We start from the raw sequence: 69585 nt of genomic DNA on the forward strand, positions 1-69585 counted from the left end.
GCCAACCCCATTAAGTGGGGGCAGGTTTAGATCCAGCCATGGCTGACATCGGAGGCCCTCACCTGGGATCAACCCTCTCTCTCTCAAACATCTGCACTGGCTTCCTCGACCCACACAATCAAGTCCTCTCATTGTCCTGGCATTCTACACACTCAGCCCAAATGATCTCCCCAGCCTAGAAAAGGCCATCTTGTTTCCTCCTTCAACCATGAAACTACCTATGGCCTAAACTCTGGGGTTTACTTAGAGCCTACAATTTCATATGCATCTTGGGTGATGTAGTGGGTTGCATGGTGGCCTCAAAAAATGTGTCTGCGTCCTAACCCCCAGAACCTGTGAATGTGACCTTATTTGGAGATAGGGTCTTTGCAGGTGTGATTAAGTCAAGGATCTTGCCATGAGACCATCCTGGATTATCTGGGTGTGTCCTAAATCCAACGACAAGTGTCCTCTTAAGAGACAGAAGAGAAGACACAGAGGAGCAGGTCACGTGAAGACGGAGGCAGAGATGGACTGATGGGGCCTGGAGCCACCGGAAGCTGGAAGAGGCACTAAGGATACCCCCTGGAGCCTCTGGAGGGAGCACGGCCCTGCCAGCACCTTGGTTTCAGACTTCTGGCCTCCAGAACGGTGAGAGGATAAATTCCCGTTGTTTTAGGCCACCCCGTTTGAGGTCGTTTGTTACAACAGCCCCAGGAAACTCAGTTGACAGACACGGTGTGCCCAATGGGAAAGGAAAAATATGTTCCTGCCCTGACAAGCACATCTGGGAAAAGAAATACACAGAAGAAGGAAGAGTATGAAAACTTGCTTCTACTGAGCCACGTATTACGGGAAATATGAGCGATTCCTGCAGCAACACTCGAGCAAGTCAGGGGAAGGAAGGAGTCCTGGAGAAGCAAAGGGATCAGAAAACCCAGACCCTGGTGGGGTGAATGCCAGCCGACTTCGGAGACCCAAACATGAAGATCAGAATCGCACCTTCCAAGGGCAAGTTTTCACGTCACTGAGACAGGGACTTTACTGCAGCTGCCGCAGTGCAGACCAGCATTTGAAGACAACCTAGAACCACAAACTGCACGGGACCCCGTTTGTGGAATCCAGAACCGGCAAGGGGAGGAGGGGCTGCGGTCTGGCTGCACATCCACTCTGCTCCCTGGGGCTGCCTCCCATTGGCCAGAGACCACGGGGCCAGAGACCCAGCTCAACACGTGCAACAAGGGGGCAGGTGCTCTGAACAGAACAATCCTCCCTGTGAAACATGGACTCTTCAGGAATCCCACTGGTTTCAGGCTGTTTGCTTTTAAGGTCTTTTCACAGCAACACATTTCTTTCTTTTTTTTAATGTGAATGATTTCAAACAAAAACAATGATGAAATATGCATGAAGACTACCGTGCATGGCTTTTTAGCTAGAAAAACTTCCTCATAGTTAGAATACTGCTTCAAAGAGTTGTCTAGCTGGGGGGCGTTTGATTAGGTTATAACACAAGAGAAACAACATTTGCAAAAAGCACAAATCCCATAACCACATCCAGGCCAGGAAAAGTATTGTATTAATCAACAAATGAGATGCCTGGGCCCTAGACACCTACCTGAAGGCATAGAAGTGTCCACAAAATGAGGAGGCAGCATCAGTGCACCCAAATCACTGCCGGAACCAGCCCCAAGCCTGGCTGAACCCTGGCTGCCCAGCGGTACCTACGTCACCTGCCTCCCTGGGGATAATTCTGAGGGCCAACAGAGCCCCAGAGCTCCCTGTGGGCTTGTCTGTGGCCACTGTTGTGGTGGCATCAGTGTTCAACTCCTCCCTCTGCCCGTCCTGTCCTCGAACCCTTATAGGCATCATTAAGAGAGCCTCCTAGATGAGCCCTGCATGGAAGTCTTCATCCCAGAGTCTGCATCCCAGAAACCAGACTTGTCCAGGCTTAACACCCTCCTGTTCCCATTTCAAAGATCCCATTCCCTCCTCAGTCTCCTTGAGAATTCTGGACGCTCCCCTCTGACAGTTGTTTTCAGACGGTGTTACTATTTCTATTTCCTTGGGTGTGCATTCTCCCACGCATGCTGTCTCCTGATTGCTCCTCAGGGCTGTGAGATCCTTCCTGTGGTTTACAATTTTTGTCTGCAACTCCTCCTATGGACATGTCCCCTCTGCCCTGATTTTGCAAATGCCTCAGCCCGGCCCTACAGGCTGTGTGGGTAAAGCAGATCTTATGATTAGCATTTGGGGCTTGAAAAGCTTTGCTCCCACTGCTCCTTCTGGTCCCCAACTCCCTTGAACCTGCTGCTCTCTTCACTCCCCTGCTCCACCCTAGGCTTTCTCTCCAGTCCTGGGCCTGGGTGTTTTCCTCTTGCTTTTGAATGTGGCTTCTTTTATTTATTTTTTTTTTAACTCTCTTTTCATGCACTTGTGTCAGGAGCAGAGAAGAGAGGATTACGCCTGGATCCCCTCCCCCATCTCGACTTGAAAGTCCAGCTCAGTGCTTCAGTAGACAAACCTGCACATCAAAAGGTCCTTCTGCATTCTGAGTCTAAATCATTCTCCTCTAAGTTATATTCATTAGTCTTATCTCCACCCTCTGAAGCTACCTAGAAAAAATTCCGTTCTTCTTCCATGTGATACCATTCCAATAGGTGGTCACTGATGGTGGTCCCTGAGCCTTTTCAGACTATACATCCCTGCTCTGCCTAAAACACAGCTTTTAAACCTTTCACCAGCCTGGAAATCCTTCCCTCGATGCACTCCCATTTGTCAATTAATATTTAATTCTCTTAATATAATTTTCTTAATCTAATTCTCACCATTTCCTTTTGCCATTGACAAGTCTATTTAGACTCCTAATCTCACTGCCAGAATTCTTCCATGTGCACAGCCTTATGCACCCACGGCCCAGAAGTGCCCTCTAGGACATCCCTAACAGATGGCCAGCCTGCCCTTATTGGACTGTCCCGGGGACGGAGAGCGCCGACTCACCAGCCAGTTCTCAGCCCACTGGGCAGACACTGAACGTGTTGGGTTTTCTTTCACCGAATCCAAATCTTCCTCCAAAGGAAAGATGACTGTGCAGGGACACTTATTGTGACCCTCCTTCTAACTGAAAAACGGGGGGTAGGGGTGGGGGGGCGGTGTAGACCAGACACCTAAACATCCATCCAGCAAGTGAATGAATAAATAAATTAAGGCAAACCATGCCAGGGAAAAGACAAAATTTGTAAATGCTGACATTGCATCTCTAATGACACAAACGTGTCCAGGATGTGCTGCTGGGGGTAGGGGCTCAGTGTAAGGAGCGTTGGGTGATGTCAATGACGTAAAAAGAGAACTAAATAAAAGAAAGTATATGTATGTGTCCACATTTGTAAATACACATGAAACAAAGATCTGGGAAGTTGGCTGCCAACAGCTGACAGTGGTGCCCCCGCCCCGCCCAGAGAAGATGAGAAGGCGAGGGGCGAAGCACGAAACAGGTCTCAGTTTGCTTTATGGCAAATACTTCGACATTGTTTGAACTTCTACAGTGAGCATGTGTTACGTTTGTAATTTATCAAGAAAAAGGAAAACTATTCTCCAAGGCCACATACAGATCAATAATAGTTATAATAGCCCACGTGAGTATTTGCCCTCTGCAGGCCTGTGCTAAGACCACCATGTGCTCACACTGAGCCTCAGAGTAAGCCTCTGTCACCACCTCCTTCAACAGATGGGAAGGCAGAAGCACAGAAGGGTCTAGTAATTTACCCAGGCCACACAGCAAGAAGAGTGCTGGGCCAGGACCGGCATCCTGGGGTCCGGTGCACAGCCCACACGCCAAACCCCTGCCCTGCCAAGCACTTCCTCAGCCTGATTTCATGCAGAAGACTTTTGAGTACAAGAGGCTGTCTGCGTCCACAGCACCCACTCCCTCCCTCATGGGGTCGTCCCCTCCTTTATGGGGCCACTCCCATCGCCCCAGCTGGTACACATTCTCCCACGGGGCCCTCGAGGGCCAAGGTGACTGGATATCACTCGCCTTTGCTCATGGAACGGCACAGTGCCTGACGGTAGAAAACACTCAATAAACTCACATTCCAGAATGTTCTAAAATGCATTCCAGGTGCTGGCACTGAGGCCGAGTGGTTAAGTTTGCACACTCCACTTCAGTAGCCCAGGGTTTCGCTGGTTCAGATCCTGGGCACAGACATGGCACTGTTCATCAGGCCACGTTGAGGTGGCGTCCCACATGCTACAACTAGAAGGACCCACAACTAGAATATACACTATGTACTAGGGGGCCTTGGGGAGAAAAAGCAGAAAAAAAAATAAAATAAAATGCATTCCATATACACATTGGTATACACTATGTGTTAAGTACAGTATTTGGAATTCCCGTTGATCCTGAGTCTGCAATGTTTTAGTTACACGGCTTGAATCAAGATTCTTAAATTCTTTGTCAGTTTTCTCATCTTGCAAACAAGAATAACACCAGGGTTGTTTTTGAATGTGGATTAAATGAGAATTAAACATATGAGAAGACTCGTTAGCACAGTGCTGGCCACACATAAGTATGTAAATGTTCCGCCCAGGTTTCTATGCTCATGTTACACAGTTATACCTTCTTGTCCGCTTGGGGTGGAAGAACCACCGCCATTTAGTGACAAAGCAGAACTGGAAGCCCCGCTCCCCCAAGGCAGCCCCAGGCCTCAGGAGGGCAGGGCTGAGCAAGCCTCCCCACTGCACTGACGGTCACACCAGTGATGTTCCATCCAGAAGCTTCCTCTTACTGGTAACCATCAGCCGTATCTGCTGTGCCCACCGGATGCAAGACAAAGACCAGCCTCGGACAGGAGCCTCTGCAGGTGGATGGAAACCCTGGCCTCCGCCCGCCAGGCCAGGACCCACAGGGCGGGAAGAGCATGTGGGGCCAACACTGGCACTGGCTCGCTGCTGGCTCCTTACGAGCGCCTCTCAGCAAAAATTCCACACCGCCCAGCTCCTTGCAAGGCGCCTTCTCAGGTGTGGTTTCCGCACAGAATATTCCTGTTGCCTATTATAAATGCCGCATCTGGCTGGCTGAGTTAATTAACAGATGAAAATAATGGTAAAAATAAGATGAGCTAATGCTGTTCACCATGGCAGCAACAAGAGGACGACATAGCCTTCAAAATTCTAAGGCTTGAGCGGGCCTGTTTATCAGTGTCTGATTAGAAAATAAATTCCCACAATTATCTCCTCAACTAGACCAATAAACTGTTACTTAAGTGTCTCTCGCTTCAAAGTTTTCCTAACTGCTCACTCTCCGCTCTGAAACCAAATGCCTACATTCAGCAGCTTGACCAGGCGGAGACAGAGGATTTTACCTCTCTCTGTCCTCCGTCCCCTCCCAGTCCCCATTCCCCTCTGTCGTGGCACTCGAGTGGACCTGATGGAAGAAGGCCTGGCGTGAGGCCTCTGCTGACCAGCTGGGTGACCAGAGGCAGCCATGCCTGTGAGTGAGTCCACTGGGAAAGTAGGACAAGCACATCTTAGAAAAACTCAAAGACACTTTGCCTGATTGTCCCTGGGGCACAGGTGTTGCCGGCCCTGCCTCACCCCACGCACCCCGGCCCCGGAGGCTCAGACCAACGCCCTGGGCTCCAGCCCTGCACACACCCTGTACCTGCCTCACCCCTCCGAACCTATTTCCTGTCTGCAACACCGAGGCTCAGTTACCACTGGGTTTCACTGTGAGGCTACAGTGCATGAAAAGAGCCTAGCTTAGCGCCCAGAACGCCCCAGACCTGAAAGGGTCCCGTTACCAAGTCTGCATGCCCCAAGAAGAGGACGCTTGTCGCGCCCGGGAGTGCAGAAGAGGCAGGGTCCATGTGCAGATGGAGCCCCACCCTGGCTGCATCCTTACCCTCGGCTGTGGACAGAGAAAAACATATGAACCCATACATGATGAAGACACCTTCTGAATTGCCAGCTTTGATGCATCTTTCCAATATACCAAGACCCCTAATGACAATGTGTGCAAGATTAACAGATGCAATTAGAAAGAGAGCCCTTTTGTTTCATTCGATACAGAATCAGCTTTTATTGCACAATTTATAACACCTTCACATTTTCAAAGTCAAGGAACACAGAAAGGGGAACTCGGCAGCACGCCAGAGTGTATTATGTGCAATTATCTCTGGAGGAAAATGAGAACAGAAGTATGAGATAAATCTCAGTGCCATTGAATAGCGAAGACCCACAAGAAACAGAAAAATGTCCATAAGTTTGTGTTCCTAACATGCAGCCTTTCAAATTGGCTTCATAAACCCTTTGTGGCCTTCAAGAATGTGGTTAAGACCCCTGGCCGACATTTTCGACATGAAATAAGTGTATTTAAGGAATCTGTAACAACAGATTCTCAATGGGTTTTCACAGTGTCGGCCACCAAGGTCAAAAAGATGGGCCCCTGGATTTAGACAGAGATCCTTCACTGGCCAGCATCTCTGGGGGCAGTAGATGGCTGGGCAAGCCCAGGAGTGCCAGCCAGGGCAGCTGAAAGCAGCTGCCCGAACACAGGTCACCCCTGGGCCTCGCAGTGGGCTCAAGGCTGAACACAAGCCAATGCATGGACCACAGTGGGCACTCAGTGACCCTCTGCAGCTCAGAGCACCAGGCGTGAGACAGAGGACCACACGTGGAAGAAACACCACGTTATTAGTCTGATCCTGCAAGCCCCCAGCCACCAGACAGGGAGGGAGGAGGGGAGGGAGGATGGGAGGAGGGGAGGGAGGGTGAGATGCAGGGAGGGAGGATGGGAGGAGGGGAGGGTGAGAGGCAGGGAGGGAGGGAGGATGGGAGGAGGGGAGGGAGGGTGAGATGCAAGGAGGGAGGGAGGGAGGATGGCAGGAAGGGAGGGAGGGTGAGAGGCAGGGAGGGAGCTGGCGAGGCTGGCAGGGCTGTCTGAGGCTGATACACGACCTCGGAGCTTAAAGGAGAAAAACTACACTCACCTGCTATTTCTTGTGCAATTCGTATAACAAGAGCATTAAAAATAACCAGTGGGAATTATTTTGACTTTCAAGAAGCCCTCCTAAAAGGCTGAGGCCTTCCTCCACAGTAAGATCTCTCAGGATACTAAAACCCAACTAAGCCTCAGGAATGAACGGTCATTCCCCATTCCCAAGGGAAAGCGCTCATCACCCGGAGACTTGGAGAAACCGGAAGAAGGGTGGCTGTCTTTCCTCTGTGACCAATAACGACCGGCCAAAGAAACCAGCAAGGTGCAATCGTTTGTTGCAGAAAAAGAGGTTTTGGGGGGGCCCTGAAGGATTTAGGAGCACGCAGCCGCACAACAATGTGAACACACTCAACCCTACTGAACGGTCCCCCAAAATGGTCACGACAGAAACTTTTACATTGTGTGTGTTATCGTAATTTAAATAAATAAGTGTTTGAAAGACTTAGGAGCAGGCAGTGGTCAGGCGGAACCTCCTCACTACCTCACTTTCCACCCTCACCTCCTCACACTTGCCCTCACCTCCTCAGCCTGCCCACACCTCCTCAGACCCGCCCTCACCTCCTCAGCCACTCCCTCACCTTCTCAGACCCACCTTCACCTCCTCACGTTTGCCCTCACCTCCACAGATCCACCCTCTCCTCCTCACACTTGCCCTCCCCTCCTCACCCCTGCTCTCACCTCCTCACGTTTGCCATCACCTCCACAGATCCACCCTCTCCTCCTCACACTTGCCCTCCCCTCCTCACCCCTGCTCTCACCTCCTCACATTTGCCATCACCTCCTCAGATCTGCCCTCATCTCCTCACACTTGCCCTTACCTCCTCAGCCCCGCCCTCCCTTCTCAGCCCCACCCTCACCTCCTCACATTTGCCCTCACCTCCTCAGCCCCACCCTCACCTCCTCACACTTGCCCTTAGCTCCTCAGCCCCGCCCTCCCTCCTCAGCCCCTCCCTCACCTCTTTGCCCCTCCCTTCCTTCCTTCCTGGGAGGTGATAACTCATCCTGGCTGACCCGGGACTCTCCTGGGCCCCTACCCAGGCTCCCCCAGGTTGGGCAGTGGTGCCTCCATCGTTTCCTGCCCCTGCAGTGGTGTCCCCATCTGAGAAGAGAGAAACTTGGTCCCGCTCCCAGACTCCGCGCCTTGGCTGGACAAGAGCCTCTGCTGACGTCCCCACTGTGGTCCCTGAGACGCTCCCACCCAGCCGGGCCTCTCCAGGGCGGCCCGCGCCACGCAGCCCTTTCCCAGGGACACATGCCCTTCTCCGGCCGGGCCGCCGTGCGCGGAGACCGCGTGGGGTTGCTCCCCGTGCCCCTCCCGGCCACCAGCCTCCCCCCTCGGGGGTCCGGTGGGAACCGACTCAGGCCCGGCAGCTTGGCCGCGGCTGTGCCATGTCCTGGGCTCCCGGTCTCCTCACCAACGTGTTGCGGACAGTGGGCAGTCCCCGCCGCCTGCCGGCCGGCTCTCCCCTAGGGCCACCCCGTCCCCTTGCTGACATCTCCCAGCGCTCCCCGCGGCATGCAGCCCACCGCGCGCGCGCCCCCTGGGCCGTCCCCGGCCCTACCACGTGGGGTCCCCTCCTGGCTGTGGGGAGGAGGCCACCATTGAGCTCCTCGGGGATGCCAGAGCCCCCCAGCTCTGCCCTTGTCCCTCCAGGCTCCCCCACAGAACGCCCCCTCCTCTGAGCCTGTGGCGCCCCCTCCGCTGCCGGCCACCCCTCCGGCCTCTCTCTTCACTCCGCCTGGGTGGCAGCTCCCTCCGAGCTTCCAGGGGCCACAGCTCCGAGCTGTGGGCCCTGCCAGGGTGTCAACCCCTGTATCCTGAGGAAGTCCTCCCCTGTCAACAAATTCTCCCTTTTCCACCCTGATGTGCCACCACCAACGGTCAGCCCCACACTCTCCCAGCCTCCACGGGACAGCTGGCTGAGCCCTGCAGCCTGGGGCAAGGGCCCCCTTAGGGGGAGCCCTCTGCAGACCCAACGCGACCCGGGATGCAGCCACTTGTGGCCGGAGCTTGGCCAGACCCTACGCACACTGGCCTCCGAGGCAGGAGTCTGGATCATTTTTGAGCAAAGTGGAGCACCGGGGGAGAGCAGGGCCACTCCTGCCACCCCCATCAGAGGGTTCTAGATCTTCGAGTGGTCCCATCCTGTATCTCAGGGCCTCTTGCCTCCCCACCCGGGCTGAGACCTGAGCCCTGTCTGGAGGTCCCCTTGGGTGGATCCCCGTCTGCCCCTGCTGCAGGGTGGGGGCTCTAGATGCTGCTGAGGGTCCTCTGCTTTGTATGCAGCCCCATCATCCCACTCTAGAGCATCAACCGTCCCCGCTCTGTCATCCCCCTCCTCGTCATTACTATTCCCCGAATTCCTCCAACACCCGCAAGCACGTCTCCTCCACAGTCTACCCTCATAGCTCACCACCCCGGAAAGTTCCAAGAAGAGACTTTGGGTCAGGCCAGGCTGCCCTCTTACCACCAGGGGTGGGTCCTCCGTGTCAGCTCCAAAATCCCATCTTTGTGTCCACCTTCCAAGACCACCCCCGGGGAAGCCAACACTGAGATGGAGACTATTGTCCAGGAGGTTTATTAGGGACACTCAGCACCAGCGCCCGTCGGGGAGGGGAGGAGCAGGAGCGGGGGAAGGGAGAGGTGGGCTGCCATTGGTGTCCAGAAAGGCCTCAGCCCACCCCACGGGGAACTCTGACCTTGGGATGCCCTTCAGGGGGGCGGGCCGGGCTGATACCCTGGGAAGGCACCTGACCTCTGGCCGGCAGAATGGGCAGAGGGCCCCATTAACAACTGTGCAGGCATGACCTTGGATGAGCCAGCCAAGCTGGGACACGCGGTCCCCCTAGTTACAGTGACGTCATCCCGGTATCTGGGGACCTAGCATAAAAACCACACTCTGCTTAGAGCCATTCCTGTGTCTGTCTGCATCCTCCAGCTTCTGTATCTGGTAAGATGCTGATGGTGCCGGCCCCTTTCACGGAAGGAGGAACAGGGGCTAAGGGCCCAGTGCCCCCAAATTCACAGCGAGCCAGCGGACCCGGACCACGTTTGCAGTGTAAGCTCTCCACATCCCTGCACGTGCTGCAGCGTGACCTCACAGCCGATGCTGACTGTCCAGGTTCACCGGGGGCTCAAGGTCAACGTTGAAGCAAAGTGGACCAACACATAGGGACTTTTTAATTTTTAATTTTTTAAATTGTGGTAAAATAGACAAAACATAAAATTTACCATTTTAGCCATTTTGAAGTGCATGGTTCAGTGGCATTAAGCACATTCACATTGCTGTGCAACCATCACCACCATGCATCTCCAGAACTTTTTCATCTTCCCAAACTGGAACTCTGTCCCCATTCAACACTCACTCCCCAGCCCCCCCCCCGCCCCGGGCCCTGGCACCCACCATCCTACTTTCTGTCTATTTGAATCTGACTAGTTTAGATACTCTGTATGAGTGTTATCATCCAGGACTTGGCCTCTCGTGACTGGCTTATTTTAGTCAGTATAATGTCCTCAAGGTTCATCCATGTTGTAGCCTGTATTAGGATTTCCTTTTTTTTTTTTTAAAGATTGGCACCTGAGCTAACAACTGTTGTCAATCCTTTTTTTTCCTTCTTCTTCTCCCCAAAGACCCCCAGTACATAGTTGTATATTCTAGTTGTGAGTGCCTCTGGTTGTGCTATGTGGGACACCGCCTCAGCGTCGCCTGATGAGCGGTGCTAGATCCCCGCCCAGGATCCAAACCAGTGAACTCCAGGCCGCCGAAGCAGAGCACGCGAACTTAACCACTCGGCCACAGGGCGGCCCCAGGATTTCCTTCCTTTTAATCTAAATGATATTCCACTGCATGTAGGCATATGGATTTTTAAAAACAGAAAGCAGCACCAAGCCTTCGAGGCTGCCTCAAGGCCAGCAGCAGTGGCTGGGACAGGCGGGTCTATGGGCAGAGCCGCAGGTCCTGGCAGCTGTGACCTTTGAGGCAGATTCTCCTCCTCCTGTCTTGAGCCACTCATCCTCCGACCACTCCACACACACTCTGAGAGCAGCTTTCAAACTAATAAAAGCCAATGGAGTTTTAGATTGCTCCTAATGAAATTATGGGACTTCTGATGTTCGCTGGAAGGAGAAGTTAATTCTGAAAGATGACGCTAATCTCCAGTTATCCTTTCAAGGGGAACAGCGTCGCTCTGGGGACACAGCCAGCTGGCACCACCCATGCACCATGCTGACAGGAGTGGGGGGTGGGGAGCTGGCACTGGGCTCTCACGGGCTGGCCTTTCTGCCCATTGCCAGGGCCTGGGACCTCCCCCAGAGGGTGAGCTACCCGGCTGCAAGACACCCGCTTAAGCAGAAGGGCATTTCACACCTGAGCCAACACAGGCAGCCCTGTGATGAGCAATGAAGGGAGCAGCCAGGAGGCAGCAATGGGGCGGGGGCGTTTATTCCTGGAGCCTGTCATATTCAAGCAGCCCCATAAACCATAACCCCATTATCCTTGTAGAACACCAATGGGAAAGCCGAATGTGAGCTCAGCACTCACGCTGCCCACCAGGCCACCAGGGAGTGACACAGCCTCTGTCCCACCCATACCTGCAGGCACCCACCCAGCCCCAGCCCCACTGCCCAACAGCCATGGCCCCCAGCTCCCTCGTAGGGCCCGGCCCGAGGTTTCTGCTTTCCCAGGGACCCTCAGTCCCCACACCCCTCGCCAGCCTGGTCCCTCCTTTCTCACAGCACCTGCACAGGTGGCTGGGCCGCTAGCCCTCCTCCAGGTGGGGACCCCTCCCGGGGGTTCTCTCTCTGTGTGAATGACAGCTCTTACTCCCACCCAACAAAATATCTGGCAGCTGCTCTCAGAGACCTGGGTACTACACCCCTGCCCCCTCCACCCTCCACCCCAGAGTCCCCCCTTATGTCTACACTGCTGTTTTCTCTGCCTGGGACACTCCCAACGAGCCCCAAGCCCCCTCCCTCGCTCCTCCTCGGCCCAGTGCCTTCTGCCCTCCAGCAGACACATCTCCTCCCACATCTCTGGCTGGCTGCCGCCCTGTGTGTGACCCCAGGGGACTGGCCCCTGCGAGGCCATCCCAGTACCCCAGCCCTCACACGGGGGCCTCCACCACACCTGTTCCTGCCAGCCCCATTCACAGATGAGCAAACCGAGGCAGAGCACCATCAGCGACCACCTAGGGTGGCACAGGTAAGGACTTCCCTGTCAGAGAGCTCTGTGCATATCCACATTCGTAGACGGGGGCGGGGGGGGGGGGCTGCCTCCGTCACCCCAGGGTCTCCCTGTGGCATGATGCCCAGATGTCAGGAGGAAGGAGCCCCACAGCCCCACCAGGGGTATCTCTGCTCTGCCCCAGGTGAGCCTCATGTCAGGGGTCCAGCTGCTCCCGCCTGCCTTCTGGATGGTGTCCCATCACCATCTGGGGAGACCCCTGAGTTCTGTCTGCTCCCCGAGCCAGGCAGGATCCCTTTTGTGGGGAAGTCTTTTCCTCTCCTCTCCCCTGTCCGCCTTCTCACTCCCAACCAGGCTCCCGCCTCTGCCAACCCCATCAGCCCTGCCCTCCTGAGGGCTAGAGCCCAGGAGGCGGGACTGGGCCTCCCACCACCTCCCTCCCTGGCACAGACGTCCCCACCCCAGGGGATTAAAGAGAGGCACCTGCAGCAATGGGGGCGAGGGACACTCAGGGAAGGAGTAAACACGGAATTAACATCTCATCTGGAGTGGCCGGCCACATCGATATGCAAATACTTTGAAACCTGACCTCCTTCTAGGCACAAAGCAACTAAAACATGATTAGAACCAAGGATCTGATTTCCACCTTCCACTGACTCCCTGTAACTCCCTCTGAGGCAGGCATGCGACACCACGATTACAGAGCTCTGAAGTCTCATTTCTAAGTCAAGTCCCCCTGAAAAGCAGTGCGTTTTAGGAAGCAAGCTTCAAGAATGGAGCCACGATCGCTCCAGGTGCACCTGCAGGAGGAGGGCCTGCCCTCGGTGGTCAGAGCTAGGAAGGGGCGGCCAGGGTCACCCACACCACAAGAGCCAGCACCCAACTTGGAACCTGGTCCCAGGGCTTCGTCACCTCATTGTCATGTGGGCTTCTGGAAATTACCGAGTAAAATTAAAGTGTTTCAGGAATAAGTAGATTTTTATGTTTTTGAAAAAAGCATTGTGGAGTGTGTCCCTTTTGAGAAAGGGCATTTCCATTCAGGCTCCCGAGGCATCCCATTTCTACTGAAGTGTGCAACACACAATATACTTTAAGTAATGATACCAAATTGCTTTCTCGATGTTCTGCAACTCAGGCCTCACCGAGAACCCTGAGATTTTTATCGAACTTGACCTTCCTGAGCACTGATTTAGGAGGGGTGTTGTTCCAATCTAGCTGTGCCGGGAAACCTGGAGATGGATTTCCTCTCCCCATCTCAGCTGGAGGATTATACAGAACACATTTTTTGGGGATGCCTGCGGTCTACTGGAAAACAACACACATACTTCCATTGGCCAAAAATTTGGTGTCTTTTTAACAATTTCTATCTTGAGCTATATTTGAAATCAATTATCCATGTTCTGCACAGGCCCCCAAACATGTCCCCAGCCCAGCTGTTAAGGAGCAGCTGGCCTTGGTCACTGTGTTGACGTCAAGGAGCAGGCTGCACCCGCGGGGGCTTAGAGGATGTCCCAGCACTGCCACCTCCCAGGCGACGCTCCGGGGCGTCTGCTCAGTGCGACCACACAACAGAAGATCCTCCCCATTCTCCATGTGTGCGGAGAAGCTGGCAGCACCATTAGCCCGCTCCCAGCAGAATAACATTTTATGTCTAGGGTCCCAGCCCTAACAAAACTAAACAAAAGAACTAAAAGAAATCCGTTCCCAGTCTTTATGTCCTAACAAAAGGGAGATTCTCTCGCTCACTACTACTCCCTGCCTGGAGAGGAGAGCTCCATGGAACCTGATTCCAGCCGACACAGAGAATTGGGGGCAGGCAGGGAAAGTGACGGGCCAGGACCTCCTCCTCCACTTCAGGGCCCACGAGATTCCTCCACCTGGGGAGGGGCGGCTGGTCAGCATCAGCCGGAGCCCAGCCCACACAGGCCGCTGCTCCTAGGAAGGCAGGGCCCAGATGCCCTGCAGGCCTTCCTGAGCCCGGAGCCTCCAGTGGGGGGATGGAGCCAGCCGGACACCGACCTCAGCCAGTCAGACAAATTGGTTAGTGCCCCACTGTGGCCTGCCGAGTCCATGGGTCCTCACAGGATCCTCTCATGGAGAACAGTCACTAATACATGTTCCCATTAACGTTCTGCAGCACAAGGTCATGTGCGAGCATCCTTGGGGTCTCTTCTGGGCAGCAGAGCTAGACCACACTCTGTCGGGCGCTGCAGACTCCAGGTTGGAGCCCCTGCCCTGGCCCCCATCTGGACTCAGACGCTGGCTCTCCATAGGACGTCCGGCGATTGTCAGCAGGAACGCAAGCAACACACATCAGAGATGGGCTTGCATCTGCCCGCACACGTGCATGCTTACACATATGTGCATGCACACACAGGCCTCTCCTCCCAGCCAGTGACTGCGACACCAGCGCTGGGCATGGTCCCAAAGCCTAGCTGCCCCAGGTCGGGAGAGTGGACCCCACTCCGGCTCCCTCCCTCTGCCTGGCCCCTCTCAATCACCTCTGCAGCCCCCTCCCAGAGGCCGAGTCTCTCCACCCTGGAATCCAGAATCAGCCTGGCTTCGCAGCTGCAGAGGACAGACAGGGCCCCAGCTCCAGCCTTGGCTCCTGCGGTGCTGCACACGTCTGCTCAACTGCTTGCTATGTTGGACCCTCGGCCACCGTGAGGACAAGCACAGGCTGGCTGCTGGGCGGATGAGATGCCCTGTGGAGCCTGGCAGAGCTGTGAAGCCGGAGCCACGCCAGACCAGCCAGCCTCCAGCCAACCCCACATATCCCACATCTGTGAGAGCCCCGAGCCCTCAGCTGGGGCAGACACACGAGGGCCCAGGCAAGACCAGAGCCCCTGCGCAGGGGGATGAAGAAGGGGTGGACTGCTGTTACTGGGGCAACAGATAGGTGGTACAAGGGTGACAATAGCAACTGTCCTATTTACATGAAAGCAAAACTGACACCAGGTACTCCGAGAAAGAAGCAAATCTTATTAACTTGCCAGCTTGCACGGGTGGTGTCGGCCCAGCTCCCCTGTTCTGGAAACCAGAATCCTGCTGTGATAATCAGGGAAGTGCCGCCAGTCCCCACGTAGCTCTGAGACAATGGGCCTAATGAAGACAACAGACAGGCCTGCTGAGAAGGCCAGGCCCACACCGGGCAAGGAGACCTGGCTCGTGTCCCCTCTGATCGGTCCAGCTTCGTTACAAACAGCATGATGTCAGCCTGCAGGGACCCTGACACTGAGGCTCCGTGCCCTTGGCCAGGAGGGCTGTGAAGATCCAGCCTGGGACCTGGGTCAGACCAGAGCATGGCCATAGCCTCTTCTGTTGCCCCTGGCCACACCCATGTCCAGCGGGTCACCAGGGCTGCAGCCCTTGGACCCTCTCTCCCCAGGCCCACTGCCACCCCCCATCCCGCTGCCGCACTGCACCTCTGCTGCAGCCGCTCCACAGTTCTTCCTGCCATCCTGGCCCAGCCTTCTCCAGCAGAGTCTTCATTCCCACGGCCCCTCGCCCAGTTGCTCTGCAGGTCAAGGTCCAGCCTACACTCATTATGGATGGGCCTTCACCCACTGCGGCCCCCCGGGGGCCAGCCACGGCGCCGATTCCCCAAGTGGCCAAGTGACCTGGCGCGGATGCCTCAGTGCCTTGGTGGAGCAAGCACTCAGGAGAAAGGGAGGCACAGGGAGGGCAGAGGAAGGCAGCGTGGGGGTGGGCACCCCTTGAGCAAAGGCACACAGGTCGGGGTGCTGACTCGGGGACCCCAGTCTCATTCCTGCTCCTACCCACGTCTTACCCACAAGCGGTCTCCCTGGGCTGGAGGGCCTAACGTTCCCAGCCAATCACTTCCACATCCACACCACCCTCAGGCAGCCCTCCAGAGAGCCCTTCCATAAGGGCCAAGCTTGCCTACCCTCTAGGGATGCAGCTCACTGTGCACATTGTGCCAGCCCCCTACTGGCAGCAAGGATTCTGAGGCCGAGGGACCTCCTCCTCCTTCGGTCCCCCCACGCTGGCCTCTCCCTCTCTCTGCCTCCTTCACTCTGTCTCTCTCAGGCACAAACTCCTCAACTGTAAAATGACAATAACAGCAATGCCAGGCCCGTGGTGACAGTCCAATGAGGGGCCAAGGCTCCATGGAGACTAAATCACTGGGTAAACCAATGGTCACCTGCTGTTCTGTCCCTGCTGGTGGCCCAGGCCACAGGAGCCCCAAACATCACCTTGAGTGACAACTCACAGCCTTGACCCCCTAACACACCCAGCTGCTTTCAGGAGGTGCCCCCAGGAGCCCCAGGGGCTCCCACCTCATCCCAGGGCCCTGACCACTTCCCGGGGCCCAACTTGCGGAGGTACAAAGTGGAGGAGGAAGAAGCTCCAGGGGCTGGCAGGGCACAGGTATGGGCAGGGGGACAGGAGGTGAGAGGAAACACAAGTCCCCGAGTCCCTGTGTCTCGTGTCCTTTGTCCACATGTCCCACGTCCAGTGTCCCCATGCAGAGCCGGGCAGGCTCAGGAGAGGCAGAGGGAGGAGCAGGGAGCTGACTCACACCAGGCGTCCACTTTGTGCTGGGGATGCAGGAGTGAGGGGGAGAGAGAGATGCAGGGGTAGAGGGAGACAGAGACAGAGGGGGACAGAGAGAGACTCCTGGGAAACACATCCCATCCTGCGGGCTGCGGGCCCAGAGGTGACACAAGGTGGGTGCGGGAGCAGTAGTGGCTCCTTTGTCAGGGGATCAAGGCGTGAGGGGAGAACCAGAGAAAGGGGTGGTGGCCTGCAGCCATCCAGAGAGGGGTCCACAGGCCAGGAGGAGGGGCAAAGGAGGGCCAGAGAGAGCCGGAGCCCGTGGTCAGCAGTGACTCAGGAGCCACATCCATCCCCGTCACCAAGAGCCTTCCGGCTGAGCCCAGGAGGGTGGGGAGCCACACTGGAGGAGGCACAGTCTGGATCCCACTGGCCAGGTGGGTGGGGGGAGGGAGGGGGCTGTGGCCACGAGAAGGCAGCAGGAGGGAGCCACGTGGTGACTGGGCAGTTCCGTGTCTTGACGGCCAAGATGAGTACATGAGCTGACACATGTGATAAAGCTGCCTGGAACTAAATGCTCGCACACGCGTGCACACGCAAGGGCACACAGACCTGGTGAGACCACACTCCCTCCCAAGCTTTCAGTACAAAATAAGAACCCATGAGTCCATACTGACACAAGTAAGTGATCGCATAAACAATTGGGGAGAAGAGACAAATCTCCCCAACCCTCCACGTGGAAGACTTCCAGGTAGTTTATTAGGACTCTCCCTGAAGAGGCCCCTTAAGTGTGGGCTGTGCACAGTGACATCCTTCCACAAGGCACAGTGTGGACAGGGTGAGAACGCGGCACCTTGACAGTGGAGACGACACTTCTTCAGGCAGGCGACCAAGGTCAACTTCAGCAGGGATGAGTCCTGTTGGTGGCAGGGACCCTTGATACACTGAGACGGGAATGGCACTTTATCTCTGCAGTCTTCTTCCCAAACCAGTGCCCCAGTCTAACCACGACAAAAACCTCAGACAAATCCAGAGAGAGAGACATCTTACAGAACACCCGCCAGCACCTCTCCCAAGTGCCAAGGTCACAGAAACCAAGGACAGTCTGAGAGACTGTCACAGCCAAGCGGAGCCTCAGGAGACACGAGACTAGAGGTTATGTGGGATCCTGATGGCATCCTGGGACAGAAAAAGGACATTAGGTACAAACTAAGCAAACCTGAAAAAGCATGGACTTCAGCTAATAATGAGTATCAACATTGTTTCATGATCATAACAAATGAACCATACTAATCTAAGATGCTCATAACAGCGGGAACCCTCTGGACCACCCACTCAATTGTTCTGTAAATCTAAAACTAGTCTAAAAAACAAATACTAGTTAAAAAAAAATTAACCTCAATTGTCCTCACTGTTGGCTCCCTTCTTTGAGGAGACACTGAGGGTTTACTCATGGGGGGAAAGAGGCCAGAGGCCGGTGAATGCTGAGGCGCCGCGGGCAGCCCTGTCCGTTGTGTCCGAGGCTCCAGGCACTGTCACCTATGCACAGACTCCGTACCCAGAGGCCGGAGCGCTCGGGGACGCTGAGAGAGGGGTTCAGGACCGTGCACGTGCTCGATCCCCCATGGCGGGGGCTGTGAGAGGTCCCGGGTGTGCCCAGGCCGGCAGCGGGGCCGGCGGTCCAGGTGTCTCCGCCGCAGAAGCGCACCCCAGGGTGGCGGGGCCGGGACCCCTCCAGAACGAGGAGCCCTCGGGTCCCGCCCGCTGGGGTCCCCTGCGCCCCGCGACATGCTGCCCAGCGGCGGCCTCCCAGGACCCCCGAGGGACCCGCCCGCGCGCGCCTCGCAGCCCCTGCCCGACGCCGGGTTCGGGGGGAGCGAAGGGAGGCCCTCCGGGCCAGGCCGGGCCCCGCTCCCGGAGCACCGCGGCCGCCGGGTCTCGGGCCGGGAAACGAGGCCGACGGTGAGGACGAGACGTACACAGGTAACGCGCGGCCGGGCTACGCCAGCGACAGGTGACATCCGCACAGGCGCGCCGGGCACATCTCCCGGGCTCGGCACCTCCGCGGAAGCTTCCGCTTCTAGTTCTGCCCAGGAGATGCCGGGCTGTCCTCCCGGTCCCGGCACTGAGAGCACACGGCACCGAGCGCGCACACGGCGCGGCGCGCGCAAGAAAAGGGGCGCGCACGGCACCCAGCGCGCACACACGGCCGGCTCCTGCGCGCTCCTCGGTGCTCGCGCGACCCCTGGCGCCCGGCTGCCGCCCCTGCAGGCCCGGCCCGAGCGCGGTGCGCAGCGCCCTCGCGTGGACACGCGCCGTCTCCGCCCGCCCCAGGTCCGCGGCCGGCGTGGAGGCCCTTCGCCGGCCGGCCGCGCTGACCTCTAGGACCCAGCAGGGGCCTGAGAGCGAGAGCCCCGGCCTGGGCCGTTTTGCATTCCAGGGAACCGATGCTTGAGGGGTTCTGGAGGATCCCGTATATTGCAATCCGCGCCCCAGCCCGGTCCCTAAGCAGTCACCCCGGGCCTCTGCCCCCGGCCGCGAGTTGGAAAGTTCAGCATCGCGCGGGACCCTGGGCGTCGCACGCCGTCACCGGGCCCTGGGGCTGAAAACAGAGGGGCGCTCCTATAGACCCCCTCAGTCTCTCCTATAGACCCCCACGACCGTAGCACGCAGGAGGCAGGGGCAGGGACCCGACCCAGCCAGGCAGGGCTCGCGACGGCTTCAGAAAGCCGGACATCTGCTTCCAGGGCTGGTTTCTGCACGCGACCCCGAAGCAGCGTGGCCCTCGGGTCGGGAACGAGCAGCTGTGAGTCCCCCGGGGCGAGGAGCCGAGCCCGCAGGCCCAGCGCAGACGAGCCAGGCTGACCCCTCTACAAGGGGCGCGCACTAGGACTTACCCCTCCAGAACATGGGCGCACTGGGGCCGACCCCTCCAGAAAAGGGGCGCACCGGAACCGACCCTTCTGCAAGGGGGGTGCCCTAGGACTTACCTCACCAGAAGGGGGGCCCACTGGGGCCGACCTCTCCAGAAGCAGGGCGCCTTGCGGCCAGTCCCTCCAGACGTTGGAGCGCCTGGACCGAACCCTCCAGGAGGGGCGCGCCCGGAGTCTGCGCAGTTCTTCCCGACGCGTGCTCCGGTGCGGATCCCCGAGGGCGCACCTAGGAGAGCGGCGGCCCTGGCGGGACCTGCGCACAGAGCTCAGATGTGCGCGCTGGGCGCTCCCCCTTGTGCACGTGGGCACTTGAGGACAGGAAGGCAAACTGAGGCTGCGAAGAGAGGGGGCGGGCCTGGGCAGGGCGATCTACTGTGACCCAGAATAGCACTCCAGTGACTGATCTTTCTAAATTCAATTGCAGTCCTCCAGATCATTAGCAGGGTGTATTTCTCAAGATAAGAGGACAGCACACAGTGTAACGTTTTGTTCGCTTGTTTTAGAACTTCAGTGTTTATACGTAGGCTTAGGGGCTTGCTCTGTGAGCGCCGACCTGCTCCCCAGGCCGCTCCAGGGCACGAGGTCGCCGCTCTGGGGGCCCGGGTAACGGAGCACCCACCCAGGACCCACGAGCTCCGCGCCCAAGGCAGAAGCGGGCCCCCCCTGAGCAGAGGGGCCTTGGACCGCACCCGCTTGGCGTGCCGGGACGCACCCTCAGCGAGGCTAGAGTTTACCTACCCCAGCACTGAGCACAGCACGACGTGCTAAGGCGAATGACCACTCGCTGCATCCAGGAGGGGTACGGATCGAGCCTGGCTTGAACCCTGGCCGAACTACTCACTTGTTAGGTGAGTGACTGGCAAATTTCAAAACCTGTTTCCCCACTGGCAAAAACAGCACCTGTGACACTCATTGTGCTGGGTCCTTAGCAGTTGGAAATAATCGGCACTGTGCTTCCAGCAGCACCTGGCCTTCAACAGAGGGCATGATGGTCGGTTTTCTTTCCTAATGGAAGCAGAGAAACCTGGTCCCTGCCCCCACCTCCTGCACCCATTTGGACCAGCTGGGGCTCATCTGCAGGCCAGCTCTCTTCCCTGCGCCCAGTGCCCTCTGGCCTCCCTCCCAACTCTCAAGGAAAGAAGTGCATTCAGTGACTCCACATAGGGGTAACCTGAATGAACTCTGAAGCCAGGTGACCCAATGCCAAATGCAGCTCCACCTGCTACTCTGTGACCTGGAGCAGTTTGCTTCACCTCTCAGTTTCCCCAACTGTACAATGGGGTTGATATTGCACACCTCATAGGGTTGTGGTGAGAATAACTAATTCACTGTCAGATATTTAGGACAGCGCCTGACATGTAATAAGCACCAAGTAAGGAAGTGTTCACTGTTCGCATCCTACATCATCAACACAGGAATGCACACAGAGCAAGGACTCAGAGGACATATGTCTGAATAGTTTTGATCGAGTCCAAAGAGAAGACTCATTAGCAGAACAGTGGTCACGCTCAGTGGTCCTTTAACAGAAACTCTAGGACAGAACACTGGGCTCAGGGCTTGATCCCTGCCCCCGACCATCACTCTCACACCACACCCTCTGAAGTAGAGCGGGCCTCATGGGCCTGTGCAGCCCCCCAGGGCCCTGCATTCAGCAGGGCCCCACGCTTAGTTTAATGCTGTCATCATCTTGAAATTCTTAGTAATGTTATCTTTGCACTTGTTTTGTAAGTGAAGCACAATGGGACAACGGAGCGTGGGTGTGAACAGAGGAGACACGTGCAATACATACATCCACTGGTGTTCCTTGCCACCTCAATTGCACATAGCACTGGTGATGCCCCGCAAGCACAGAATTCCAGTGGCCCCCAATATGGGAGGTCAGTGAGACTCAAGCAAGGACAGGGGAGCATGTAACACCTATGACTGGGGAGCAGGGAGCCCACAACCCCAAGCAGCCATGCTTTCCATTCAAACCAGAACTCGCTCCATCCACAGAAAGAAGGCAGCACTGTTCCAAGAAACACAAATGACCATCTGTCCCTTCTGACTTGTTACTTCCCCGTACTAGCTGACCACTGACACAAGGAAGGGGAAGGTGGGGCGCCCCACTGTCCCCCCTCCTCCCAGCCCTTCCTCACTCCTCATAAGCTGAAGGCAGAGTGTAGAGAGAATGTGAATTTATCAAGAAGTGAAATAAAAAGTTTAGTTTTGTGCAGCATTTCCAAAATACACACGCATGCAGAAGCCATGAAAAACTGTCATTTCAGGGATTCCACAGACAAGTTAACTATGCTCTTACATTTACAACTGTCATTGCATGATGTAAAGAAAAGCGGACTCATGCTACTAATTTAAGTTTTTAATTTGTCTTTACTTATAACATTAAATAGCAAATTTAAGAAACCATGACATGTAGAGAACGTGAAGCAAAAAGCTTTATATTTAGCACTTTTAAAGCACTTTTTCCCTGCTTTTTGAACAGGGGCCTGAGTTTTCATTTTGCACTGGGCCCTGCGCTCAGGCACCACTCAAGTATGGCAGGACGCTCCTTCCGGGTGGGACAGCCCCTCAGTCTGCCACCCAGGTCTCGGCTGCAGGCACAGGGAGGGGCAGGCGTACCCCTGGGAGCGTTCTCTTCCTGAACGGGAATGTGCTTTCTTAGGTTTAAAAGTCTGAAACATCACAAAGCTCACCCAGTTAGGGGACAGAAGGTAGGGATGCTTGACACCAAGGCTGACCTGGAAAACCCAGTGCTGTACCCGAAAGGCCACCATCCCCCACACAGCCATCCTGCTCTGCTGCTTCCCCTCAGCACAGCCTGACAGCCAGGAGGCGCAGTGCAGGAGAGGACACACCGCCTGTCCACCAGGAGCTGATGATTCTGGGGCCAGACCCTCAGGTGACAGGAAGGACAAGTGCCCTGGATTGCTCCAAACCCAGCGAGATCTCCACTGCTGGTCCAGACACAGCCTGGGCCTCGTCCCTACCTGCATCCACCGAGGCCAAATGCCCTGGAACCTTCCTCCAGACCTGAAGAAACAGGAGGGAGGGAGCAGCTCTCTGAGGGCATCCAACCTCCTTCCATTGTTCATTATATCATGGTCTTCTTTTAAAAACACAAAATACAGGGCAATAGCATAAAAAACTATTTCAATTCCTATAAACATACCAAGCCTCCCTTGTTCCTGAATAGACTTCCATATGCAGGCTCAGGGCCCGGGTTCAAAGGCCAGGCTCTACTTGAGGGGAGCTCTCACTCCTGGAGACAGAAACTCTAACCTGGGCCACATGGCAGGCATCCACAGGGGACCCCAAAAAAGTTCAGGCTCTCCTTCCAGGGGTTCACATGGAAACTTGTAACTTCCTCAAATAAAATTTGATGCTCTTAGAAAAGATTAACTGAAAGCAACTATCTACAAATGTTAACTATTCAGATGAAGGTGGGGAACACAGGAGAGGCCTTTTACCATCATAATTTGCTGAGTCCTGGCACTTAATTTTTAAAAAGCCACAACACTCCTAACGCAGATGTAAAAATCCTATCATTTCATAAGTGAGACTTCTGCAAGGCAGCAATGACACGGCCTCCCAGGGCACGATGCTCATAAAGCACAGTATCCGGAGCTGGAGGCAGGTGTCCTGGTCCAAAGCCCAGCTCCTGGCCCCGGACCCTGACAAAGTGACTTACATCACCAAGCGGCCCTCCACAAAGGGGGCCCCCGCCTTAAATGAGCCAGCACATGGTGGGCCCTTGTCATCTTCCTCACTGGGTCCCTGACTGTCCCTGAGGTCGACTGAACTCATGTCTTCTGAATCTGAACATTTGTAGATATCAGATAAAACTACATGAAGAAAGCACCCAAGATTCTGAAGCCAGAGTGAGGATACCAATTATAAAAACTTGTCTTTGAAATTACCCGTTTCAGTGGATGAGGCAGCAGCAAGGTACTTGAACTTATAGCCATTCCTAGAACTCAAAATCTGAATGTGTATCAAAAAAATGAATTTACCTGCAAAGAACCAAATCACTTTTATTTAGAAAAAAAAGTTTGAATTTTAGTAACAAGTACTAATTGTCAAATTTAAGAAAACTGATTTTAGTTAAAAATTAAAACAGAAATCATGTTTCATATTTCAATCTTCAGCTCTTAACTTCTAATTTGACCATGGGGTAGGTCTTACTTGTGTAATTCTTTCCAATGAGGCAGGTAATGATACCTAAACAGTGCTTTCGAATGGGATCAGTTAAACTTCTTTGCATGAATAGAATGTAGTTTTCTTTAAAAGTTATTAAAATTAGATTTTATTATAAAAACGTGCTTACTGTTTTAAAAGCTTAGTGTCAATTTCAAACTCCTCAGTAGGATTTCTGTAGAGATTGAAAGTTGAAAATCATTTTTACCTTCCTTCTTGAGCAAGTTAATGACCAGTCAAGATGGACAGTGCTTGGAGTTTCGCAGAGCCCAAGAACAGTGTAGCTCCGCGAGGCCCAGCTGTCCTATAAAACACCAAAAAAAGGTCAACCTGGCCCTGCGGGCAAGGCCAGCCCACCCATCCTGCCTTCTTCTCGGACCTCAGAAAGTACCAAATCATGAAGAGCTACTCACCGGTGCAGTGGGTGGAGCACCCAGGAGAGGGACAAACCAGCCTGAGCGAGAGCAAGAATCCTGGCAAGTCGCCCTGCATTTCTCATCGCAGGTACAGAGGTGACTGAGTTCCACACACTTCTCATGAGGGGCCTCATGGAAGGGACAAGCCTCAGGTTTGAGAAGTCATGTAATCCTGGGTGGAAATCCCAGCTCCAACCCCACAGCTGTGCCCTTGAACAAATTCTTCTCTCCCCAAGCTCCTCACCTAACAGGAGAATTCCTAACTCCATTCATTCGTTTATTTACTGTTTCCAATTTTGGTTACAAAGCAAAATCAGAGGTAAAAAAAAAAAAAGTCCATTCCTGCAGGCTTATTTCCCCAAGTGGATACCAGTTCCCTAAGAACTCTTTCCTCAAAAGGAAGTTACCTCCGGGCTTTCTGGTTCCTTTCAACAGTCACTTCCTGGAAGGGCAATCCTGAGGATGGGAGGTTTGGTTCCCAAGGGCTAAGAGAAAAGTCATAATGGCAGCTGCCCCTCACGGAGAGGCTCCGACAGCGCCAGCTGTCCTGAGTACCTTGCTGGTTTACCTGCCCTCCACAGCCCTCAGGGCGCCACGATGCTCTCCTTTTCACAAGTAAACTCAAGCTCAGGGAGGTTGTGAAGGCGAGTCACTGGCAGAGCTGGGGCATACGGAGGGCCCCTGTTCCCCAAAAGCGTGTCAGTACTTCTGGCACCTGCAGTGTGGCTCAGCCCCTCTATCCACACAGGTGTCCCTACTCTTCCAAAACATCCCAACTTGCTAAAATCCTCGCAAAGCACCTGCCTGGAAGTTCCCTCCCATCACAAGCTCCCAAGAAAGCTCAGACTTGGGGCAACATCCAAATGACACACTGTCGCCTTTCCCTGCTGACAGTCTCTCAAGTGCTGGGAACAATTTTGTCTCTAGGATTTGTGGATCAGAGAGAAGATTTCAATTTTGACAAAACGTTACTACAAGGGCAGGCTCAATTTTGTTAGAAAATTTGATCAGGGATAGCCTATGGAATTAAGTTCAACTGGGCCCAAGAATCGCTTACCTTACTCCTAAAATACACCTAATAAAATCAGATTAGGAATGGCTATCAGTTTGCATTAACAAGATCTCTTGCCCTTCCCAATGTCTAACTAGAAACACCTGTAAGACAGAAATATGCTCCGCTGTCACTCCATCATACTTGGAGTCAACAGAGCCAACAACTAACAGAATTTAAGAGAAAAAAGAATAAACTCAGGCTCACCACAGTGACAACTCCTGACAACTCTGAGCACTCATCCCAACTCAAACCATGATGTTCCACCAAGGATGCTACCATCGAAGCTCTGCGTCATGCAGGAGCCAACCAAAGGGAAAGGAGGGTCGTCCTAAAATGCGTGAAGCATCTTACACTATCAGAGCAACAGCCTTTGGCCCGAACAGCGGTTCCCAAATTGGAGGTGGTCATTTATGTTAAAAGTGATGCATTTTGTCTACTTGAATGTGTCTTAGGGAAAAAAAACAGCCTATCAAATCTGTGATAGCAAAGATATTCTTGCTTAGGACAAGGTGAAGTTAAAGGTTGACTCAGTAGAAAATGTAATAGGACAGGTGGCACTCATTCACAGAGCAAAAATCATGAAAGTGGTATGCAAATGATTTAAGGTTAGGATAAAGTAGACAACAAAATGATGGACTCCCCTTCCATGATTCACACACATCCTTTTTGTTTTTTGAGGAAGATTAGCCCTGACCTAACTGCTGCCAACCCTCCTCTTTTTGCTGAGGAAGACTGGCCCTGAGCTAACATCCGTGCCCATCTTCCTCTACTTTATATGTGGGACACCTATCACAGCATGGCATGCCAAGCGGTGCCATGTCCGCACCCAGGATCTGAACCCTGGGCCGCCAAAGCGTAATGTGTGAACTTTACCGCTGCGCCACCAGGCTGGCCTCTCACACACATCCTTGAAGCCAACAGCTTAATAAAATGTCAGTTAAAATTCCAGTCCCATTGGCATTTTAAAGGTTTTACTTATACAATGACTTATGTTTTAAATGGAAGAAAGAAGTTCACAGACCAATGCCCAAAAGAAGTCCATCTAATTACACAGAGTGGCAAGAAAATCTGCCATGATGGGTGTTCTCCTCTGGCAGGAAGGAAAACGGCTGTGTCCACCTTTATAATCTTGTGCAGACTGCCCTTTGTAACATACACCCAACAGAATCAGCTCTCTCTTCTTTACACAATCAGACAAGGCTGGGAAAGAGCCTGACGCTCAAGAGACAGGACTACCAGGCCGTGGCAAAGGCCAACCTTCACCAGACCCATAGCATCTCCTCCCGTCTCTCTTATCTAAATTGCCGACTTCACGCCCCTTTCCTTACTACCACCAGACACTTAACCACACAGATCAACAGGCTGGGAAAATTTAATAAAGGTCACAGGTGCCCTGGGTACCCAAAAAAACCATCTATGAACCACGGAGGTAAATCCAGCTATCCTGTTTAAGGTATGCGCAACAGAGGCCTAACAGATCAACTATTTTTTTAATAAGTTAGATTCAGGATCAAAAATACTGTTGAAATTTTCATGGACCTCAGCATGATCTCAACCTATGTAAGGGCTAAATCAATACTTTCAATACAATGATTAAAATAAGCTGTGGTGCTTAACACAAACTGATAACACTCTTCTGTTCTTTGTCACAGCCACTCATTCTTCTACCTGTTTTTAAAAAAGTGCTTGCTGTAACATACTCAAAGAGAAGCCCTCTTCCTCTTAATGTTTCTTGGTAACACACTACTGGTGCTTTCTGAAACGCATCTCTGAAGGTGCAGATGCCCTACACTGCCTCTGCAATTTTACCAGTGCCAAGCTCAGTGATGGTATCAGAAAAGATTTTCAGTTGAATTTTTCCAAGCTGTAAAGAGATCTTTGGCCAGCGTGGGGAGCCATTGGTTTGTTCTATGAGTTGTTCTAAATACTATTGTGGGTTACAGACTCTGTCACAGTTCTCCATTTTCTGATAACTATCTATTTCTTAACTGCTACAAGATGCCCACATATTATGAAAAAGATTTAAAGTGGGTTAATTACAGTAATGGTATGTTTAACATCACTATAAAAACACTTTTTTTACACAATTATTTTAATTGAATTTGAATATGTTTATTGCATTGTATTTTTGGTGGAAAAAATGTAACATACATTTATTTAGCACAACCTTGTGAAATACACAAAGTGTAACTGGGTAAGAAGCATTCTTCTACTCCTAGTCCATTTCTGAGGACTAAATCATGAACTGCTCCACTGTAATTAAATATCTCTTGCAATAGTTGGGCACCAAGTTTAACATTTATTAATTTTCTCCTTTCAGTATAGGCATCAATTCACCATTTTCTTTCAGTTCCTAAAAATAAAAAAAAGAAAATAATATGTATATGTATATATAAAAAATGAAAACATTTAAATAATTACAGATTGCAACTATATCAGAGAACTAAAGAAATACCTTATTGGATTAAAACTCCAGTCTACCAACACACTCAAACTAAATATTATGCCATAAAAACTGAGCACACTATCAGATTACAAAATAAAGTTTAAAATGTATCCTAAAACCAACAGATTATTTAGCATTAGCGAACATAGCAATTGGAGCAAAACGATGAAGGCTCATATTTAAACAGCAATAAGTAGGGGAAAAACTTTGAGTGATTGAAGCAGCAATGTCATGTTAACATCCACTCACATACAATGCACGTGACACTGCTGCACCACAAGTGGTAAACAGGCTCCACTCTCAATCCAACCTGGAAAAGCCACAGTACTAGCATGTACATGTAAACGTAAAGGCCAGAAACCATGAAAAAGACGTAATAATTCAGAAACTCCTTGTGCCCATCTTTCAGAATTAACATTTGGAATACAGCATCAAGTTTAAAATGTGACAATAAAGGATAAATAAGATATTCTAGTCTAAGATAAACATTTAATCTGATGTAACATTTCAGGTTATCAATCAATAAAGCCACAAAAACCCACTTGAGCTCCTCTCTGGATTAAACCCAAATAGGCGTGACTGTCATATGAACTCGACAACCCTCAGTGATGTCTTGGCATCTTCTACTCATTTAACAAGCAGAGATCCTGCGGCACCAAAGGACAAAGCAGGACTCTTCTGAGCACACGGCTCAGAAGGCAGTTCCATGCAGCACAGTGGCGAGGCCGGGCAGCCCTCAGGTAGAATCTGGACTCAACAGCTCACTGGCCCTGAGATGGCAGACAGCTCACTCAACTTCTCAGTCTGCGCTTCCTCATCTGCTGACCAAGAATGAGAACGCGCCTCTGTCAGGCTGCGGGGAGCATGACAGGAAGTAACCTAGGGGAAGCACTCCAGCAGTACGCCTGGCCCAGTGCAAGTCCTTCCACACAGCGATTCTCATCAACATCACTGCTGTGAATTCGAGCCAGCAGTTTAAACAGCAACCTGATCAAAATATTCTGACTCTCTCTAAACAAAGTGTTTTCAGTCCAAACATTCTGCAGGAGTGAACTGTTCACTCTTTAGAGGTAAGATGAACTCACTGAGCACATATTAGTAGCTATTTTTCTCAGGACATTAGACTGAGTCATTGAGTTACTGAGTAATTCATTTATTCAACCACCCATTCAACAAAAAAAAGGACTCAACGCTCCTACAGAGGCCAGCCAGAATGAACCCGCCTGGAACATAACTGATGCTATAACTGACCTGAAGGTGAAGAACTGCACTCGGTAAGAAACCGACCAAAATGGCAACTAAAGAGCTGTTCCCAGTTATCTTCTCAAAGAAAAATGTTAACAATATCACAAATTTCCAAATGTATATGTTCTTAGCAGGTGAACATAGAAAGTCATATAACACCCTGTTATAACCTAAAAAGAAGTGCCCATGCTGCTCAGCTTTAGAATTAAATGAGATTTATTGATTGTATCTTCCCAAGAGTTACCAATGGCTAAGGTACAGGCTATAAAACATTCAGACAAGAACAGGCTCAAGAGTATTTGGGGTTTGAAGACTGTGCTTACAAAAATAAAAAATATATATAAAATAACAAATGCAGATCTATTGTTGCTTCAGGGCTATCAAAAGCTACTATGTCAAACCTTTTTTTTTCTCTCCAGGAATGAGAGAGTTTAGTAGGAAAAATGCCTCAGTGACTTGCTTAAGAACTATGATGTCAAACGTGGAACTCGGCAAGAGATGAAACCCATGTGAACAAAATCGCAGGAGGAGCAGCCTCTGCAGTCAAAGGCGCTCACGCCTGTGTTTCTAAAACCTACCGGCTCACAGAGCTGACAGGGACGGGCTAGAGTTCTTCCATGTTAAGAAAGTACGAGTTAAAAACTTTCAGTTTACAACATACCTAGAAGCAGTACTGCTTACTACTTGCTTTCCACTTAAAACGTCAGAGATCTGACTCCAGAGAAAATCCTCTAACGGGTAAGGCAGGAGGAAGCGCTGAGCACCGGAGTAGCTCCACCAGCCCGACTTTATGGAAGTTCATGCTGCTCAGGCCCTCTCCTGTACCCACCCACGGCCACCCTCCTCCAACACCCGCTACGCAGGGTGGGCCTGGGGTGTGGGTTTGAGGATTTAAAGCTGCAGCTTCCCTCTGTTGTTGTGGGCTAACCAGTAGAGCTATGGAGCACACAGGTGCTGTTAGGTGGAGGCGCCCTAAGCTCCAGACTTCAAATTCTATAAGGAAAATCTGGCCCATTTAAAATTCTATGAGCGTTTACTTTAAGCAAACCAATGAAGGAAATTAATCATCAAAGACGTATAAGAAACAGCATCCTCCGAAAATATGCTTACAATCTGAGAGAGCTAACCAATTTTGTAGCATCTGAGACTCAAAGTGGGTCTTGGAGATGACCTAATGCAATCCTCATTTTCCTTTAGAAAACTGAGGTCAGTGACCTCAGGCTTCTGTGGCATGGCCAGCAAGGCCAGGCCAGCACTGGGACTCAGGTTTCCCGCCCACGGCCCGGTGCTCTTTCTTCACTCCATCACCCAAGTGCATGTGAGTAAGGCAGAAAGACATGAGAAAATAATATAATAATTATAATATATAAATATAAAAGGACAGGAGAACTTCAGGAGCAGGAGCAAAACAAACATTTCTGGCTGGAAGAATCTAAACAATTCACAGACAAGAGAGGCCTTTAAATATGGAAAACAGATTTAATTATGGAATACGCAAGGGAATCTAAAGCTGAGGAGACAGGGTGAAAAAAATCTGAAAACAGGGAAGAAAGTTCTACTGGAATTAGTACGGTGTGAGTAAAATCAAATTTTGAGCTTGCCATATAACTTAAGCCACAGAGTTTGGACTTTAGCCAGCAATCCCTTGGGGGCCACGGAAGTTCTGCAGAGGACCCGGAGCAGCAGGAGAGGCCCACGGTAACAGAGAGGATGCGACCAGCTCAGGTGAGAATAGTGCAATACAGCAGCGACAATGAGAATGACAAGATTTTATGGTCATACAAATGGTAATACTAATCTGGAAGTGACTGGATACGAGACCAGAAAAGAAAGGCGTCAAGGACAACCTCGAAGTTTCTGTTCAACATGAAATAATAATTATTAAACATGCCAAAATTTTCAGTTCTTTAGGACACCAGATGAATTCCAACCTTACCTTAACGATATCCAGACCTCCAACAAGCTCCCCTTTCACATACAGCTGAGGGTATGTTGGCCAATTGGAGTAAGCTTTTAACCCCTGCCGAACCTACGGAAACAAGAGGAACCCTGAAACCTTCCTATCAGACCCTAATGATTAAAACTAAGACAAAGGACATAAAAGAAAACTTACTTCTTCATCCTCCAATATATCAAACGTCTCATAATCAACACTACAAAAAGGAGAAAACATTTTAACAGGAAATATAGTTTTAAACAAAAATTTTAAAACCTATTTTGTGTTTTAAAAACAGTCAAGAAAAGTACATAAACTATTTTGTTGCTAATAAAACTTACTGTGGAAAAATGGAAATGATTTTACTTTTTAATCTGGTAGATACAACACAGAGTAAATCACTCTAAGATACAACGTTATCTGGATGTTTCTCTAAACAATATTGGGTTAGACAGGGGTCAGCAAACTCTCTTCGAGTGTGACACAGTAAACACTGAGGGTCTGCAGGCCATCCCGTCTCTGCTGCACAGCACAGAAACAGCCCGGCAGGCAGTGAGGAATGGGTGTGGCCGAGTTCCAATAAAACTCTTCACAAAAGTAGGTAGCCAGCTGCAGTTTGCCAACCCCCAGGACAGATTCATGCTCATCCTTTACATGGGCCTGTCGTTAACACTCTCACTCCATTTCCAGCTCCGACCCCAGGCTGCTGCTTCTTAACCTACTGGAAGCTGTTGGAGCAGGAGGGAGCAGCTCTGCTTCCCATGGACACAGAGGGTGGTGAGCACTGGCTAGGCTGGGGGCTCACCAGCCAGGATAACCACACTGCCAATGAACACAGCCTTATGGAGGTCTGCTTTCCACACAGAAATAAACTTATTTCCGAACACACATGCTATTTTCAATATGCACAAAACCAGTGAAAGTGTTGTGGCTTTATACTGTATAATGAACATTACTCGTATAAATAAACGAAAAATCACTGCTTGAAACTCCAACCATATCTACTCAGAAGGATTTCATTCTAAGGTAGTAAGAATTCGTATGAACATATGACTGAATCCCTGCAGGGAGAAAATAGGGATATGTGCAGGTCCAAAAATTGGCCAAAGAAAATGTCACATAGGAAAAACAAATTTCAGTTTTCATAAAACCAAAATCACCTTCATATACGAAAAAATCTTATTTACTTAGTAAACAAGTTCCCAAGAAAACTGTCCATGGTGCAGGAAACACTCAAACAAATAAGCCAACTAATCCACTTAATATTTAATCAGCACCAAGTACCAAAAACTGGATGTCTGAAAGAAGAGCAAAGATTTAAAAAAGACCCTCACAAGGTAAGTCTCTCTTCAAGCTGAACTAAAGAAGGCAGATCTCCTAATCTAAATAGTATGATAAAAATAAGGAGCTACAGAACTATCTATAGGGAACCTAAGCAGTACTGGGCCCAGCGTAGGGACGCAGAATCATAAAAGCCAGGACATCTCCTACAAGTTCCTTATAAAGGGTACCTTTCCCACCTCAATATACACTTGGTACTCAGGCCCTCAAGGCATGTGTATTCTGCCTAGCGAAGGAAATGGTAAGTGCAAGGACAGAGGAAAAGGAATAAAAAGCAAAGAGCCTTCTCCACATACTTATGACTCCCAGCAAGATCGTGGTCTGTTCAACCTAAAAGAATCTCAGAGGTCCCCATGGCCTCATTCATCACAGAGCCGATCCTGCTTACCAAGTCTAGAGCTGGGAGGGCATTCTCTCCCAAAGAAACCCCTCTGCTCTAGGATAACTGGCACTTCCAATCCAATCTGGATTAGACAGAAAGCAAAGTTATAAAGATTTTTCACCAAATACATGAGCTGAGACAGGCCCAATGTTGTCACGTCCTGCCTCATGACCCTGCAGAAGCATGCCCGGAGGGGACAGCTTGGGCTAGGGAGAGGTGGACTGAGTGTGTCTCACTGTGGAGCTGTGGCAGAAGGGAGATGGAAAGGGGACCGAAATAAATGATGACCAAAACCAAGCCAGCCTCCCCTAGGCCAACAGCAGGGTGAAGAAGGGGCAGGCTAGAGGCCACGGAACAACAGACCGACTACACTCTCCTCTGTGAGATGTCAGTCATTTGAAGAAATCAACCATTCTTTTCACATCTCTAAAGATGTATGTAAACCTGTGCTTCTCAACTCCTTTCAACCCTGCCCAAAAATGTCTAAATACTTTGAAGATCACTTTCCCCGTAACTTCATAGGGTTGGCTAATACGTTTAAAGCTATGATCAGAATACTTATAATATTAAAAAGAAGCAATCATGAAGTAAGAAATAAGGAAGAGAAATAAGCAAAACCATTTGACAAACCTTATAGATCATGTGCTAAATATCTTCACATAAGTGGGTTTTTTTAATCGAGGTATAACAGACATATTGGTTTTGTTTTTAATCACAAAAATCAATTGCAATTTTCTTACCTGGCAGCTTCATCACTGGGCAGATCAAAAGCATAGGCAGTGCAATTTAACTTAGCCCACCTCTCAGATCCAGAGAATGGACCTTAACATGTGCCCTATCAGTTTCGTGAGCTGTTTAAAACTAGAACACTTTTTAAAGAAAATTAAAAATCTATAATACACTTTCCCTAAAATATCTTTATGCCTGTTAAGGACTTAGCTATTAACTTTCCTCTAAGAAAGCAGACAAACAGTTATTTCAGTGGTTCCCTGAGAACCTCCTTTATGTTACCAATAGGTTGACACTGGCCAGAAAATTCTACCGTGGTCTAAATTAAAGCATTTTCAATAAATTATGGTAAAAACAAACTGACAGATAAAAATATATGAATATAGACATAACAACTGAATAGCATCAGTGGCATAACTGGAAAGCTGGATTTTCTTAAATGTATCATTTGAAAACAAGACTGACTTACCCAGTACTATTTAGTATTTCCAGAATTTGTTTGCTGAATCCACATTTAGCTTCCTAAATTTAGGGGGAAAAAAAAAAGTAAGATGCCTTACATTTTTGGTATGGCCCGCTGGCATGGCTGTATCTAATCCTTTGTCAACCAGGATGGCACTTAACGATGTGGCGCCACTATGACGAGCTTCCCAGTGCCTCTCCCGTCAAAGAGCAGTCAGAGAGGTGAGAACTCAGGAGGCCACCTCACACTCCCTGCACCTTCAAGAACTGACCCACTCACACAGCGTCCCGGATGCACAGCCCACACACTTATTTCGGTCTCTAACACTGGAGATGACGTGTTCTAGTCACTTACAATCTCTGAGGTCAAAAAGTTCCTCTAAGTCAAACCTCAACACTCTCCTGAGACTTCAGTTCCTTCTCTACTTCACTCATACAGGTGATCTCAACTCATTTAAGCTTTTTGCAATGATTATGATCATCATTTTTCTGTTCCCAGCTGGACTTTTAGTCTCATTTTTAAAATTTATCTTTACATTATAGAGTATCAAACTTTCTTGAGGATATGGAAATCTTACACTTTCTTACATGTCACAGGATCCCAAATCCTCCTCTACTACAGGATCCTCTACTCCTGGAGAAAAGATTTGGCACCACATAAACATCTTGAGTGTTAATAATTCTATCCCTAAAATGTACAAACCTTCCAGAGCTTCCAGAAAAAAAATCTTTGAGAGTAAAAGTCTGCTTTAAACAATCACCAAGAAGAAAAAACAAAAAAGATGACTTTATCACTACTGGAAATTATTAACGTCCTCTATTTTGTTTTAATAAATACAGTGAACCAGTCAAAGAATCTAGGTCCTAATCTAGTGATCACAACATGCTGAAATTTATGTTACCACTTTCTTAGTTATTATTAGTTTCATTGTAACAGTTATATTAACTAATCAGTTATATAAACTAATCAGTCTCACTATATTAATTATATTAATTTTCACACTAGTTATCACAACCTCATTCTCAAAATCACCCTGTGAGGCACCATGCTGTCTGTTCACAAGAGGGGAAAGTGAAGCTCTCCAAAGTGAAGTGACTTGCCCAACACATCTTGGCTGATAAGTGAGGCAGACTGAACGTAACTGCCTGTCTTTATTCCATCAGCCTTGCCTCTCGGTTTTAGCTCCTCATCTCTGAAGTGGGCCAACTCCCTCCAGCCATGCCACCTCAGCAGCTGACTGAGAATAAAGTAAGGGACAGAGGCAGTTTCTGGAGGCCACCACTCCAATCCAAATACCAATAATAATTAGTTCTGCTCAAACTACCAGTGGGAGTGATCTATCAAACTTGATATTCAAAATAATGCACAATGAATATGTACTTTCATCAAAAAAGATCTAAGAACCATCCCACAACCAGTAAGAAGTGTCCAGCTGTTTCACCCATCCATATCAAACAAGTATTGAGCACACATCATACAGCTAGGGTTTATTGCTCCATCATCGACACTTCTGAAGGAGGATCTAGAGCTGCAAACCCAAGAACTAGAAGGTTCCCTACACTCAGGAAGTACAGTGACCAAACTGCATGCTACAAGAGTTGACAAACTCAAATGGTGACGGGCCAGCAACTAACAGAACCAGTAAAGTGTTAACAGTGTTGACCATGTTGGCTGACAAAGTTTGGCAGCAGAAAGAAATGCACCCCACTGAGATGTTGATGATAAAGTCAAGCAAAATGTAGATTACTTTGTTTGATCTCCATAAGCACCAATTAAGGCCTGGATAACTTCCTGATACCACTATAGCTTCATTAGCTAAAGCAAGGAAAAAAAGATTTAAGTGTCCCCTTGTCGCAGATGTTAACATCAAAAGAAATTACAAATAAAACCATTTTTGAGTTCTTTACCTGTTTGTTTCCTTTCATAAAGAGCATCACAGAAGCTTTATTTGTCAGTACTTTGAGCCTAAAGAGAGAAAATTGATATAAAATGGCTCAGCTCAATTATTAAACACCACTTTTGCTCCGCTTCATGAGTAACATGCATATTTGAGGGATAGCAGGATGATAGTTCACAGCTTTGAGTGGTATTAAACAAGCAAATGCATTGACATTTTCCTTTATTTCATTCTCTCCCTAAGCCACTGTAAAACACAATATGGCTTTTTAAGGCAACGAATGTTCCTTCAAGTTGCAATTTAAGCCCATCAACTCACAGTACTAAAAAGATAATAATAACCAATTCAATAAGGAATTGCTCAATAAGGGGCTATACATTGAGCCCATCCAGAATTTTCAGGAGTAGATCTTGTGTGCCCTTTTCCATCGTGAGGCCGTGCAAAGCTCTACACTATTAAGTGCTCACGAGGTCACACCTGCAGGGGGACATGCTGAATCTCGGAACACCAACTAACACCAGCTGCTAAATCAAATGCTCACATTAACCTTATGTTTGATATTATATACAATCTTTCAAACATCATGGTCTAACTTGCTGTCAGGAATTCTAACCATCTGTCTAGAGCTTAAAGTGTAGTCACAAATCTCAGAACTGTCCGTGTCAGAACAATGGACTGCTGAAGAACCTCCAAGTCTCACAGTGGTCACATCACCATGGCCTCCTCCTTCCATGGGTACCCTGGATCCATTCATGGCTCAAAATCTCATCACAGAATAAAGTTATCACAAATGAAACTCACAAATCATGCACAAAGCTATGTCACGTACACTTTCAATATAGTACAATTAGCTAATTCTCAAAAAAACAGTCAGAAATAAAGAACACAATGCTGATCCTTATCACTCACGTAGTGACCCAACTACCTGGATCCAGGGAACCAACCCAAGTCCCCCTGTCTCACCCACAGAGATGTCGCCAAGCACCGGAACTCGGGCTCCTGCACATTGTTTACCAGGAGCCGTTTAAATTACTACTCAAAATATACTGAATTTTACTTTCTATACAATTCTAGCCAGTTATCTTTTGGTGTCTGAAACCACAGGCGATACAGATGCAGCACATTAAGAAAAGAGAGAGGTCTGATGGAGACAGGGACATAAACAGCAAGAGTGTACTCAACAGAGGGAAAAATAAGCTGAAAGCAAATGCAAGCAAATAAAAAGCATGGCAGTCTTCTGAGGCCGCACAGCCTTCATGAGCCACCCAGACTATATAGCAAAGAACGCAACTGAGGACACTGGAGTCAACAAAGGGACTAGGAGCATTACCTTCTTATAAAAAAGGTATGAAAGAGTGTAAATTATTTGAGAAAATGTGACACTTAAAGGTCAGATTGACATATATGGAATACCATTAATGAGGATTACTTTATTAATCAAAGACAGATAAAGGAGGTGTTTATTATTAAACACTTTCAGAAATTCTCAAAATGTAAACGGCAAGAAAATTACAAGAGGAAGTTTTACCTTACAAACTCAAGCCTCGACTATGAAAGGCTGATATACTACTATATTTCAAAATAAATTCCTTTTTAAACTCCTATATTAATTCATATTTATTATAATAAAAATCCCTTTGTCTCCCTACAGGCCAAAGTCCAAAGCTTCTATAAGATAAAATCTCTAAAAGCTGATTGAGATCCTTCATAAAACAAAGAGAGACAGATTTTACAGCTCCAAAATCTCCTTGAATTTTAAGTTATCAAGGTTTAGACAGGACATGAGAAATCTCCACATGCACTACATACGCAGCATTTCCTTTTCAGTGTTCTAACAGGACAGTGACAGCAGCAGGCATCAGGACTCCATATAGGAAAACACAAGTAAGCCAGGATTAGGCCATGAGCAGGAGCTGTTACTAAAACCTGACCACCAAGACAATTGGATCCTGGCTCTGAAATGCAGAGAGAGAACTAAAACTTGGTCATTCCATTGTGACAATGATATTTTTATAAACACAAAGAATATCCTCCACATAATCATTAAACTGGTGAAAAATATCTCCAGTCTAAATTAGACCTAGTTTGCATGACTAGTTTGACTGCAAACAACACAACTATGATATTGGCATAAAAAACAAATTCTGATTTCTACATAGGAAGAGCAATGCAAAAACTGAGAATTAAAAAGTATTTTAAAAATAATAAATGGTAGACTATTTGCAACTTTTAAAACACTTACCTTTCCTCTAATTTGGGAGCTTTGGGGCAAATTGTATCTAGTTCTTCAGACGCTTCTAGCTCCTGAAATAAGCATAGATGTAAGTTTAAGAAAACATTTATTATAACATAGCTCTCCTTGGTCATATCATAATACAGAATATTACTCAATCATCTCACCAGAAATACCGTGTATATATTCCAGATTCATATTAATAAATGTAGAGATTCTTAAGAAATGTATACTTTAGACTACAGCACTTATGAAGGTAAGCTCTAAGTGAAAACTCTTTATAAGGTACAGATTTCTCAGTTCTAACCTTAATTATGTCAAGTCCTCCTACGAGCTCTCCAGAAACATACAGCTGGGGATAGGTGGGCCAGCTGGAATAGGTTTTGAGGCCCTGACGAACTTCTTCATCTGAGAAGATATCAAAACTGCTAAACTGAATATTATGTTTGTTAAGAATTTCCACCATCTGTTTGCTGAAACCTGCACACAGAAAAAGAAAATAAAGAACTTAGCTTCTCCCTCCCTCATTAACATACACACAATTTTAAATTAATTTAGAGTACATATTATCTACTAAATATAGGTGTCTGCCTCTGTTTTAGCAGTGATTGAATCAGCATGGCTGAATAGTTTGTAAAAAGAAAGAAAATTCCAAGAACCCCTTATCTGACCATGAAGTACACCACATGTTCAGGTATGGCTTAACTTTTTAACAAACTTTTGAGTAAAAGAAAAAGAAAAAGAGTGTGTGTGTGTGTGTGTGTGTGTGTGTATTTATCAAAGTTCCTCTTCAGTATGAGGCACATTTTTTGCTATAAGAGAAACAGTCCTGGCTAAAAAGCAGAGACCTGGAGTCCTGGCACCTGCTCCACCCACCAAGCAGATGCAGAGTTAAGCCCTCGATAGCCACCTCCCTCCCTGCACTTCGCATCAAGCTGGGGACTGGCCTGGACACTTGGGACAGTCCCTCCCAGCTCTGCTTGTCTGTGAATCTATGAGAATCAACGCTGGGTGGAGGAAAAAACCCTACAGTAGTAATTTTTAACTACTACTTAGCCATACTGGATACCCAATTCTGTTTGGTTTCTAGACCTTTTTTACTGCTTCCTGTGTATATATTTCAGTAGTCCTCAATCTGTACCATCTCTAAATAGAAATTAAAAATCAAGAAGGAATGTATTCTCTTTTAGTCTAAAATGGATATAGCACATTAAATTTCAAAACTATCCTCTCTGTTGTTATATATGAACTGTCAATAGACTGACAGTATTCTTTCTCATCCAGTGTCATAACTTGACAGTTTCTTTTTTAAAACTATTTACATTCCCCAAAGTATGTAATGTGATTTTTTTTTACTGCACTTTAGTGCCAATCTTATGTTCCATGATTTTATTATACTTTTGTGACCCATTTTTGTTCCACACTCTTTTGACATCATTTTCCTATTATGACATTAGTACTGAAGAATAAGAGTGTGAATATCAGTCTTTTATAAATCTGCTAGTCTTGTCTGAAAAAAGGGTATTTTTCTTTCCATAAACTAATTCTTCCCAATTGTTTTTCAATACTTTTTACCACTCTACTCTTTCACATTCCATCATTCTTCTTTTCAAACACAGGCATAATTCACTGGAAAATAACCTATTTTTCAGATTCAAAATTCCTACAAGATTTAACAGCATCAGCAATTATTTTTAAATAAAATTGAATAAAAAAATTCAGTATAAGATTAACTGCAAGAATAGGCTTTACGGAACATCCTGCAAAAGCACTTTTACTATTAAAACATGGACTTATTAACTGAGCTCCAAACATTTTTCAGATCTGCAGTTTATTGAGATGAAGCTCTGGTATTTATTTATATAGCATATAAGTTGCTTTTCCTACAACTGAAGTGTTAAGTTCATGTACAGCCTGAAGTAAAACACTGATTCTGAAATTTTTTCATTCATCTGGGAGTTCATTAGTAAACAGCTAACGGCTGATTGCTGATAGTTATTCTGTTGCCAATATATTAACTCATTTCTACTGTAACTGGCTGAGAAAAAGCTTTATTTTAGCTTTAGGCAATTACATGCGGACTAGAAAGATTGATTGGTAGTGTTTCATTTTTAAGGGTTAAAGCGGCAGACTGAAAATGTTATGCTTAAGGATAAAATAGTGAGAAGGCTTTATTCTAACAAAATATTTACACACACTTTTTTTTTAAGAAAAATGCATGCATGCAATAAAAATATTTAAAAGTAGAAAAACCCTGTTTAACTGCCACAGAACCACCATTTCTATCTGTAGTCATTTCTACTCATGACAGAAGACAGGAAAAAGAAGCCCAACTGACACATTTCATCACTACCTAACAACAAGAAAACCCTAAAGAATATTTCCAATCCTGCAATGTTTCTGTGTCTGATTGTTTAAAAAGTAAAACCCAGTTTGATGACTCTCCTTGCAGGAGAAATTTCTGTACTGTGGTTCGAATACCTTTTGCTTTGCTAAAAGCTTTGCTAACTGAAATAGAGGAATTCCCAAATAACTTAATTAACCGGCATGTTCAAGGATTTAACATCCTGTTTAAAAAGATGTACATCTCAGTGCTTCTCAAAAATCTCCCAAAACATGAGAGCCCTCTCTTTCTTGTCCTCCTGAGGAGCACGGAATAAGGACAATCTAGTTCTTTGACGACTGAGAACATAGCAACCTGTCAGGCTCATAATACATACACTATACAATTCTGTAGGTAGAGCCCAAAAGTAAAGGTTAAGAAGACAGAGATGTGAGATGTGCAGGCGCTGGGCTGAGTCCAAGGAGACTCCAGGGCAGATCCAGAAATGATTTTCAAGGTTTCTTTGACACGAAATTTAAATGTTACTCATTCATGTTTTTTTGATTAACTCAAAGCGAGGTGGGGGACAGCTAATCAAAAATCAAGCATAGCTCTACTTCACAAAGGGAATCCAACGAGAGTAATGGGTGTTACTGACGGCAGTGCTCTCCAAGTGCATTCTGTGTAAAACACAGACATCAGCCGCTCGAGTTCATGAATGCTGATGGTCTCTGCTTTCACAAAGGAGGCTCTGCCTAACACTTTGTCTCTAACATGCCAACAGAAGAGCAGAAACAATTTTTCACTAAACAGGCCCACAAAGGAAGAGGGTGAAAGTTACATTCATTCTAAGAAAACAGTTTAAGGATGAAGACAGTTTGTATAGCAGTGCACAGAGAAAGGGCACAGAGAATCAGAGTAGAATCAACGAAGGAAGGACAAGGCAGTCACAACAGAAGGATCTCTCAATTAATCCCTAAGTAGATATTTTATTAAAGAATACCATCACTCTAAAATGACCTACTCACTATATGTGATAGAAGGACATGCTGTAACAGAAACCAAAATACTGGGAAACAGAAAAGTCTACTAAAACATAGATATGAGCTAGCCCCATGGCCTAGTGGTTAAGTTCGGCATGCTCCATTTCAGTGGCCCAGGTTTGGATCCCGGGGCAGACCTACAGCACTCATCAGCATCCATGCTGTGGAAGCACGCCACATACAAAAATACAAAACAGAGGAAGACTGGCATGGATGGTTAGCTCAGAGCAAATCTTCCTCAGCAAACAAAGAAAAAGGAAAAAAGCAGTTGTAATAATTATAAAGAATAAAATAAGTACTAGGATGGAATAAAACTCTGTTAAATCACATAAATCTAAAGATCTTTTTTTAATTCCCTAATTATGTCTTTTATTATCTAAATGTCTTTAATAACATGTTCTTCAGATTGCTCTGATTTTTTTTTTTTTTTTTAGATTTTATTTTTTTTTCCTTTTTCTCCCCAAAGCCCCCCGGTACATAGTTGTACACTCTTCGTTGTGGGTCCTTCCAGTTGTGGCATGTGGGACGCCGCCCCAGCGTGGCCCGATGAGCAGCGCCATGTTCGCACCCAGGATTCGAACCGACGAAGCACTGGGCCGCCTGCAGCAGAGTGCGCGAACCCAACCACTCGGCCACAGGGCCAGCCCCTGCTCTGATGTTTTAAAGCTTCTTTTTTATTCTAACTTGTTATTTGTACAGTCTTCTAAATGCCAATCAGATAGTTAATATAAAAATGGCTAGAAATACATCATAAATTCAGTCTAATGAAGTAAAAGGTAAGTAGAAAAATGATTATTTCTACATGTAATTCTAATTTATTTAAATAATCATATTTGGAGATCTTGAAAAGGATCTCCAAGATTGGCTCCAACCCGCACCACCACCAAAGAAGAACTAAAGGCACAAGGGGAATAACTGACTTATCCCTCACGTTATCAAGGCAGGCAGCATAGGGCAGTCGGAACTGCAGCTCACCTGTCGTGACACCCAGTCTGCAATGCTCTCTGATACACCACCTTCCCCTCTGGTGCCTAAATATACCTTCCCCGAGCTTCACTTTTATCACCTGTCAATTTTACTAGGTTATCATTCAGAAAAGATTAAGAGAATGCTACTGTTCAATACCAAAGAAGAGAATATTCTATTGGTTTTACTATATGTTTACTCAGTATAACCTGTATGACGTGTCATACAGGTTTGTCCACACCCTACAGCTAGTTCTACAGCACTTCAGACTTGAATGAAAGTCCTGAATAAAACCCCCTGGGTCACCACAGAAAGTACCAGAAATTATTTTTATGCTTGACAGGAGAAAGTGAACCAGTTTCAACCTCTATTAAAAACAAACAACCACAAAATAGAGACTGTCTGTTGCTATCTTTAGTTAACTCTAGTATAGATTCAGTTAGCTTTTCAATACATAAATAAGAGGCATCTGATGTAAATATTGGAAAGGAAATTTTTCAAGTAGAACTGAGAGATAAAGGAACCATTTTGTCATCTTTTCAAGATAGAGTTCATCATGAAACTTTATATTTAAAACTAGACTTTTTCACAATTTTATATGTAATGTTAACCATATAGGGAAGAATTTACAATTAAACTTATATTGGAAGCTTGGCTATTTTTATAAAGTCACACTGGACATGCAGTAATTGTATCAACAGCACACTCAATTTTACTGCCACCTATCTTAATAAATTCCCTCCTGTGCAGTTGAAACAAATACTCTTAGATTCTCAACAGCATCATCAAAAAGCATTAATGCTCAATTATGTAGCATAATAATGTTGTACAAGGCACAGCAAAAAGAAAACAACATAAACCCAGAGGGTCAAATAACTCTAAAACTTACTTAAGGACAAAATTACAAGCGTATACATGATATATAAAATAAGAGTGACTATAAGCCACAGAATTAGGAATCTTTAAATTACTAGCAGCTATACATTGGAAATGATGGCAGTGAGTGGAGTGAATAATACAGTTATTAGATGTTGAGAGATGACAGGGAAGGCAAAAGTGCACGGGGCAGACACAAGAACACTATCAAAATTCTGTACATCTATGAACTGTTAAATTTGGACCAGGCGAATAAAAGGAGGCTGCCAAGAAGGAGAGGATAACTGTTAATAGCAAAATTAACTAAACAGGCAAAGCCCGTTAATGGAGACAGCAATATGGCTGCTGGAACCTAAGCCCAACTTTGCTACCAGGTGACCTTGAGCAAGTCACCATCACATCTTTAGGTACTTATGTGTACAACAAAGATCATGAATTAGATGATTTCTAAGATGCCTTTTGGTTCCAACATTCTCTGAGACTATAGTGCAAACTAATTCATATCACCTAATCATACAATGCCTTTGGGAATTATAACGTTTCTGATGTTCAAAGGTATCTGAACACAAGTGTAAGATGTATGGTATAGCTTGAAAAGAGCATGTATGCCCCAACTGTACCCTATCTTGATAAAGTACCCATTTTGTTGACATTGTCTTAAAAGCAGCTTCTTACCACAGCGGGGTTCCTGAGGAGTTCCTTTCATAAACAACATGCAGGGGGCAGCATGAGTTAATTTCTTCAGGCGAAGGTTGAGATCTTCTTTAGGATGCTCATTACCACTGGGTGGGAAGGACCCGCTAGATGCGTGGCGCTGAACTTTTTTGGTCAACTCTGGGGCATGTGCACCATCTAATCGGTCAACTTTCTGAGAATTCTAAAGTTTAAAAAGTCATTTAGAATACATGCAGCATTCCTTCATCATCTCCATATTTTAGGCTCCAAAATTACAACAAGCACAAATCTACAGTTCTGGGCAATTTTTAAAGGAGTCAAGACTATTATTGGAGAAGTTTTTAAAAATCTGATTACCAACTGCCTACAATGCATCTCAATTTTAGAAATAAATAATTGTTTTCTTTTTTTTTCCTTTTTGGGAACATACAAAGAAAACATTGCTATATCTCAAACTCAAACCAGATCACAGTCTGACCTAAGATAGAAAGGATTTTCCCACCTCTCAGGGATGAATCTATTATTAAGTATAAATGAGGTATTTGGGGAACTATGGTAACACCCAGGGGTGCCCTGAAGCACAGATTTGCTTCCTAAAAGAGTCATTAATCAAACCAGAACCAGCCAGATGTTTCATTACATACGGGCACATGCCCTAAACATCCAACTTCTGATGCAACTCAGGGAACATTTTGGGTCTACAGCAATATATCTGGATTTTTCTCAAGAAGCTCCTGGTTCTGGATGTCCACAGTCCATGTCACTTTTCTAGGACCCCCCAGACAAGCAAACAATGAAACTACAAGAAGAAAGGGCAAAGCTAGGAACAAGCAAATGCCTAATGTTCAGGGATCAGGGGAGCGGGTAAAGAAGCGAGACAGATAGCCCCACGGCCCACTACAGAGGCGTGATCTCTTGTGCCATCTTTATCCTTACCTTGAAAAACAGAAAGGTGGGGACAGAACTAATTTCATATTTTTCAGATACCTCAGGAACAGCTTCAGCTTCCAACTTTAAAATAAAAGAATTTAAGCTTGATTATAAAAAGGTTCTTCTTTACTATTTCAACATGTAAATCAGTTTCACATGCATTATCCCTTCAAGTAGTTGACGTTTTCAAAGAGTACAAAAGTTTATGACACATTTACATTTAAATGAGACTCACTGGGCTGGCATGTCAGCCACCGAGTCTGAAGTGTCAAAACAGGTTCAGAGGTTTTTATTTTGTTGCACATTTCAAAAGATGCCTGGAGGCTGTGAATAAAATTTTTGGTGCACTAGTGACCTAGTAAATTTTCAATCATATGCAGCGACTACTATATTGAAATCCATAAATCACTGACCCCAGTTATGTCATGATTACAGTGCTTATTTTCTGCCCACAGCAATTCTTGCTGTTTGCTCTACTGACTAATTTCAAGAGGCAGTACATCATGACTGACAGTTGCAGCCTTCTGCAAATTATGAAGCAAAAAGGAGTATTTCTTCCATAAACTATTGGTGTCTGATCAATTTTACTTTTACCTCCTGCAGGGCTGTAGGGCACTAAGCAGACACCTTGCTAGGTTACCTGCTTCTGGTCTATTCATACACTGAAATGCATTTGAAGTAAGATGACTGCATTCTGTCTGATGACTTCGTTGAGGTCCCTCAACAAGAGATGATGTGATATCTGATACATGGATTTGAAACATATTTAATAACACACTTTCTAAATAATTAGAACACAATTACTGTGAGCTATTTATGTAGGATTATATGAACAGTATACTTTAAAAAAAAAAAACCAAGATATATTGCATCTCTCCCTCATAGGACTGTCAATGTAATATAAACTTTTTAAAACCAATAAAAATCTGTATTCACATACCTGTAGGAAATAAAATTTATTCTTAAATTATATTGTTAAAAGTTTTTAAAATATCTATACTGTATTTTTCCAAAAGTGAAAGATTTCCCCTGGGCTTGAAATACTATTTGCTCTAGAGCTTCAGCCAGTGCGGCAGATCCGCCCAGAGGACTCCTGACAGCACGCGGAGGCAATCATTTGTCTCGGGTTTGGATCTTCTAGTTAATATTCTTGGACGCTCTTTTACTACCTTAATTCTTTTTTCTTTAGAAGACCCTTTTGGAACACTACTTTTAATTATTTTCATTTTTTAATGTATTTATATATAAAGTTATATACATGTGAAATCAACATAAACTGTCCAATAAAACTGAAAAAAGAACAGAGAAGACAAAGCATTCAGAGACAGCTATTTAGAAAAGACTCTTCCTGAAGTTTTAGAAACTTTTGTGCTGTTTTCTTTCAAACAATTCCACGCTCAGACCAAAGAGGAGCAGAAAAGGTGATGGATGACAAAGGCAGTTCATTATTTTCCTTCTTTTGGCTAACATCTATCGAGTGCCCACCATACACTGGGCACTGGGCTAGGTTCACTTAAGATCCCCGTCTTTGGTACTACTGGATTCTTACAGAACAGTAATACAAATTTTAAAAAAGGGGCAATATTAAGTAAAAACAAGATAATATGGTCTTAAACCAGAGCAAAACAGGTAACATCCTGACTCATAAAAAGAAATTCCTATATACTTTTTTCAAAGCTGTTCTCTTCTCATATTCCTGCTGATTTCCAATAGGGTCTCTTACTGAAAACTGTTCTGGGAAGCAAATAATCCTCTTGAAATTCCTGCTGAAGCTGAGAGGATCACTACACGTACCTCTCCTCAAATGAGCACCCAGAAGACGAGATCTTAATAAGACAAAGACAATGGTGACAGGGTGACAGGCAAATCCTCTTGAGCAAGGGCCAGAGGTACCATTAAAGACAAAGCCAGGGGCCGGCCTGGTGGCGCAGCGGTTAAGCGCGCACATTCAGCTTTGGCGGCGGCCAGGGTCCGCTGGTTCAGATCCCGGGTGCAGACATGGCACCGCTTGGCAAGCCATGGTGTGGTAGGCGTCCCACATAAAAAGTAGAGGAAGATGAGCACAGATGTTAGCTCAGGGCCAGGCTTTCTCAGCAAAAAGAGGAGGATTGGCAGCAGCTAGCTCAGGGCTAATCTTCCTCAAAAAAAAAAAAGACAAAGCTATTCCCCAGAACATAGGGCAACTGAAGTCCTAAAACCTTTGCAGCACTAAAACTCTTTGGAAATATTTTTGTTGGATATAAAACAACACAACAACTGTAACAATGAAAATAGAAAATAAATATATAAATATTTAAAAATGATCTGCATTCAGAAGAGACCAAAGATGGTCAATAATAGCTATCTGCACCATAAACCATGACAGGCCCTTTAAATAAAAGTGCCTAGACTACTTACAACCTGGAACGGTGGGAGGCATATTATCACCTCAGCTTTATAGATGGCTAGGTAAAAAGGTAACCTATCCAAAGACACACAGTTAATAAGGAGCAGAGCTGAGAAACAAACCCAAGTTCGTTTGACTAAAACAAAGTCTACACTTTTTTCACTATACTATGGTTACCTTTTTCTACTACAACAATCAGAAAGAAAGACTAAACTTCAAAGATGGGATTTATACATGACTTCAGGACCAAATACGAACATTTCCAGAATGGAATCTCAGACAGAATGCCTTCGGTGGGAACGTCTTTTGCTTCCTGTACTGTGAATCTCAAACTTGGACACTTCCCCTGCAGTATGCTGTGTGCCTCTGGAGAAGAGGCGAGAGCAGAGGTGTTGCTACAGCAAGATAAATCCAGAGGTAGGGAATTCTCTCTCTAGCCTACTTCAGTTTACCAAAGGTCACTGAAAACTGCCAGGATAGTAACGGCTAATGCTATGATTTATTCTAGGCCAGACACTTCTAAACGTATTTCGTCTACTGACTCATTTAATCCTCACAACAATAGGTGCTGTCACTACACCCACCCCACTAAAGAAAGTGGAACTGAAAGAAGTCAGGTAACTTGGTCAAGATTACAACACTGTTGAGTGGCGGAGCGAGGCAGTCTGGCTCCAAAGCCAAGCTCCTACACTGCCATGTTGCCATTTCACCAAATCCAATGCTTAGTCTTTTTTCCTCATTTTACTGACCTTTCAGCAGTCATTCAGTAAGCATGACAACATGCACCTTCTAGCAACACCCTTCCTTTGGCTTTCCATGTTTTCTTCTTCCCTTTCATACTCTTAGACTCAGGCTTTGGCTTCTTCCTTCACCTCTGGCCAACCTATACATGGCTGCATGTCCCAGGACTTGGTTCTGAGTCTGCTTCTCTTACCTACACTCATTCTCCTAGAGTGGTCTCATCCAACCTCACGGCTCTAACAATATGGCAACAACACCCAAGTTCTATGCAGGCCAGACCTTTCCCCTCACCTCCAAGCTATACATTCAGCAACTGCACTGAGATCCCTACTAGATATCGCCCATTAAACCTGCTCCTCCCCAGGGCTTCTCTATCTCATTTAATCCATCCAGTTGCTCAAATCAAAAAGGAGACAACCTTGATTAATCTATTTCCCTCATCCTCAACATCCAACCCATCAACAGGTCTTCTGGGTTCCCCACCAAAACATAAGCCGACTCAAACCATGACATTATTTCAACACTCTTTCTCCACTATTGTCCAAGGCATCTCTCTCACCTGGCCTAGTGAAACAGCCTCCTAACTGATGTACCTACTTCTAGTCTGCAATGTTACTCTCTTCGAACCATGCGGAGACACAGCAGCCAGAGTGATCAATTTAGGAATCAGACTGTGTCTCAGAATAAAATCCGAGCTCTACCATCACCCACAAGGCGACTTGGCCCTTGCCAACGCCTCCAACTTCATACCACAGCCTTTCCTCCTTCACTATCCGTCAGCCGCACTGGCCTTCTGCCTCCTCCTCTAAGTCTGCACTTGCTGATCCTCTGCCTAAAAGCTCTCTCTCAGCTTTTCCAATGACTGTCTCCTCTTCATTTTTTAGCTCTCGCTCCCCAGCCTCAACCTAAATAAAGCACCCCACCTCATCTTTCACAGCCTGCCTATTTATTTCTTTTGTAGAACTTATAACCATCTGAAATTACCTTGATAATATGTGTTACCCATTTACTGTCTATGCCCTTACTGTTCTGTATTCCCAGTAACTAGCACTATGCATGGCATATAATGAGAAGTGTTCAATATATAAATTCTGACAGAATACTGAACAAATGGTAGTCACTACTCCTAAGCCAAGAACGGAATGCCCACTGGCCAGTGGTGGCACTGAGGCTCCAAGGTTGAAGAGAGAACGATTAAACTCAACATTCAGGGACATTTTGTTAAACCTCATACAGAAGCTTCTTTCTACTCTGTGACATGTGATACAAAAGGAAAAATTCTCAAAATCAAATTCTTTCTTTGTCAGTCAAATACAAATTTCAAAATAGATATTTAAAATAACATTTCTGAAAACTTTTTTAAAAAGACTTTTGCCAAACTTAGCCCAGTAACAGCTAATAAACTATGTTAATTGTGATTTTTTTTTACCAAAACAACACAGATAAAAACTAGGATATTTTTAAGACTTAACAATTCTACTAGAATTATCTGAGAGGGATTTTCAGAGTTCCTAAAAAACGGAATCCTACATATGCTAAGATGCCAAACAAACTACAGTCATGTGTTGCTTAACAATGGGGATACTTTCTGAAAAATGATCTTTAGGCTATTTCATCCTTGTTAAACTACAGTCATATGTTGCTTAACAACAGGGACACGTTCCGAAAAATGGATAATCAGGTGATTTCATCCTTGTGTAAACATCATAGAGTGTACTTACACAAGCCTAGATGGTATAGCCTGCTATACACCTAGACTATATGGTACTACTCTCATGGGATCACCATCGTCTACGTGGCCTATCGTTGACCAAAACATTATTTCGTGATGCATAACCATAGGTAACATTCTGAGGCTGAAAAATAGGAATTCGGCTAGTTAGTTGGTACCTAGTTATTATACAGCTAGTTGGTACCTTCTGAAAATTGCCCTACAATGTCTGCTTACACGTACTAATTGTACAGATATTTAGTAGTAAACAGTGTAAACTACAGAAATTATCTATACTGATTATATAGACCTTTAGAAGTTAAACAGTGTGAGCCTGTATTTTTAAGATGGTTGCACACTTAAGAATAAGTCAAACTATAACAATTCCTATTTCTTTAAGGAATCAAAAAATACAAATTTAAGTATATAACTCTTTCTGCACCCTTGACCTTATATCTGAAGTTACAATGGATGTAAAATGCAAATACAGCAGCTACTATACAAACAAGATTAATACTAAATGAAATACAACTGTATAAAATCTCATCCACCAGGCAGCTGATAAGTCTGACTTTGAAAATTTTGCACTCAAGTGCATTATATGGTTAAATGAGTACCACAGTCTAGTAGGATGAGGGTACTACACTGGAATTGGGGTGGGCAGCCTGGCATGAGAGGTGGGAGCTAACTGCATGAAGGAAAGCAATAAAAAAAGAGAGAGAACATGGTAAGGTAAAGGTCCCTACCTCAAGTTTCCCACCACCTAGTCAAGAAGCCAATCAAAACAGGAATTAAATGACAGAAGAGACAAAACTACAAGACATTCCCCTAGTAGTCCAACCAATGGCACAGACTAAGTTCAGAGACCAAAGAAAAGCCACAGGGTATACAGGAAAGACTTCATACAAAATGGATTTGTTGTGAATCACCATGTTATACACTTTAATATACAGTTTTTATTTAAAAAATAAAACAAAACTAAAAAATAGTCAATTGCCACTCCTATAAAAAAATAGATTTGATTTGGACTTTGAACACAACTACTGGTACCCAACTTTTTCGTCACCCAAGAAGCCTTACGCTATTCTTCCTCTTTCCTGCCCCTCTACCAGATACTGTATCTTGAAAGATTCTATCTACCAATTGATTAAATCATAAACATGTATTCCCATTTTAAAGTGCTAACAAACTGACTTTATACAATTTAAAAAGGAAAAGTACCTGACATTTTAATTAGCTATTTAATCTTATTCTGACTAAATGGAAGGTTTCTATGAGATTTCAGGAATAGAAATAACTCATGTATCTCCTCTAAGCCCTTGGAGGTGTGAGAATATCAGAGCCTCAGGATCTGACTAGATATGGGAGACGATGCACATGAGCAGAACATCACATGTTACAAACGTGACACAGGAAAGAGCATGGGTGCACTTTCTCACTTCATCAGTGCAGGAAATGAGGGGATTCAGATGCAATAACTACGAAAGCCTTGCCTTTCAGCAATCTATTCCAATTAACACAAACTACTCAGACCAAAAATGTATGCTAACTTTTCTCAGTATATTTTGCCATCATCAACGAAATAAGAAACTGTTTATAGTCACAAAACTTTACAATCAAACTACTAAAACATCATGTTTAAGATCACCTACATAATGGTTCTATAAACCTAAGTCACAGAATCGACTAACCTCTATACTTCACAAGCCAAAAATGCCAAACTATTAACCACTTAAAAAAAGAGACTAAGAAAAAAAATTAAAAGACACAGAGGTAGTAGAACATCAGTTCTATACCCCAGAAGTTTCAAAAAGCTCTCTAAGAAAAGAACGCTATTCTGAAATGAACCACACGCTTCTTGTACTGGGAAATGCCAATGCGTCTCTCAAGTATTTTACTTCTCATTTGCTCAGTATTGTTCAGCAATTGTGACCTTTTAAATTACCTACCTTACAAACTCCAGGCAAATTGTCTTTGCCCTTGATGATGTCTAATGAAAGAAAAACTATGCCACCAGAAAGTAACGACGCCTGGATGAACTACCCATCTAGCATTGCCACCCGCCCCATGGATGGCAGGTGCAGTCGGGTTCAGGTATCCCCAAGAGATAAGTGCTTCCGATCCCTTGGCTTGACGAGACACTTAAGCACTTGAACAACTTAAAATCTCACTGCCAAGTTTGGTACCAATGTGAGAAATAATTCTATAGTCACTTTAAATAAATCATTCAGATGGCAGCTAAGAACAATGTGTTACCTAAACCAGTAACATTATACACATAAAAGCAGACTTACAATTACCATCACCTTGATTAATCTCATGATTGAAATGTTTAATCATTTATTTCACTTGTAATCATTATCTTTTATCACTGACCAAACATGCAGTTTTAATGTCCCCTTCTATTATTTATAATGGACACTTTAGGGTTACGTTCTAAGGTTACATTACACATTTCATTGGAATTTTAAATAAGTTCTTAAATTTTAAAAAGCTATCTATTATATTCATACTGGTTCTATCTGCATAAAGAAACACTAGAAGGATTCATACAAAATTAATACAAGCAATTACTTATGGGGGGGACAATAGGGCTGACAGGGCAAGGAGTGGGGTGAGGCTTCTCAAGGTACATCTTTTTACACTGTTTTGATTTCTGAATCACCTAAGTGCAATACCTATTCAAAGTACACTTATCTAAATAGAAACCGTCTAAAATTATATCACCTACTATACAAATGAATTAGCCTGTCAGAATTCTGTGTTTTCAGTTTACATAAAAAGTGGCTTACAGACAAATACAGCTGATGTCATTTTTAACCACATATATGAGTACACTTGCCAATATGTCCTCTGAATTCACAAATTCTGGTTTTACAAAATAAAGCTTTGTTTTTTTGTTCATTTGGTTTTTTTTAAATCCAAAGGATTCAGGCTTCTGAATACTGAGTGTGACTTCCTTCCCAATAATTCATTCCTAAGATTCTCAACTCATATTTTGGCCTTGTTGCCTAAACCACTACCAAGTTCTGAATGATAACACTAAATATGCTAAAACAATTGAACTCATCCACAGTCACAATTATCACTTTCCTAGTACTTACCCACCCAAGAAAGATACTAGGAATGTAGAGCACACAAAACCAGAGTAAAAACAAAGAAGACAACATGCAAAATGGAGTGAAAACAAAGAAGACAAGAGAGAAACTGTCTAGCTTCCTTTTTCCTCTGCTTCCTGAACAGGTTAGAAAAATTTTCAGTTTTTCCTCCAGGTTTGCATTTATCCAACCCCAGAGAGCAACTTCTTCCCATTCCCCCGGGTTCTAGCAGCTTTTACATAGTCTTTCTTGAATCACTTTCCACATCACACCTAGCTTTTCAATGAAATAAGTCTTTTTAAAATTTTTACTATATTAAAACTACAATTACCCAGAGTGAATGATCTAGTCTGCTTTTGTTCACAAACATTCCCACATTGTCCATCCTGCTGTGGACTCATCCTGTCCTCCCACCCAAGCATGTGTTCGGGAAAGTGGGGTGATTTTTACACTACTCACTACTGGAGAAATGCAAAAGTATTTTAAGATTTTTAAGAATAATCTACTGCAAGAATAACAGATCCCAACACCAATTATACACATGTGGAATTCCACACCACTCCTCCCTTATGTTAGTTAATACAATGTACTGTAACCAATAAAGCAGAATCAAACTCATAAAAGACATGACAATGAAAATGTAATACCTTCACAAATGAAACTTGAGGGTGTTCTTTGGCTAACTCTGCCATCACGTCGTTCATCTGAGCACACTGTGGAGCCCATGGTGCCCAAAAATGGACCACCACAAGGGACCTGCAAATCAAAAAAACGCAGTTTTTAAAAATACAGTATCTTTAGAAAAAAGCAATACTGGTATAAACTCCATTACCAAAAAAATTAAAAACCCAACCTTAACAAGAACTGCCTGAATTGTTTTTGTACTGCTAGACTTTTGTCATATTAAACATAGTCTGAGCTATAAGGACTTGCAAGGTCTTGAGAATCTTTTGGATGAATTTTCAAGTTAATGACGTTTCTCAAGTCAATAGTTCATATGAATAGTTCTGAGTATTCACCCATCTCAACAGTCATGTAAATCAACCATATTTTCAGACCCTTAGGAAAGGTGGAAACTAAATTCCTGTTGTCGAGGCACAATGTTTGTGAAAAATGACTGCAGCTGCATTATTACTATCAATGTTAGTACTTACTTTTTAAACATGGTTCTATGATGAAGAAGCATAATTGTGACCACAGGAACAGGAATAAAATGCTGAAAAGGAAGGCATGCAAGCAGAAAACAAAGGAAAAATAGATCTGCTTTTTACAAAGACATACTTTTTTATATTGTGCTACAAAAGATCTTCTAAAAATTGATAGTATAACTAGACAGAATAGTGGGTTAACAAATTGTTGATGAAATTCTTAGGAATCTCAGTGTATATCTATCAACTACTTTCATATAAAATTATCTTGGCAAAGATATCTTTAACTCTATCCCCATAGCCAATTGAAAAACCTCAGTTTTATAAAATTTTAAATTCAAATATAATCCTCCCAACCAAAAAACCTGGCAAATCTGGAAGAAAATACAGTTTAAAATGTTACACAGAGGGGCTGGCCCCGTGGCCGAGTGGTTAAGTTCGCGCGCTCCGCTGCAGGCGGCCCAGTGTTTCGTTGGTTCGAATCCTGGGCGCGGACATGGCACTGCTCATCAGACCACGCTGAGGCAGCATCCCACATGCCACAACTAGAAGGACCCACAACGAAATATACAACTATGTACCGGGGGGCTTTGGGGAGAAAAATAAAATCTTTAACAAAAAAAAAAAAAAAAAATGTTACACAGAGAAAGGAACCAAGGACAACTAACCTGTGGGCAAGGAAAGAAGTGACAAACTGTAAAACCAGTAAAATAACGCAGGTGAGAGAAGAAGTCGACCACCAGGCATCGGGAGAGTGGAATTCAGAGTAGGAGGGGGAGGATATGGTGACATTGGAGGCACAGTCTAGAGCTGATACCAAGTTTCTGGCTTAATGACTGATGGCTGGTGGTGGCACAAGCCATGAATTGTAGTAAGAAGCTGCCAACCTGAGAGGAAAGGAAGGCTACTCGGCTGTGAGTGATGGCCTGGAGCTCAAGAAAGAAGTCGGAGCTTGATCTGCAGAATTGGGAATTAAGAAATAGTGCCAGCGCCATGCTCACCCATACAGGAAGATAAAGAAGAGGCTGAGGTCAGAGCCTCTGGGCTCACCAGCAGAAAGTTAGGACAGATGAAAGAAAAGGAGCCCAAGTGGCAGACCAGAGAAGGGACAAAGAGGTACAGGAAGGTTAAAGGGTCTCACAGAAGTCAAGAAGGAAGGAGTAACAACCATCCAATGCAGCAGGAAAGGGCAACTAGCAATGGTGAGAGTAATTCCAGTGGATGGTAGAAGCACAAGTCAGACTTCAGCAAGTGGAGGACGGAACTGAAGATGAGCAAGTAGAGATGGCTAGAAATCTACTCTTTAAGAGATTCAGCTGTAAACAGTGTGCTCTGCTTCAGCAGCCTGGGTTCGGTTCGCAGGCACGGACCTACACGGCTCTGTTAGAGGCCATTCTGTGCTGGCAGAAAACATGCTAAAAAATAGAAGAACACTGGCACAGATGTTAGCTCAGGGCAAATCTTCCTCAGCAAAATAAAAACAGATTTGGCTATAAACAGAGAGAAAACTAGGCAGAGGCAAAGAGAGAATCAAGGGATGGGCTCTTTTTTTAATTCAAGAAAATCTTCAGTTTATTTTGTGAGAGAGCAGTGGAGAGGGAGAGGCTGAAGACAACAGGGAGAACTGAGGACGTAAGCTCTCAGAGGCGGCAGGAGAGGGGAAATCTGAAGCAGAGGAGAATTCACCTAGGGAAGAGGGACAGTGTCCTCTGGATTAGGAGTGAAGGAATCAAGAATGGGTAAGGCTAGAAATAAATGTGTAGGTGTTGGGGTAGGGGCAAGCAGAAGGAAAGCTGGGGGAGATGCTTCTGGAAGTCCTGTTTTCCCAGGTAGGCAGCAAGGTCATTTCTAAAACAAACGAAAATGGAGGAGAGGGGTCACAGATAGGAATGAAGAAGAAGGGAGAGCCGCCAAGGGGCACACAAGATGAAAGCAGGAGGCCCTAAGGAAGACTCATCTAAGGCAGGAAGGACACACTGTAGCACCCCCAATCAATGGGTTATAATTTGTATCCAGCAGAACTCAGAAGCTTCAACGTGTGAGAGGTCAGCCTCAAGGTCTATGGTAGAGGAGGACCTGTTTAGGTGTGTTTCACCAAGCACTGTTTCCTTCTCCTCCTGAACATACAGCTAGACTACATTCCTCAGTCTTCCTCACAGCTGTCTAGGGCCCTGGAACTGAGTTCCAGCCGGTGGAATGCAGGCCAGAAGAGATCTATCTGCCCCTCAAAACTCTTGCACGTGAGCCTCTGCCTACTCCAGCCTCACCTCACAGAGCCTCTGCAGAGGATGCAGGGGAAGCTCCCAGGCCTAAGGGATGGTGAGAAGTGAAGAATGTGTGCAAGACTGTTCACAGCAGCCAGACCTGGAAATAACCAAAATGCCCACAAACTGGAGAAATTGTTGTATATTCATACAATGGAATACTACTCAGCAATAAAAAGGAACCAACTATAGACACATGGATGACCCTCGAAAACATACTGAGCAAAACAAGCCACACATAAAAGAACAGGAGCTGCGTGACTCCTTTTACATAATGTCCAAGAACAGGCAAAACGAACCTATAGTAACAAAAGCAGATCAGTGGGAGGGATTACTGGAAAGGGGTTAAGAATGTTCTGGGGTCTACGGTCTTCTTTTGAATGAAAGTTACTTGTGTATATACAACTGTCAAAATTCATCAAACCTAACAATTAAGAGCTGTGCATTTTATTACACTATGTAAGTTAATATATCAATTTCAATGTTTTTAAAAGTTGGGATTCTTGGGGCCGGCCCAGTGGCGCAGTGGTTAAGTGGGCACGTTCCACTTCTCAGCGGCCCAGGGTTTGCCAGTTCGGATCCCAGGTGCGGACGTGGCACCGCTTGGCAAAAGCCATGCTGTGGTAGGTGTCCCACATATAAAGTAGAGAAAGATGGGCATGGATGTTAGCTCATGGCCAGTCTTCCTCAGCAAAAAGAGGAGGATTGGCAGTAGTCAGCTCAGGGCTAAACTTCCTCAAAAAAAAAAAAGAAAAAGTTGGGATACCACTTTTTACCAGATTGAAGAAACATTTTTTAAATATTCAATGATAAAAAGGATGGAGTTAGACAAGCACTTTCATATCCTGCTGGTTAAAATTAAATTGGAATCTTTCAGAAATTTCTTACACACTTTAAGTATCGATCCTCAGGAAGTAATTAAAGAGACAAAGATTTATGAATATGAATACTTTCCCATTATTTTACACAGAAAATAACTGCAAAAATCTATTGTACAATATAATTTTTTTTTTAAAGATTGGCACCTGAACTAACAACTGTTGCCAATCTTCCTTTTTTTTTTGCTTTATCTCCCCAAATCCCCCAGTACATAGTTGTATATGTTAGTTGCAGGTCCTTCTAGTTGTTGCATGTGGGACGCCGCCTCAACGTGGCCTGATGAGCAGTGCCATGTCCGCACCCAAGATCCGAAGCAGCGAAACCCTGGGCCCCCACAGCAGAGTGCGCGAACTTAACCACTCGACCACGGGGGCCAGCCCCAACAATATAGTTTTTTTAATGGTCATGTAATAAAATATTATAAAGCCATTAAAAATCATATTTCAAGTAATTTTTAATGAATGGGAAAATGCTCACAATATATATTTTTTTAAATTAAAATAGGTTACCAAACTTTTTAACAGTAAGAGCCAACGTACGCAAAAAGTTGAAAAGGACACCCACACAACTTAAATTCCACTCCTACTAAAGCGGCTTTGAAGAGTAATTTAATTTCACTTAAATTCCACATTTGTAAAATAACAATAAGTAACATCCTGGGATGTTAGGAAGATCAAACAAAAATATAAAAGCACTTTGAAAACATTAAAGAACAATATTAATGTTATTTTAAACTATCCACAATATTCTCATATTCATATGCTTAACTTCCACTTTCCAATTAAGTACAGGATACCTAACATCAAGACATAGGCCTGAAACAAATATAAATGTGGTCATCCCCTCCTGATTAGATGTAACAGTATTCTCTCCACCTTCATGGATGGCCCAATATGCAGGGTGCATTGTTTACAGAAAACCTTTAGAGAAAGACCAGGTTCAAATCCTGACTAATATGATTTTAAACAATGTAATGAACCTCAGTTCATCAGCAAAATAATCAGTGTTCAATAAATGGTTATTATCGAAGGTGTTCTGCTCCCACAGTTATTCACCTGCAGGTAACAGAAGCTACCATTTATTAAACACTATCATACACTAGACTCTGTTACAAATATTTTACAAATGGGCAAAACCTTAATTACTCTGCAAATGGGTATTAATATCCTCATTGTATAGACCAATTGAGGTTTCAATAACAAACCATCTGATTAGTTGACTGAAGCAAAAAAAATTTTCCATTCATATAAAATTTTTTAAGTGAGGAGAAGTGATGATTTGGAAAGTACACTTTAAATGATTACAGTAACAAGTACGATTTAATATTCTTAAACTTTTCCATTTTCACAAAAATCAGCAGAGATTTATTCCTTCCCCAGATGCCACATATCATTTCCCAGGTGCCCATTTAAACTAATCATTATGGAAAAGGTATACTGTTTTCTGGGTCCTTTCAAGTACAGACCAGAGACAAGAAAACATCCAAATGGTATTTACATTTAAACTTTTAGCAATTGCATTACTTTCAGAACTTTTATGTTTACAAAATGAAACAGAAAAACAAAAAATGTGAAACAAAAAAAAAAGCAAAATAGTCTTCCCGGTCATACTAAGTTCAAACATTTATTAAGGGCAGGTGCACACAAGCCCTGCTCATTTCAGGAGGCCGCCACTGGAGTACCCAGTGGACTGTTGATGAATCAGAACCCGCCTTTCATCAAAGAGTAAACGTCATTTCCAGGACCCCCCCCCCTTTTTTTTTTTAACAATTTTCCAGGCAAACCTGAAATGCCAAAAGCACTGTTTAGACTAACACTTTTAACCCGGTTCTCAACAAAAGCAACTCCCCCATCTCACCCGCCCTCTCCGTCTCATTCATTCTCCCAATCAGAATACGACCTGCCTCTAATCCACAATCCCACTGCATTCAGGTCAATAAGTATTTACTGCCTGTGAACTCCACGCCAGCCCACTGCTCCACGCCGAAAATGCCGAAGGCTGACGCCCTCCGAGCGCTGTGAATGCAAGGCAATGCAGCATCGGCCACGCGCATCCTCCCATCTAACCCGCCCAGCCCCGAGGCGGGCGCGAGTCTAACCCAGCTCCCACGGAGGACACTGAGGCCTGGCCATGAAACCTGCCCAAGGGTCCCGTGACTAGTAGGTGGCTGACTCCCAGGCTACCCGCCGCTGGCGCTCGCATCCTCCCCACTAGGAAGACCGCCGAGAACCGGACCCGGAGGGCGCTCCAAGGAGAGGTGGCCTTGCGACCAGGAAGGCCCCCGTGCGCTCCGACCTGCACGTGTCCATACGGCTCAGGATTTCTATCGGTCCCCAAACACGGGCTCTGGGCACCGCGAGGGTCTCCTGAAGTCCTCCGCGGGCCAGAAGCCCGGGTGCCACGAGCGCAGCCCCGTAGACCGGCTCCTGGGACAGGAAACCCTCGTCCGCGGCCGCGCTTCAGGCCGCGAGCGCCGCCCGCGTCCCCTCGACAGGGGCCGAACCCGCCCCGCCGGGCCTCCTGACCGCCCGCTGCGCACCGGCGTCGGGGCCCGCGCCCTGGCCAGGCTGAGTCACCGCCAGGCCCCGGCCGCCAGGCGACAGGCAGGGTCGGGGCCCGGGTCTCCGAGTGCCTGGCCGGCGGCGCTCGGACCCCCTCCTCTTCCGGGCCGGGAGCCGGGGGTCCGGACCGCGCCGGCAGCGGCGCCCAGGCCCAGCCGAGCCGGGCGCGAGGGAGCCGGGCCGCCCACCGCCGCCGCCTGCGAGGCCGCCGCCGCCGCCGCGTCCCCTCGCCCCGCCGCCCGCCGGCCCGCTTACTTGGCTCTGAGGCGCAGCAGCTCCTCAAACTGCCGGGCCGAGCCGACCTCCACCACAACCGCCGCCGCCTCAGCCGCCCCCGCCGCCATGCTGCCGCCGCCAGACAGGAGCAATCGAGTGCGGGCGGCGGCGGGGCGGGGCCTCAGGACGGCTGCGCGCGGAAGCCCCGCCCCGCCCCGCCCCGCCCCCTGCCTCAGCGAGCTAGACCAGAACTACCCGGACCCCGGGGGCGTCCGACCGCGCCAGGTGGGCTTCCAGGCTGCGGAAGCTTAGAGCTTCCGGCCTTCGGGGCTCCTCCTCTCGAGCCTCCGGACCTTCCTCGCGGCTGCTCCAGCAGCTAGGACAGGGGCGTGCGCGTGTGTGATGTTGAGGGTAAGTGAAGTCAGGTCTGCCCATTTAACAAGCGGAAATTTTAATCTGAAATGAAATTACGTAAAGCGGAGGATGGAAGGGGAGGTCAGGGAGAGGAAGGTTGCGCCGTCTGCGAATCTCAACACTGACAGGGCGCTTCAAACCCGGTCCTGACGGACCACGAACCCGCGCTACCGCGTGTCCGGCCACAGGCGCCCGCGGTGGTGCCACCCCCGGGCGCAGCCCGTGCGCAGACCCATCACCCATTGTGACCTCAGAGAAGCAGAGCCTGGGCAGGTGTGCCGCCCCCCGGGACCACAGGCCCAGCTCCAGGACCCCCCCGATGATCCTTTCCAGGATCCCGCTCCTGCTTCCAGGACCCCCACCCGTCTCACACGGGCCCCTCTAACCTCGGGGCCTTCCCTGGCTCCGCTTGGCATCCCCCTAATTTTTACTCTCCAGGTAGTGTCCTCTCCCCGCCTTTCTGCTCTGCCTTGTCATGCCTCCCTCACACGCTCCCGCCTGGGTAATTTTGTCCACGCCCTTAGTTTCTTCAACTGCCAGGGAACCCTCAAGTGCAAGCTGAGAGCCCTCCCGTGCCCCCAGAGCCCCGTGTACATCTTCTTTAGGGAGGGGCATCTCCTATTGGATGTCCCCAGTCCACGTTGGGCCTTCCCTCCAAAGCGCCCCTCCTCCTGTAGCTCCCATCTCGCTGAAGGCCGTCCTCCCACCCTGACACCTGGGGCTCCTCCTAGACAGCTCTCAGGCCCTGGACCGGCTTTGAGGGCAGGCCCCGGGGAGCCTTCTCTTGTGCTCAGGGCACCCTGTGCTACTGCTGTCATGTGCACATCCCTCCGCATTGGAACTGAGCTTGTCTCCTCCTCCAGCCCCAGTTCTCATCAAGGGCAGGAACTGAGCCTCTATCTCTGTGCCTGTATTAGAGCCTGGCACACAGTAGGTGCTCAGTACATGCTCACTAGTGCAGCTGATGGAGAGCGAGCTCATCGAGTTTCAAAGACTTGGTACAAAAAAATGAAATATATTTATTAATAATTTTTTATTGATTGCATGTTGAAATGGTAATATTTTGGATATATTGGGTTTTGTGAACTATGTTATTAAAATTAAAATTTCCACTTTTTACCTTTTTAATGTGGTTACTAGAAACTTTTAAATTACTTCGGTGACTTTCACCTGTGGCTCACCTGTGTCTTCTCTTGGCAGCACTGCTCTACTGGTTGAAAGTGGCTTTGAGGAGCCCGATTACTTGTGTGTCTCCCCCTGAGAAGTAGATGTCACTGAAAATGGTAAATTACACTCTTTAAAATGCAATAGGAGAGCGATGAGGAACTGTTTTGTGTCCTGACTGTGGTGGTAGATACACAAACCCAGATATGGGATAAAATTACATAAAACAAAATACACACACGCAGAGGAGGCCAAGGAAAGATGGGAAATCTGAAAAAGATGGGTGGACTGTGTGACGATCAGCATCCTGGTTGTGATTCTAGTACAGTTTTGCAAGATGCTATCTTTGGGGGAAAGTGTACACAAGAGCTCTGTATTATTTCTTATAAATGCATGTGACTCAATAACTATTTTGAAATAAAGAGGTCAGTTTTGGGGGCCGGCCCAGTGGCCAAGTGGTTAAGTTCGCGTGCTCCACTTCGGCCACCTGGGATTTCGCGGGTTCGGATCCTGGGTGTGGACCTGGCCCCACTTGTCAAACCATGCTGAGGCGGCATCCCACATAACACAACCAGAAGAACCTACAACTAGCATGTACAACTATGTACTGGGGGGCTTCAGGGAGAAGAAAAAAAAATAGGTTAGTTTAAAAAAAAAACGTAAATCAGGCCTAGAGATTACTATGAAAGAAAATGCGTTGCGGGGGAACAGCATGTTGCAAAACAGGACGTGTACTCTGATGACCATTGTTAAACAGAATTATATGGAAATAAAATGTACAACTATACGTAGCTGAATGTAGCTTAGAAAAAGATCTTCAGAAGGATGTCCCCCAAAGTGTTAGGAGAGCCAACCCCTAGAGAGTGAAAATAGGGGAGTTTTAAAGGGAGGACCAGGGGCCGGCCCGGTGGCACAGTGGTTAAGTTCGCACGTTCCTTCGGCGGCCCGGGGTTCACTGGTTCGGATCCCGGGTGCCGACATGGCACTGCTTGGCAAGCTATGCTGTGGCAGGCGTCCCACATATAAAGCAAAGAAGATGGGCATGGATGTTAGCTCAGGGCCAGTCTTCCTCAGCAAAAAGAGGAGGATTGGCAGCAGCTGTTAGCTCAGGGCTAATCTTCCTCAAAAAATAAAGGGAGGACCTTCACTTTTTACCTTATCTACTTAGTGTCATTTGCATTTTTCCAAAGATCGTGGACTGGCTTTGTAATTTAAAAAATAATGAAATTGTGATGCACTAGGGAAATGTGCTATAGTGAATCTTTTCCCAAAAAAGCCGTAATCACTCCTCTAGTGGGGCAGTTTCAAAAATCTTACTTTTTCCTTTAAATGGAATTTGCTGAAAGTACCATATACCAGCTGCCAAGCATGTTCCCTACTTAAAAAAGAAAAAAATGTTACGGAAACTCCCAGATAACATTTTGCCTTCTGCCCTTTTGCCGTTGTCACTATTGGTATCAACAGGCCTAAGGGTCAGCAGGTGACCTCTGAGCTTTAAAATGTTCTGACTAGGGGCCAGCCCAGTGGCATAGGGGTTAAGGTCGTGTGCTCCGCTTCAGCAGCCCAGCATTCATGGGTTTCGATCCCAGCCATAGACGTACACACCGCTCATCAAGCCATGCTGTGGCAGCGTCCCACGTACAAAATAGAGGAAGATTGGCATAGATGTTAGCTCAGTGACAGTCTTCCTCACCAAAAAAAAAAAAAAAAAAAAGCTCTGACTTGGAAAACAAAAGACTACTCCACTCAGCCGTGAGCCAGAGCCACATGTCTGTATTTATCATTCAGTGCTCCTTGAGCTGGCAATGTAAAAACCATCACTGCCAACTGCCACTTTATAGCCACGGAAACTGCCCAGACCCACAGCAGGAAAGGGGCAGTGCTAGGAGTCTCCCCAGGGCCTTCCCTTTCCTGCCTCAAGTTCTTCTCCTGCCCCACCACACACCCCATCTGGCATGGCATGCCGTTAACACTCTAGGGAGCCCAGGCCTCTCTAAGCATTTTCAGGCCCAGAGGGAAAACCTCGTCATTAGAAAATTAAACTGGTTTGGCTGTTACAGAATACTCTGCACTTGGCTTTCCCTGTTAGTGCTGGAAAGCTCAAAAACAGAAAAGCAAGATATTGGGGCTGATTTTGGCCTGTGTCCCCAATGTGGGTTCATCCCAGGCGCTGACCTTCTGTTGACTCCATATGGAAGCATCCTTTAGCCATGTCCTATTCTCTCTTGGGGGCGGGGTGATCCCCCTAGGGAACCTAGTGACACTTCATCTTAAGTGCCCTCTGAACAGGGGCCTCCCCTGGGCTCCCAGGCCCTGCTTGGTCAGGAACCAGGAACAGCTCTCCCAGGACAGTAGGACAGCCCTGGTGGGACAATTAGGTTTCCCCGAGGGTGCTGTATGCACTTCACAGGCCAGGAGCATGGGGATCAGGAAGCTGGGGCTCTGGGGGCCTCAGGGTGAAGTCTTGGCCTGGGAGAACGGAAGCACCAGACAGGACTGCAGGGGGCCTTCCTGGCAGCGAAGGCGCTCCACCCTACATCTGTGAATTGACCCCATTTTAAAGACCCCATTTTAAAATGTGTCTGTGTGAGAGAGAGACACTGAGGGGTAATTATTTTCCCAGGTAACGACAGCTAACATTTACTGCTCCTAAACCAGCAAAGGAATATTTTAGCCATGCACTTTTGATAATGCATCATTTATTCCTGTGGTCAATCCAGTGTTACTCCGCTGCAGGGCACAGGGCTGTGTACTAGTGTGCACAAATAACCCAGAGTGGAGAGAATACTTGGTGAGCATAAACGAGGACTTGGAAGTGAATTCCCGCCTGGCCAGGTCTCTGTAAACCCTAACAAGAGGAGCTGAGAGACACAAGGGGTACTGGAAGGGAAAGAATGAGAAGGCATTTTTAATGGGCAAAGTATGGCATTAAAAAGTGTTGTTATTCAAGTGAAATGGCCACTGTTTCCTTTCCTCTAAGAGAGACTGTTAAATTCCAATTACTCCACCCCCAAAGACCAGTTGAGAGTAACCCCAACTGGAGGGAATTAATTTCCTTAGGAATTTCACTGTTACAAGATTAATGGAGCCCCCTGCAGAGAAACAGTAAAACTGTAAGTACAGTAGATTTGCACCTGAAGGATACATATTTTAATTTCTGTTCTCAAGCTGCGATAACATCTTCTCTAGCTACTATAAAAAGCATAAATGAACACCCGCACGTCTGCTGGAACTTGCTAACATGGAGCTCCCTGGGAGGAGTCAGCACCCAACTAGGGAGGCCAGAGCCCCAGTGCTGCCGGCTCTGCCTACACAGGTGGCCATGGCCGTGGCCAGGGACGCAGTGACCACAGCTGAGCACAGGACTGGGGACACCCCAGAGCCCCCGCACTGCAGGCTCAGGCTCTGCCCATGCACTGATGGCCCCGGGTGGTGGTCAGGGGCTGCAGTGACCACGGCTGGGCACAGGGCTGGGAATGGCCCCAACAAGCGGGTCTACCCAGGAGCCCCAACGGGTCAGGACCAGGTTGACCAAAGCCCAGAGCAGAATCCCTGGATCAGATCCTCCTGCGTGCACTCCCATCTCCACATGCCAGCCCTACCACCTACCCTGGCATGGCCCTCACCAAGGGATCACTGCCATGGACGGGGGATGGTGGAACCAAGAGGGAGACAGGCTGCATCCTGACTCTCCAGAGCCCTCCAGGGAATTTCAGCCCATTGTCCATCAACTTCGTTCGGTAGCCCCAGGAATGGGCCTTGGGAAGGGTGTTTCCCAAATCACATTGAGATGAACTGGACACTGCGTCCTGCCAAGCGACCAGCCCTCTTCTTCTTAGCCCAAGGGTCACCCTGATAGCCAAGGACAAGTCCAGGTTAGGGGAGTGGGAACTGGCTGTGAGGTTCCCACTGTCAACCCTTAGGAGACTGGCACTTGATCTCGGCAGGAGTCAGTCAATGTTCTGTTCCCTTCCTTATCAGGAACCGCTTTTATTGGAAGAACTCTATGTATATGCTGGCTATAAAGGTTGTTTATGCTGTCATAGCTAGATTTTTATTGGTTGTATTTTTGCTGCACTTGCTTGAAAAATAATTATTTTCAAAGAAAAGAAGAATTACATACCCAGTAAACTAAATAAGACTCATGTTTATTAGGGACCTCTGACAGCTCTTCAAATGTGAAAAAAGATTTCGAAGCAGCGAATGGACAATTTATGTGCAAGTTTATTTGTAAAACAGATTTCAAGACATACTTCATCTTGGCTCCACCAATAAAAATACATTCCATTTCTTTTCAGAATTGTGTGTTATCTGATGGTTTCACAGTAATCCGGTTTCCCCTAAGAAGATAAGACTATGTGGATAAGCATGTACCCACTAACCTAATCTGGATTTGGGTTGAATGTTTGAGGTTGCTACACACACACACACACACACACACACACACACACACACACACACAAGATGTGACCATATCCCAGAAGGTGCTCACTAGAAAAAATATATTTATATAAGAAATGTAGTTCACAAATTTTAATCCAACTGCTACAATCTTCAAAAACTCATTAGTCAAAATAATTTTTAAACATGTTTTTAATGGTTTACAATTTATCAGGGAAAGTATTCACCTTGAGAGTTGACTGCCCGTTCTCCATGCCCCACATAAATTCTAATCTCTTCCCCCCAGCACCAGACTGGCTGGCAGGTGCTGGTTGCAGAGCCGGTCTCCAGGCTGTAGGTGGCGTCAGCGCCTCTTCAGGCTGGAGAAGGAGCGTCCTTTGTTGAGTGATTTCTTTATTCAACCTAGAGAGGGCACAATTCAGAATTAACACAAACAGATGCTGTATCTGAAAATGCTCTGCTGATCCACCAAAAACGTGCTTTTTCCCTGATCTGCCAACTTTTGACATCTTTCCCCACTTCTTAGTCCAACAGCTGTGGTTCTGAGATCCTATAAGATGTCCATATGAAAGCATGCTGGCAGGGGGTGGGACGGGGCGGAGAGTTCTGAACGGCATGTGTCACCTGCACACACACTTCCACGTGTCTCTTTGTTTACCTGAAGGTCCAGTTCCGGGTGCGGTCACCCCAGATGCACATTCCAGGACACTTTGTTGATCACAAACATACATAACCACTGTGGATGTTTACACGCAGCTGCATGTTTTCGTGAGCCAAACGTGTTACATATAAACAGCATTGTATGTGTGCACATGTGTGTCTGTGTATCTATTCTCCAAGTCCATTTGGAGATAATTTTCTGCTCCTATTTGTAATTCTTGTTTCAAATCTGAGAAACTGAGAGCACAGATGAGCTTGCCTTGGTGTCACAAACAAGATTGCTTGTAAAGTCAGAAGTAATTCTTAAGAGAGCTAAGAAGTTCTCACCAGGCGAGCTCCTTCAGGCTGCGGCTCCAAGATTTCACATCTCAAGAAGGACCCTTTCAGACCCATGCTGCCTCGTTTGAGCTCACATGCTGGGCCCTCTGTCCCATGGCCTTGGCACTCTCTCATGGGCTACTTTCACACAGATATGTCACCTCATAGAGTGGACATCTGGAGTGTCCAGAGGTACCAGGAGCAGAGGTGTCCCTTCCTACCTGTGGAAGGAATTCAGAGTACAGAGGTCTGGAACACTTCTGAGAAACACACAGACACACACACACACACACAGACCTTTAAAGACAGCTCGGCGATACACAGCTAATAGTTCTGGAGTCCAAGCTACGGCCAAAGGACAGAGTCAGTCACTGGCTGTTTAACACTCGGCTGCCTCCATCCCAACCTCAAGAGCTAATTGGCATCGCTTTAGTCAAATCGATGAGCGCAATAGTCTTATGAGCGCAATAGTCTTACGCCTGTCAAAATGTTTCAAAAGTTTGCCACGCCTACAACGGCTTCCTTCCCATTCTCTCTGTCCTCTAATAGAAGACAGTGACATTTTCTCCCAGGTGCAAGACAAAGGAACATCGAGTATTTTTTGTTAAATCATTTGAACTCGGTATTCTTCCACCTCTCCCTGAGTTGTGCTGCCTGGGCAGTGTGAATGTCAGCCCGCCACCACGGCTCCGCAGGAGCCCAGTGGGCAGGACACGGCAGGAACCCGAGACGCTGCAGCACCCCTGCTCAACAATGGCGGGGGCCTCGTGCCCCAGGGTCAGCAGCTGCCCTGGGCGAACCTCAAGGGTAACTTCAGGGAGGGGTGAAATAAATAACACAGACCGACGATGTGAATGGATTTGGATTTGCTTCCAATTCTGAAAGGAAGCCTAGCTGGCTCGCCCACCTCGGATTTCCACCGCTGGGACGATTTTTCTGTAAAATGATTGCTGTCTTTAACTTCCTTCCTCTAGAACCAAAGAAACCAAAAAGAAAGGGAACAAACAAACCACTGATTTTTAAACAATGTGTAGGCTCTATTGCCCCATAGTATGTATATGAAATAAACGGGTCAGTATTTCATGATCTCATGATAAAGAAGCTAAAGTTTAAACCTCTGTGGTCGTGTCCTAGAGCCAGAGTAAAGCATAAACTTGGTGGTGACTCCATTATTAGCCTAAGTTTAAGTAAGTATCTATTATTCACTCATTCATATGAAATATACTTTATTTTAATCAGAAGAAATATCTCATTAAAAAATTTCGATGCCGGGCCACCCCAGTGGTGTAGTGGTTAAGTTCACACATTCCGCTTCGGTGGCCCAGGGTTTGCAGGTTCAGATCCCGGGTGTGGACCTAGTGCTGCTCATCAAGCCATGCTGTGGCAGCATCCCACACAAAATACAGGAAGACTGGCATGGATGTTAGCTCAGGGCCAATCTTCCTCAAAAAAAACGAATTCAATGCCAATATTACCTTTAGACTTTCCAACTATGACATACATTCTTTTTTTCACTTATATATGTTGAACTAAGAAATGAGTAATAGGAGATACAGGAACAAAAGTCTCCTTCCTATGATAAGTGACAGACATGTGGGACCCTGAAGTGAGTAGCCCTTTATGCTACGGATCTGAGGGAGAGGCAGGCACTAAGCCACATCCAGCTGATTCTGCACAGAGGCGACACGACAGCTCTGCCAGCTCCCAGGCCCTCGCAAGTCAGGCCACAGCTGCCCTAAGGGCTGAGATGGAAGAGGCAACAAGCTCCCGGGCATCGGGGAGGTTTTCAGTCTCAGGCTGCTGCCATCACATCCTCAGCCCCTCCAGGTGGGGTGGGGGAAGCCCCACCTGGCCCCATGTTCTAAACTGCCGTGTTTATTCCTATTGTCCCAAACTCTTGGGCCTTCTGCCCAGACTAGTGAGGACCAGGAGGGCTGCTCCCACCCTTGTGGGGGAAGTCTTTATTTTCCAGTTCCCGCACATTCGATTTCACTGCATCACAGCCAGAAGTGACTGGACCCCTCTCCAGGATGCTCTTCACCGTGCATTCCTGGCCACCCAGTTTCTCTCCCCTTGAGTCAGTTATTATATCCTGCCTTACCCAGGACTGGCTTATTATTGGCCATAACTGCATTTACCTTACAGAAATATGTCCTTTTATGATGGGACATAAATATTAAATAGCAGTGCTCTGGAATATCTGGTCACTAACACGGCAGGATATAGCTGAATTCCAAACGAATCCCAGGGCCCACTTCTACCTTGAATGAAATGTTCTGTTTTAAGGGACGGCTATGAAAACCTTTAACACTATTTAGCAATCTCTTCGGTAGGGGTCTGTCTCTTATTTACTGGAAGATGTAGTATGTGAGTTTGAGTGCCTTTGCTTCTGTTTGATAATTTCAAATAGAAAATATTGCGTTCACTGGAAATCAATTTATTTTGATTGATAAAAAGGGGTTAATAAAAACCCCCTTAGAAATAAAGAGAAGTGAATAGCAATATATCTCTCATGGTACCTTCTTTCGGTGGTGCATAAAGAGAGCAAGCCGTTTTACGTCTCCCCAATAAGTCTTCTCCCCTTATTTTCTATACCCAGTGAGTCATTTATAATCCTTATTATTTCCAACCCACACACTAATGCGGCATCAGTCATATTTCCACATGCTGGGGGTTTCTCCTTACTGTGTCGTGAGAGCTGAGAGGCAAAAACATCCTATAATTTATATGAAAATACATGGCAAAAATGGATTATTGAACATAACCAAGGTGACTTCATACACTTGCAAATAAAAAAATTTTAGGATGAAATATAAAACGTCATGCTAAAATTTCAATCTATTGTTGAAACATAAGGTGGCATAGAAA

General features: G+C 46.7%; 1 protein-coding gene across 1 annotated transcript; it reads right to left on the reverse strand.

The window, feature by feature from the left end:
• Positions 1–27358: 27358 nt before the first annotated feature.
• Positions 27359–60109, reverse strand: GLRX3 (glutaredoxin 3). The gene is made up of 11 exons (XM_044748547.2): positions 59800–60109; positions 53340–53448; positions 44763–44837; positions 43827–44028; positions 38251–38423; positions 37953–38014; positions 35721–35778; positions 33820–33872; positions 31076–31115; positions 30899–30991; positions 27359–27624 (listed from the first exon to the last, which is right to left on the reverse strand). The coding sequence occupies exons 1-11, from the start codon at positions 59886–59888 to the stop codon at positions 27574–27576; spliced, it is 1005 nt and encodes a 334-aa protein (XP_044604482.1). The 5' UTR covers positions 59889–60109; the 3' UTR covers positions 27359–27573.
• Between the last annotated feature and the right edge of the window lie 9476 nt (positions 60110–69585).

The sequence above is a fragment of the Equus asinus genome, chromosome 2, assembly GCF_041296235.1.
Source record: "Equus asinus isolate D_3611 breed Donkey chromosome 2, EquAss-T2T_v2, whole genome shotgun sequence".
NCBI classification, from domain to species: domain Eukaryota; kingdom Metazoa; phylum Chordata; class Mammalia; order Perissodactyla; family Equidae; genus Equus; species Equus asinus.

What these genes read in the sequence shown, in the direction of transcription:
- GLRX3 (XM_044748547.2), bottom strand. Translation starts at nt 59,888, where the DNA reads ATGGCGGCGGGGGCGGCTGAGGCGGCGGCGGTTGTGGTGGAGGTCGGC. An exon ending in CCACCTTTCTGTTTTTCAAG is followed by an intron (nt 44,029 to 44,762) that starts GTAAGGATAAAG and finishes TTTAAACTTTAG; the next exon opens with AATTCTCAGAAAGTTGACCG. An exon ending in GCTCCCAAATTAGAGGAAAG is followed by an intron (nt 35,779 to 37,952) that starts GTAAGTGTTTTA and finishes TTCTCTCTTTAG; the next exon opens with GCTCAAAGTACTGACAAATA.